This window comes from Cajanus cajan, chromosome 10 (assembly GCF_000230855.2).
Source record: "Cajanus cajan strain Asha chromosome 10, NIPB_CcT2T_4, whole genome shotgun sequence".
Lineage (NCBI taxonomy): Eukaryota > Viridiplantae > Streptophyta > Magnoliopsida > Fabales > Fabaceae > Cajanus > Cajanus cajan.
Window position 1 is genome coordinate 20,175,202 of NC_138526.1, and position 72,089 is coordinate 20,247,290.

The 72,089-nt window shown below is 35.1% G+C and overlaps 2 protein-coding genes and 1 non-coding gene across 3 annotated transcripts; 1 reads left to right on the forward strand and 2 right to left on the reverse strand.

Annotated features, from left to right (window-relative positions):
* Window positions 1-32,773: 32,773 nt before the first annotated feature.
* On the reverse strand, window positions 32,774-37,829 carry LOC109805772 (zinc finger CCCH domain-containing protein 53). The gene is made up of 10 exons (XM_020367967.3): window positions 37,276-37,829; window positions 35,709-36,915; window positions 35,425-35,604; window positions 35,138-35,323; window positions 34,961-35,052; window positions 34,601-34,852; window positions 34,296-34,473; window positions 33,873-34,091; window positions 33,678-33,766; window positions 32,774-33,532 (listed from the first exon to the last, which is right to left on the reverse strand). Exons 2-9 carry the CDS (start codon window positions 36,695-36,697, stop codon window positions 33,703-33,705), a joined length of 2,160 nt encoding a protein of 719 aa, XP_020223556.1. The 5' UTR covers window positions 36,698-36,915; window positions 37,276-37,829; the 3' UTR covers window positions 32,774-33,532; window positions 33,678-33,702.
* Window positions 37,830-52,142: 14,313 nt separating this feature from the next.
* Window positions 52,143-54,680, reverse strand: LOC109807150 (uncharacterized). The gene is made up of 3 exons (XM_083064717.1): window positions 53,972-54,680; window positions 53,453-53,725; window positions 52,143-53,365 (listed from the first exon to the last, which is right to left on the reverse strand). The coding sequence occupies exons 1-3, from the start codon at window positions 54,678-54,680 to the stop codon at window positions 52,143-52,145; spliced, it is 2,205 nt and encodes a 734-aa protein (XP_082920843.1).
* Window positions 54,403-54,508, forward strand: LOC145952936 (small nucleolar RNA R71). The gene has a single exon (XR_014430443.1). It is a non-coding gene; the product is annotated as a small nucleolar RNA R71 (small nucleolar RNA).
* Window positions 54,681-72,089: the final 17,409 nt, after the last annotated feature.

Below are 72,089 nucleotides of genomic sequence, written 5' to 3' on the forward strand. Positions count from 1 at the left end.
ACATGAGTTTTCAAATTTCACCTTCCATATCAAAATAGTGAATCAATCACATTTTCATTGAAATTTTAAGTGATACTTTGTGTTTTAGTGTATTGATTGTATTGGATCCGAATTTGATATGTTTGATTGCTGGAAAACAGAGAAATACAGAGTATATTGACACAAAATACATTGAAAAAGAAAGCAAAACAAAGAACTAAAAAGGATCCAAACATTTTTCAAATTAGAATACACTAGAACTTGAGTTTTATTTCACTTAAAATTACTACTCTAGTAGATCCGGTTCTTGCTTCTTTGATTTGTGAAATTTTTTGAGATAAAAGGCAAATATCTTCTCTGGAAAAGAAATTTGAATTCAGAAAAGCAAAATAATTAAAAAAATATATAAAGAAAATTATAGCAAGAAAAGCCGAGAAGAACAAAATTAGAAGAAAATACACTTATTTCACAAATAATTGATCTACTAGTTTGGTTTCTCATCTTTGTTTGCTTCCAAATTTTTTTGGTTTTCTTAATCTACTCTAGTGCCTATCTAGGAGAGTTCCTAATTGAGTGATAGCTTTTTTTGAGTCTTAATTTTTGCTTTAATTCTTTGGCTTTCTTTGAGTCTTGTCATAAACACTTATTCCTTCAATTTTTGGTATAAGCTTTCTAAATTGTGCTTTTGTTGCTTGTCTAAGTTTTCTTTGATTAAAATTCTGTGCTGGAAATGGCCTCAAATCCTTGCTAAAGAACCAAACATTGACTCAACAAGGATAGGAAAGGAGTTTTGAAACAAGGACCTTAAAATTTGACCTAAATTTGGTGACCTAAAACTCCTAAAATTACCTTCACAAGAGTGATCAATCCTTTCCACTTGTGATCAGCCTACTTTCACCTATTTGTTGTGTTCTCTGTGCAGGTTCAAGGAACATCAATGAACCAAGGTTGGTGGTGGATTAAAGCATTCAAACAAGTGATGGAAAAATGTGGTCACAAAAACCGTCACAAAAATTTGTTTTAGGATTAGTTTAATTCCTTGCATTTTTCTTGTAAATTCAATCAATTTGTCATAGCTTGGAGGGAGTATTAAGAAGCTGGTCAGGTATATCTAATCCCTTATAGTCACTCATGTGTAGTACTAGTGGAAGTGGCTTGGAAATTTCATATGTTTCAAGCTTCCACTTGGGGAAAAATCCGACTAGTTGATTAATATTGTTTCCTTTGATTTGTTTGTTCTTAGTTTGTTTACTTTTATTTATTAATTCGACTAGCATGTGTAGAATTTAAATTGTTCACGTCTAGTTGTAATAAAAAAATATTTTTGAAAATCATCAATCATTAAAAATTTTGTGAAAAAATTTGTGGAATTGAGAATACCACAAGGAAGTTTAGTGATTTCCACTTGAAAAGGCTTGGTTATTAAGTGGCTCTTAGTAGCTCACCTCCCTTGATAGTGCAATTTGTACACTTAGACTTCCAAGTGTTAGTCTTGTTCCTAGAAAAGACCAAAAATATTTTCTTTTTGCATAGCATATAAAATTTCTTTTGTTTAATCATGAGAAAATATTCCTCAAGTGGTAGTGATTCAAGCTCTCCAAAAAGTTTTTCACATCCTACTCAAAGGCTTAAATCACTCACACCTTGGACAAAGCAAGAAGTGTTAAAAAGAGAAAAAGAAAAACTTGAAGGAGAAACACAACTTGCAATTTTAGAGGAAAAAATTCACATTCTTAAACAAAAGGAAGAAAAACTTTTAGCAAAAGAAAAATTGAGAAAAACAAGAGAAAAAGAAAGAAAAAAGGCATTTCTCTTAGGGAAGAGTAAGGAGGAAAATATCTCCTCTACAGGACTTGTGAGTGAAGAGAGTTGTTCTATAAACCATTTGCAAAATACTCTCTTCATACATCAAGTCCTTAACTCTTACCCTTATGCTACCACTAGTCATGAAGTAGAGATTCTAGAACAAAATATTTTAAAGAAAAAAGAATCTCAACTTCAAGATGTAGTGAGGAAGGAGTGGACTACATTTAGTTCCACTTCTTTTGCTACTTCCTTGGAGGTGCCCAAGGAAGAAAGCCTCCCCCTCTTTAGGACTCCTTCTACCTTAGTTGTTCTAATAAAGCACCCAAATTTTGGAATATATTGTTTGATAGATACATCTTGTCCTATTTCATATTCTATTTTTGATCTTATGGGAAGATCATCTTTATTTGAACTTAATTTGCCTCCTTCCCTACAAGACAAAACTAGTTTATATGAGTTTTCAGGATTTAACAAGACATTATCTTTTTATCTACCAAACAATATGATTCAAATTTGTTTAGGAAGTTTTCTTTTTGTATTGTTTTCTAGAACATGCCTAGGACACCATTTAGAGTACTTTAGGCAAGATGTTGAAGTTTTTAAGAATCATTCTTTTCATTGTATTAGTTTTAGTGTTATTACATTTTTAGGATTTCCTTCTAGGTTATGCTTAGAAAAGGATCCTATTTCCACCTTTAGGGATTTTAATAGTTTAAGTTTCATTGTTAGGATAGATGAAAGGATTCCTCTTAGGATCCACAATCCATTTTCCTCACATGAAAATTTCACCTCTTATACATGGTATGTTGTGCATGTAGGTAATGATTCTTATCATATGGATCCTCGTGATTTGAGGAAAAATCCTTTTCAAGAGGGAGGGAATGATGGAATCATGCCTAGGAAGGCAAAGGGTGACATCTTAAAGGAACCAAGAGGAATGGGATAGACATGAAGGTTTGGGCCAGTCAAGGCTCAATGGGCCCGATGGGCTTGGAAGGCCCAAGTTGAGTGTCTCATGGGCCATATCTTGTTTTAGCTATTTTCTTTATGTCTTGTATATATCATATTAGTGTAGGTTTCATATATCTTGGGTCTTGTATTTTGGACCATTTAGGATAGCATTTTAGGCCATAGGCTTAATGGGCCTAGTTTTGGGCTTCATGGGCCTTTGGGCTTTTGGTACCCAATATTGGGCTCATTTCAATTCTTGTAATTTTTCCTTTCCATTGTATTTGCTTGGCCATTGTATTTAGGCCATTAGATTAGGAATTTGAGAGGAATAAGTATTAAGCATAGATCATAGAATATTAATTACATTTAGGAGTAATTATAATTTCATTTGAGTCACATGATTTGTGCCAAAGGTGGCTGCACATGTGTACACTTAAATGAACCCTAAATTATTTCTAAATGCAATTAGAATTCTAGAAGGGATGGAAGCACATGGCATGTGCAAGTGGACATCCAACTTTGAATTCAAATTTGAATTTGAATTCAAAATTGGCGCCACTTTGTGTGCACTTGAACATGGCACCAATTTCATTGATCCGTGACTTTAAATGCTAGCCTTTCATATTTTGTAAGAAACTTTTGAATAATAGAGAATTTTCTGAATATTACTTCAGCTCCATTCTCTCTCAAAGGTCACCGAAACTCACTTAGAACTAGGAGAACCTATACCTTTTCCTACTCTTGAAAGTGAGCTTTCTTTTGGTTCTTGAGCTTGGATGCTTCCATCCATAGCTTAGGGATCCTAATCAGTCAAATTACTCTTCTTCATTGATCATCCATTCGGTGGAAGCTTCAAGGAAAAGATCTTCCTATTCAGAGAAAGTTCAAAGAAGCAAGAATTCATCCATTGCTTCTACTTACTCCATCAAAGATTGCCTTATCAACTTGTGAAGCTGAGTATGTTGTCGCAAGACAATATCTTACGCAGCTTCTCTGGATCAAACATCAACTGGAAGACTACGACATTTACGAAAGTAGTATTCCTGTACTCTGCGATAACACTACAGCAATTAACATTTCTAAAAATCCTGTTTTGCATTCTAGGACCAAGCATATAGAAATTAAACATCATTTCATTAGAGATCATGTGTAAAAAGGAACATTTGAACTGGTTTATGTTAAGATTGAAGAACAACTAGCTGATATCTTCACCAAACCCCTTCAAGAAGATAGATATGTCTGGCTAAGAGATAGACTAGGAATGGAATTGATAGATGATCAATAGTACATCATACTCACCCTTTATTTCTTTTTGATGATCACAAAGGGCGAGAAAGAAAAACACAAAATCTATCAAACTAAACCGATCACTAAGTAAGGGGGAGAGCATAACCTAAGGGGGAGGAAACGAACATAATATCCCTTACATTGCTTGCTTTTTGTGCTCTGTACTCTGTGTCTAATACAAAATGCTTGATGTGTATAAACATGTATGAACTTGATAGATTATATTTGTCATCATCAAAAAGGCAGAGATTGTTAAGTTAGACGAAGCGCGTTCGCAATTCCCACCAAGGTTTTGAATATGACAAATATAATACATATTGTTATTACTAACATGTGCATTAGTGTTTCAGTCAGTTAACAATAAGTTCAAGAAATAAAGAATGATCAAGCATAACCTAGCTAGACAAAACATCAGACGATAGAAAAGCTAGTATCAAGACTAAGGTTGATTCAGGCACAAATCAAAATGCAAGATAAGTCAAGTCTATCAGTAGGAGCTTGAGGCATTAGACGCAACTTGGCCAGACATCAAAATGGAGTGACGTACAAACAGATCCAAATAAACTAGAAGATGAAGTTATCACTCTTTGCCTAGACGAAATGGGTAGTCAAGATCAAACGAAGTATCTTGTATCTAGACGATGGCGAAAATACTGAAGCACATCTAAAGTCCACTAATCACATTGAAAGAAATCATACAAGAAACACAAAAAGACATCAACGTGAATACAGAAAGGAGAAAAATAGGCAAGTGTGGATCCATAAGTCAAAGCTGAGTGGGTCAGACAAAGGACACCTACTTTTCAGAAAAAGACAGCACCGCAGCAGCTAAACTGATAAGGAAAGTACAAATATACCTAGATCATGATTGAAGTCAGATATTGAAGTAATCAACTACACAGAGGGACTCCACGAATACAAGCAAACATTTAATACAAGATCAAATGCATTAAATGAGAATATTTACATGACCATGAACGAAGCCTCCATCTGCAACGACTCGAAGCTACACTCCAACGGGAAAATTTGAATTCAAACAACGGGAAGATTTATCAAATGGCTATAAGTATCAAGACAAAGAGAAGGAGAAAGGGCAGAGAAGTAGAGAAAACGTGCAATACGAAAAAGAAAGAAAAAGAGCATAAGTCATTAATTCTCAAAGAATTTCCTGTATATCAGTGTAAAAACTAAGATAGATTATCTTAGTGAGTGTTGCTAATAGTATATCCTCTCTACGAGAGTAAACAAACACTTAGACACTTATCTCTATAAAACTAAGGTTACGCACGTTAGTGAGTGTAGAAACTACCCTATCCTCTCCGTGAGAGTTGCAAACACACTCAACATCCTCAATTATTATAGAGCCTGAAGAGGCTAGTAGAAAAAATACTTGTGAACCAGTAGTGGTTTGAGAATACTAGCGCTAGTGAGTGAAGCTAGCGGGCCAGAAATGGTCAAGAGTACTTGGAGAACCAGAAGTGGTTAAGAATACTAGCGTCGATAACTGAGGTTGACGAGCCAGAAGTGGTTTAGAATACTTGTAATCCTTTGTGATTAGTGGAACCCTTCGGTGGAAGGAGACTGGACGTAGCTCTGATTGAGTGAACCAGTTTAACCATCTATGCATTCTCTTCATTTTTCAACACTACTTACTTTGTCTTTCTTCTACCTTGTTTTTCAACAAATCATTAGACGGAAACACACTTGATCTTCTGAAATAATTTCTATTGGACGATAAAATCTTTCAGACGGAAAACTAATTTACTCAACATGTTCCTTTAAGTAGAAAATCAATTTTACTAAACAAGAAAAATCACTAGACAGAAAAGTCTGCTTAAGTTTTTCAACCAAGATTGAAATACCCAACTTAAAAAAATTTATCCTTACGAAGCAACTTTCAAAAATCTTCCTTCTAACATGAACACACACATTCAACCCCCCCTCTATGTGTATTTTCGCTAATTTCATACCTAAGGTGCATGTGTGTAGATACTCTCCATCAGTCGAGTAAATGGCTTCCTCTAGCTGAGTGGTGGTACAACACCACTTATCACACAGCCATTAAAGCTACTCCATATGAAATTGTGTATGGTCAACGACCTCCAATTTATCTTCCTTACTCACTAGGCGAATCCAAGGTTGAGTTGGTTTATAGGAGCTTGTCAAAAAGGGAAGAGATACTTAAACTTCTCAAATTTCATTTGAAAAGAGCTCAAGAGAGAATGAAGCAACTTGGTAATCAATAAAGAAAAGATAAGCAGTATCATATAGGAGATTCGGTCTATGTGAAATTGCATCCATATAGACAGGTGTCAGAGGCTTATAGGAGCAATGCTAAATTAAGTCCTAAGTTCTTTGGGTCTTACAAGGTATTGGATGGAATTAGAGAAGTGGCCTACAAATTAGAATTGCCTCTATAGTCAAAAGTACACAATGTATTTCATGTTTCTCAACTTATGAAACATGTTGGCAATATAACAACTTCATCAGATTTACCATTTCAAGTTGAAGATGCGTTTAATAAGAAAGAACCTGAGGCTATATTGGATAGGATGACAGTGAAAAAGAAAGGTGTAGTTGTAACCAAGGTACTGGTTAAATGGAAGCATAAGCTTCCAGAAGACTCTACATGGGAATTCTACTATGATCTCAGAAAGAAGTATCTGTCATTTCATCCTTGAGATCAAGGATGCTTTCAAGAGGGGGGAATTGTTATGAAGAATTATTTTAGAATAAGATTTGTGGCTTGTATCCTTACTCAATCAACAAGTCAATTAATTGTCAGTTTCTATTTTTGGAAAGGAAGTTAGAGTTAGTTGGGCAATTAGGCTATAAATAGCAACTGGATAGACTAATTTCATTCATTCTTGAATTGTAATCCTTCCTGTATTTTTCTTGTCAGTAATAATACTCTCTTCAAATTCCTTTCTCACATAGGTATCCCTATTAATTCTTGTTCTTTGAATTGTTACGATTCCTAGTTCTAAGAAATTTTTTAACACTAATAAGTTTCCAATGCATAGAAAAGAGAAAGAGAACAAACATTCCTAAAATCAAGGCAACAAACAATCTATGAGGCATAAATGGCATTAAAAGCAAGCAAGTAGGCAAGTCAAATTAAAGAAAGATTCAAAAATATAGAACCTCACAAAGTAGTGTTTAGCTCTCAACTCTCAAGTGTTTAGGCTAGTATTTACACTCAACACATCATGAAAACTAGCACACCCAAGCTTTGACAAGCCTCTAAATTCCACAACTTGAAACACATGTCATTAAAGATCAATAAGACTTTTATTTAGCTTGTAATGTGGCCCTAGAATAAAGTTATTTAAGCTTAAATAACCAAAGAGAAAAAAGGAGCAATGGGTAACATGTTCAATAAACATAAAGATTACCCCTAAAAGAAACTCCTAATTCCTATGATTTGCCACCTATTTTCAACCATTTTCAACCAAATTGCAGGTTTTTTTTATTATTTATTGCATATTTTTCTTTTCTTTTTTATTGCAATTTTTTTCTCTTCTTTTTTTCAAACTAATCACCAAACAACTCAATACCAACAATATAGAAGAATTCCCTAGATTATGGGACATCATGATTTTTCACTTTATGGCTTATAATGAGCTAAAAATCAAGGAAGGTTATAAAGGCTCAAAGGGGGAAACAAGAGAAAAATATGTAAGGTAGGCTATTTGGTTAGTAACTTAAGAAAGAAGGCCTAAATCATATCAATAATGCATGTGAACAAGAAGCTTCAAACAGAGTCATGATGAAATCATGTCAGGGCCGAGAAGACCAAGAGGTGACACATTGAAGGACCCAAGAGGAATGGGTTAGTTTTGAAGAACATATGAGGATTGGGCCTACTTTTAGGTTATTGGGCCTTAGCTCATCTTGGGCTATGGGCCTCTAACTAAAAGCCCAATACCTCTCATGATTTTATATATATAGTAGTCCATATTATAGGTATCATATTTTTTATCCTTGTATTTTGGGCACCTAGATTATAATTTTTGGCCTAGTAGCCGATTTGGGCCTATTAGTGGCTTCATGGGCTTTAGGCCTTTCATGGCCAATATTGGTCTTGTTTTGCTTGTCTTTTTTATTTTAAACATAATTGTATAGGAATTTTAGACCTTGTATTCATAGGTCTCTTAGTATAGGAGTTTTTAGGTTAAAAGGTTTTAATTTGAACATAAATGTAATTTATAGTGCATTTACATCTAATTTGAGTCATGAATCTATTTTTGTCTTGAAAAAAATTTGGTTCATAAAATCACTTTACTCTTGTTTCTTGAACCAATCCGAGTGTGCCTATAGGTTCTTGTGCTATTTGCTTTTTGATTTTGTTTGAGTCTTCTTCTTATTGCCTAATCTGAATATAAACATTGCTATTAGCATGTGTTTTGATTTTTGAATCCTAAATTTTTGTCTAGAGTCATGTGTAGTCCTTTTCATTTCATAATTTTCTAGACTAGCTTGTTTTGACTTATAACTTTAACATGCTTTATTTTCTATTTTGATTCCATTGCAATTCTATTTTTGTTGAACATTAATGTGCTTTGAGTGCTTTTTACTTTCATTAAGTAGTTCATATTTTCTATTAGACCTAGCAGATTCTTAGAGTTAGGTTTCTATTATGTCTCCTTGAATTGTTTGTCAAAAAAATGTCATACAAACACTTTGCTTCCTAGGTTCTTCTCTTGTCTGAATTTTTTTTTATCACTTTTCATATAAAGATAATAGATGTTCAAAGTTTGAAAAAAGTGTTAGAAAATCAAAGAACATTTGTATATGAAATGCTTGAAAATAATTGTTTGAAAATGATGAGTTCTAGTTTGCAAAAGTGAAGTTGAACCTCTTTGTTAGTTAAATCCTCTTCTAAACTCTTTTTACTTTGGATCCAAGAATTGCAATCATTTGAAAAAGGCAATTAACTCCTGAAAGTATAAAGAGAGAGAGAGAGAGAGAGAGAGAAGAATACAAAAAGAAAAGAAAAATAACAAACAAAGACAAAAGCCAAAAGGAGTGAAAATTGACATCTATTTTGTTCTCGGATTCAAATTGTCCATAAACATAATTCAATGTTTAATTTCTGTTTTATGCCTTCTATTCTTAGATTTTTGTTTTGTAATCCACTTTAGAACCATTGATAGGACTCCTAAAAGAGTGGAGTGAAACACTAGTGAGGAGCTGGAGTTTGAACTTCAAGAGCTGAACATTTTTTTGAAATTGAAAAAAGTTGTAAAAAGAAAACAAGAATTAGCAACGGATTTAGAGACGAAAATTTGTGTCACAAACCATTTTCATCACTAAATTCGCAGCTAATCTTAGTGGCTGATTTTAATTACTTTGGTGCAGCCACTTCATTTACTTGTCTTATACTTTGAATTTGAATTGTCTAAAAAGGCCTTTGGGAGTGTCTTGAAGGTGTCTTTGGCACATCTTCATCTCTCCCTAGTTTCCGTGTAGAACATAGTGGAAGTGGTCCTTGGAGGCTTCTAATGCTTCTCAAGCTCCCACATAGGTTTATTGTTTTGCACGAGTAGTTTAAGTTTCTTGTTTTTTAATATTGATTTTGATATTACACGTTGCATAGTGGTGTTACCAAGGTTCCAAAGGCCAAAGTAACACCTAGAAAACGTTTTAGCTAAAACACATAGTAACTTGTTTGTTATTTTTCTCTTTTGAAAATCTTTGTGAAAATTGTTTTGTGTAATGCAAGGTACAAGGGAGTTTAGTAATTTTTACTTGAAGAGACTTGGTTATTAAGTGGCTCTTTGTAGCTCACATCCCTCCAAAGTTTAATTTGTATACTTAGACCTCCAAGTGTTAAGTTTAAACACCAAAAATAGTTGTTTTTGAAAAGTTTTTTGTGTGTTAATTCTTTTTTCTAAGATATCTCAAAACTCCAATTATAGTGAAAGTGATAGCTCTCCAAAAAGTATTTCTCACCTCACTAAAGAGCTTAAATCACTTAAACTATGGAGGAAGTAAGAAGCCATTTTGAATGAAAAAGAAAAGATTGAAAGAGAGGCTCAACTTTCTATCCTCGAGGAGGAGATGAGATTACTTAGGCAAAAAGAAGAAAAATTGAGAAGCGAAATCAAGAGAAAACATAGGAGTAGGATCACCCACTCACAATACTCATCCCCAAATGAAAGTTTGAATCTAGGTGACCATTATCAACCTACCCCTAGGAGAATGGTTAAGCCAAGGGAATCCGAGGTGGATCTCCCTCAATTCCATGGAAAGAATGATGTGGAAGCCTACCTTGATTGGGAGATGAAGGTAAAGCAACTCTTTGCTTGCCATTGTGTGAGTGAAGAGTGAAAGGTGCCACTTGCAACTCTTAGCTTCCAAGGGAATGCAATGTATTGGTGGACCTCTTTGGAAAGAAAGAGGCGCCTCCACAATGACCCTCCTATCCAATATTGGAATGATTTAAGGAGTGCATTGAGGAGGAGACACATTCCCTCTTATTATGGAAGAGAGCTTATGAATAAGCTCCAAAGTCTCCAACAAAAAAGTTTGAGTGTAGAACAATATAGACAACAAATGGAGCTTTACATGATGAGGGCTTGTATAAGAATGGAAGAGGCAACCACCATAGCTAGATTCCTTAGTGGTCTTAATTTAGAGATTAGAGATAAAGTGGAGCTACTGACTTATAGGGACCTAAATGACTTGGTCCAACTTTGTGTTAAGGTAGAACAACAATTAATGAGAAAATCTTATTTTAAGAAAGATAGCTCCCACTCTACATCTTATAAAAAAGATTACAAGAGGGAGGGAAACTTTTTTGAAAAGAAAAATGTTATAGAACCCTCCAAGGAACTAGCTAAGGATAAGGGAAAACGGAAGCTCACTCGACACACTAGCACTAGGACTAGTGATATTAAATGTTTCAAGTGTTTAAGGAGGGGTCACATTACCTATCAATGTCCCACAAAGAAAGTCATGATCTTAAGGGGGCATGACACTTATAGTAGTCAAGAAGAGACTACTGCCTCCTCTTCAAGTGCGAGTGAGGAAAAAACAAGTGAATAAGAGTCTAATGTGGAGTTGGCTTATCCTTATGAAGGAGAACTTCTGATTAATAGGAGACTCCTTAACAATCAATCTAGTGGTACTCTATCTCAAAGAGAGAACATTTTTCATACTAGATGCAATGTTCTAAACAAAGCAGGTTCTCTCATTATAGATAGTGGATCATGGTGCAACTGTTGTAGCACTAGGTTGGTTGATAAGTTGTGCTTAACTACTATGCCACATCCCAAACCTTATCAATTGCATTGGATAAATGAGGATGGAGACATAGTAGTTGACCAACAAGTGAAGGTCAAGTTTTCCATTAGGAAGTATGAAAATCAAGTTTTATGTGATATGGTACCAATGGAAGCTTGTCACATTTTGTTAGGAAGACCTTAGCAATTTGACAAGAAAACCATGCACAATGGTCTTACTAATGAGATCACTTTCACGCATTAGGAAAATAAATTTGTGCTTCATTATCTCTCACCTCAACAAGTGGCTGATGATCAAGCACAAATGAAACTCAAAAAAGAAGAAGAAAAAGAAAGAAAAAAGTCATTTCGCTCAGGGAAGAGTAAAGAGGAAAATGTATCCTCTAAAGGACTTATGAGTAAATAGAATTGTTTTATAACTAAAAACCATTTGAAAAATATTCTCTTCATTCATAAAGACCTTAACTCTTACCCTTATGTTGCCACTAGTCATGAAGTGGAGATTCAAAAATAAGTTCTTTTTAAAGAAAAAGAATCTCAACTTCAAGATTTAGTGAAGAAGAAGTGGACTTCACTTAGTCCCACTTCTTATGCTACTTTATTGGTGGTGCCCAAGGTAGATAGCCCTCATTTCTTTAGGACTCCTTCTACCTTAGTTGTTTTAATAAGGCACCAAAGTTTTGGATTATATTCTAAGTTTGATTTTAAGGGAAGTTGACATTCACTTGAACTTAATTTGACTACTTCCCTACAAGAAAAACTTAGATTATATAATTCTTCAAGGCTCCTTTTGTCACTTTCTTCTCATAACTATCTAACAAATACTATACTCCAAAATTGTTTAGGAAGTTTTATAGTACTATTTTCCTTATTTTTTAGGAAACGCCTAGGTTACTACATTGGATACTTTAGGCAAGATGTTTTAGTTGTTTGGACTAATTCCTTAAGATGTTATAGTCTTAGTTTTAACACATTCTTAGGTTTTAGTCACACACCTAGCCTTTGACTTTGCATAGGAAAGGATCCTATCCATAACCTTAGAAGGTCTAGTTTCATTAATTTAAACTTCTTTGATAGGTTCTCTAAAAGGATTTCTCTTAGGGTGTGCCTTTCACACTTATCATTTGAATATATCATCTCTCATGCATGGTATTTTATAATTGTAGGAAATGATGTCTATCATGAAGATCCTCGAGATTTGAGGAAAAATCCTTTTCAAAAGGGAGGGTATGATGGAATCATGCCAAGGCCAAGAAGACCAAGAGGTGACACATTGAAGGACCCACGAGGAATGGGTTTATTTTGAAGAACATAGGAGGATTGGACCTAGTTTTGGGTTATTAGGCCTTAGCTCATCTTGGGCTATGGGCCTCTAATTAAAAGCCCAATATCTCTCATATGATTGTGTATATATATATATATATACTAGTCCATATTATAAGTATCATATTTTTTAGCCTTGTATTTTGGGCACCTAGATTACGGTTTTTGGCCTAGTAGCCGATTTGGGCCTATTAGTGAGCTTCATGGGCTTTGGGCCTTTCATGGCCAATATTGGTCTTGTTTTGCTTGTCTTTTTATTTTAGACATAATTTTATAGGAATTTTAGACCTTGTATTCATAGGTCTCTTAGTATAGGAGTTTTTAGGTTAAAGGGATTTAATTTGAAGATAAATGTAATTTAGAGTGCATTTACATCTAATTTGAGTCATGCCTTCCATGCATGACCAAATTAGATGCAAATGCAACCCAAATTACATTTATAACTTAAGATTTGGGTGAGTTGGACGTGAAATGAGGGAGCCAAAGCTCCAAATTTGAATTTCAAATTCAAATTTGGCAACTAGGGTTTAAAGTGACCATACCATGGTTCACTTGAAACTCTAGTTAACCTAGTTTCTCTCACAAGCTTCCCCACTCTTATAAATGTCCTACACACTTGTAGCTGACCACTTTTTGATTATATATGATTTTCATTTTAGAAATCTCTCTCAAAAGGTCACGATTTACTTAAGGAAATTCTCCCTCCTTAAGCACCTTCACAAAGGGATCCTTCCTTTGTGCTTTGGAGCTTCTTCTTCCTGCACTAGGAAGAAAAAACCAGCCACGGTTTCAAATACTTCTACATCATTTCCAGAGTCACAATCATCCATTGGAGCCTCAAAGAAGATTGCATGGAGATGGAGGAAGCAAGGAGAAGCACAATCTTCCACTTCTTCATGCTTGTTCAATCAAATCACACAAGAAAGAAAATGGTATGGAATAAGATGTTCCAACCAAAATAGGCTCAAAAATCTCACAAGGTTAATATTCTATCATCAAATAATCAAACCCTAATTTTTCAAGTAACTTACTATACTAAAAATGTAAAAATGACTCTTATCAAGTATTGCAACCTATCAACTAAAAATGATGAAACAACTTTCACAACTCATACATGTAGAAATTAAAAAGAAAGTAATGAAATTTATGTAACTACAAAATTTTTATTTGTCCAACAAAGCAAAACCAAAATACAACAACAAAATATAGCAAAGATACAAAATATCAGAAAAATACAGCAAAGAAAACAGTAATTAAAATGCAAAAATAACAAACATCATATCGAAACAGAAAAAATACAACAAAGAAAATAGCAAAATGCAAAAAATTAAAAACAGCAAAATCAAACAACAATTAAATTACCAAAAAAAATTATTGTAATTCAAAAAATAGCAGCAAAAAATTAAAACAAAACAACAACAATTAAAACAGAAAAATCAACAAAAATAAAAAAAAAAACAAAATATAGAAAATAGAATACAGAAAACAGTAGAATTTTTTTTTTTAACTTCATGTAAACAATTTGTCTACACTTAAAGATCACATTGTCCTCAATGAAGCAAATAATGCAAACAATAAAGACAATTGCAAAGAATACAAATAGGGGTAGAACTCCCTCAAGGTCCAAGAGTTAGTTCTTCTCATGACATGTCCTCCACATCTTTCTCCTCCAACTTTGGACTTTGATGAAATTCCTTGAGTTGATGCCCATTCACTTTGAAGGGGTTGTCGGTAGCTTCATTCTTAATTTCAATTGCACCATGGGAAAACACATTAGTAATAACAAAAGGACCATCCCATCTAGATCTAAGTTTACCGGCTATGAGCTTAAGGTGAGAATTGAACAAAAGCACTTGTTGGCCCACTTTGAACTCCTTCCTCAAAATATGACTATCATGAAAGCACTTGAGTTGCATCCAATGTGTTATAGACACCTAATTTCGTCCAGGACATATAAACAATGAAATGAACTTTTAGCTTGAGACAAAGGAGTTCCTAAAGACCCGAAAACAACATCAGAGCAGACTAGCATGACATTAGAAGACCCAAAGCCTTAAAGGGTTGAATTAGGAGCCTGAAATAGGTTGTTGCCAATCTGGAATGGGTCGTTCCAAACTTCTAAAAAGCCTAGAAACCGTAGGTCAAAACAAGCCATTCGTAATAAAAAACGTGCCATTTTGACCTAGGTTGTTATGAGGTAAATTCAAATTTAGAACGAGCCTTTCCAATTTCAGAACGGGCCATTCCAGATTCAAAATTTACTCTTAACAAACTGATCCAGAACAGGCTATTTCGGTGATCAAAACAGGTTGTTCCGGTCAGTCTAACGTCTATAAATACGAGCATCGTGCATAGTGATCAAGGTCTCGAAATTTAGTCTCTGAGAGTCTCTATAAAGTCTATATACTTCTCTTTTTCTCCCCCTGTATTTCTTGAGTTTTGTGAGGTAATTGTAATACGAAAGGCTGCCAAAAAGTTCTTAGATTCTGCCATTGAAAATCCAATAAAGCTCGATCAGGAGGTATTTCATAAAAATCCTTCCTTTGGTATATTATTCTTGTCATACAACGTTGTTAATCAATAAAAACAATCATGTAAACATCTTAGGTGAGATCGTGTAATTTTAAATTCAAATGTAAATAGTTTATTAATAAAAGGGTCTAAATATTTGAATTATTATTCTACATTATAGGGTGCTTAACATCTTCCCTACACATAACCAACCCTCGAACCCAATTTTGGCTATAAAGGCCATTATTGAATTTTCGAAAACCTTTTCTAATGTTTTGAGTAAAACATTGGTGGTGACTCCTTCGAAACATTTTCAAAATAATTAATTAGGGATTAGTCTGATTTCCAGGAATTTCTTAATTGATGAGATTTTCAAAAGGAAGTTCAAACCATCTATGGGTAAGATCAAAATTTTTCAAGTTCCGAAAATGGCGACTCCACTGGGGAAGCTTAATGAGGGTCAAGCCTATTTAATGATGAATATTAGCATAATAAAAACAATAATTCAAATATTTACCCCTTTTATCTTGTTTGTAAATATTTTCCTTTTATCTTGTTTGTAAATATTTACCTTTTATCTTGTTTGTAAATATTTATCTTTATCTTGTTGATATTTATCTTTTATCTTTTTACTTATCTTTTACCTTGATTATTTATCTTGTATCTTGTGTATAAACATTTATTTTTTGTCTTATTTATAAATATTTATTTGTTTTAGTGTGGCTTTAATATCTATTGCTTGTTTAAATTTCCCACTTCTTTGAAATATACAATTTTACATAAACCTTTGCACACAATAGTTTCCTTTATACCCGGGGCATGAGCGTGTAAACATAGGAAGTGGTTGATGTTCGACTGGCCCAGGAATGGCCTTAGTGCTTACGAGCTTTGTCGAAAATCACACTCAAGATGATAACCAATTATTCTAGCCCAAAATACTACGTCAAACCTAGCTATTTGTCAGGTGACGACGATAGAGATACTAGGTCTCTATAATGGGGGCACTTTAGGAGCCTGTAAAGACCAATGATATTAGAATCATCCTATACAACACACTTTTCTTGACAGGGACCACAGACCAAGGATTTGGACGTGACTATTCACGGGTGTACATTTGTTTGAGCATATGTGTGCTTCATTTATTGTGTTTTTTTGTTTATTTCAAACAAATAAGAATTATAGGCAAACAAACATATATTAATAAAAAAAAAACTAACACCCTTCTGTATACCCTAACCTTAAAGCATCATATAGGATATTTTATTTCAAAAACAAAAAAAAGGATGTGTATAGCAAAAAAAAAGTCATGCATCATAATCCTTAGTTAAAAACATAATAAAATTTAGGCAGAAAACAATTATGATGCATCTCTTAGGATAGTACATTAACATACACCCATTAGAAATGGAAGGCATAGATAATAGCATGCAAAGACTTTTGGGAAAAGAGAACATTCCAAACTACAAGGTTCATCACTCTATTTCTCTTAGTACTAGAGAAGGCTCCGTCGAATTTTAGGCTTCTCACGATCTTCCATCCTAGAATGAGATCTGAGTCATTACCCGATTTCACTTCCACTACTCACCAAAGATTCTACAAAGTCATGAGCATTTCCGACCTGGTTTTCAATTTGCAAATTGCTTATGAACACTTCAACCAAGTTAAAGAGAAATCATCAAAGAAGGACACCATACTTAAAACGAAGTTAGAGTCATTTAAAGAAAGGATTCAGGAGGATAAACACGAAAAAACTAAAGCCAAAAAAAAATAACTAGAAAAAAAGAAAAAAAGAAAAAAAAAAAGACTGCTTCACAAGAACATCGTTGAGAAAGCCAATACAAAAGAACCTTGCCTTGGCACGAGGAAATCATCACGCCCAACTGTCTTCTCCAAATCATCAACCTTGCCAACGAAGTCAAGAATTTTGGTAACCACCAAAGTAGTGATGAAACCGAAAATATTCATTTTATTTACGGTTGATTTTGATGGGGATAGTAAGGAGTGAAGAAAAAATTGAAAATCCAAGAAGAGTTGAAGACTAAAAATCACAAATTGATAAATGAGAAGACTTGTCTACATAATATCAATCAAGCATGAGTTTCTCTAGACTGCTACAACCTTGTCAAATCTTGTACAAAGAATGTTCTCTAAACAGACAAATCAATGAGAATGATGTTTGTTGAATTTCTCAACTGTCTTTGCATTCTACCTTGCACTTCATTTAGAATAATACGTCTTCCTTGTATTTGAATAAATAAGAATAAAAAGGAAAATCTAATATGTGCATATTATTAATAAAGTCGACGATAATCAAGTGCAAACCAACTGAATAGGGAAACGTTTAAATTAAAACCTGTCGTTGTGCAAGAAGACGAAGAGGCAAGGCAATGCCATGAATTTGTGATGTACAGAGTTTGTCAACAATGGACTCATTAAATATTACCAAGATAGGAGAAATGATTAGACAAATCATACTCCTAAGGAATTACAACAAACCCTCCAAAGAAAGGAAAAAGGAAGAAGAAAGGAACCCAAAAGCCCAAATAGCCTCTCATTACATAAGAACTTCCAAAGCTTCAGCATTCAAGCAAATGGAAGGATAGCTTTGATAGACGGACCAACCAGGCCTCTCTATAAGGGCAACCTCTTTCTACCTCTCTAGGTATGAATCGCGAGCTCGGGGCATGCCCAGGCCCTCGAGCTATGTTAAAGGGGCACGTGTAAATTGAAAGTATATTTTTTAATGCCATAACACTCTTTCTATTTTATTTCTCTTATCTTTTCAAATATTCACTTTAGGTCTCATTTATTAACCCATGATGAACAAGATGTATTTGTGATAGAGGCATTACTCGAACAATAGCCCAACATATAGGGTAATAAAGGAATAATCACATGGATCCAAACATGACTAGGGTTTAATAAGGCATCTCACACCTCAAACAAACGCTGCAAAAATGAAAGCCCGGTAGGAAACCCACTAAGGGGGCTACGCAAAAAATTAGGGCAAGGTCTGCTAGGAGACCCACAAGCAAAAAACAGTAACCTAGGCAAAAATAAGGATCAAAAGAAAATTGTCCACTAGGGAACACATTCCAAGTAACCTAGGCAAAATTCATGATGCTAAAGCAGCAACCTGAGTCGAAAATTGAAGGGCAGCTGAGGGGGATCATTTAACCAAAGTACAACCCCAAGTCATCACTCAACTTTCCAAAAAGGCTAAGACACAATGATAACTTCCCTATAACAAATATGTTTTGTTTAATAACCCTAAATACTAAAGCCTACCTCGACCAGCCATTCATCTAAAATCCTTTTTGAAAAACCCTTTCTGAATAAACCTTGGGCAAAATATACATCCCCTTTCTTTCTTTTCTCTCGACCCTTATGACATTAGAATGGTAGCAAAAAGATACACGAAAAATGCAAAGTGAATACTAATAGAGGGGAGACTAAGACATCCCTGAATAGAGTTTGGAGACGTTTGACTACACATTGATCAGATGAATAAGGAGCAATTAAAAAACCTTGGGTTCAAAGGAATGTATCCCGGTAGTAATCAAAAATGGCACGAACAAGAAATGAATCATCAATATTAACCATAACGCATACAGTTTAATTTCTCGACATTAAAATTTGAATTGCATTTTTTAGGAATAAAACATGAGCATAAACAGCATTGCATGCATATGTTGTAGGGGTATATGGAAGGCCGTTAAACAAAAATTTTGTAATAAAAAAAATCCATTCATGTCTTGTGTTTTCATTGCATCCATGCATTCTACTTGTTATGTGTGAGAAGGAATCATTAGGCTAAAACACTCGTAAGAAGCTTAAAAGCCAAGCAGGGCCTCAAGAGCCAAAGTCATGTCAAAAGCCTAGCCCAACAGGGGCACTCCTTACAAATGATGCTATGTATCCACCAAGGAATCAAAGACACGACAACAGCAAGATAGAGTAGAATTCTACCAACTTTACTCTTCAACTGAATGAAGGATGATCTAAGAGAATGCCGAGACCAAGAATGGTTATCACCAAAGTCAGGAGTGGCTTTCAAAATAATACTTATCACAAACACCATGGACATCATCCCCCAACAAAAGAAAGACAATTCGCTGCCCACCAACATAGGGGCACTACCCATCGTACATTCCCCCAACAAGCAAGGATAGGAACCCCCACAACACCAATCCCATCAGTATAGGCAAGTCAGACATCTCAAGTCATGCAGAGATCTGTGGAGCCTACGAATCTACCACAAAACCCTCAAACCACATCAGCCAACACCATATCAAGATCAACAAGAGCTCTCCTACTCCACAAACAAACACTCCCTAACACTCCAACAATGACAACAAAACATTCAAGCCATCCATATCAACATCCTCGTGCTAAAGAAATCACCACAATAAGCACTACTGGGGGCTGCACCCCAACACCCAGCAAAAACAACAAAAACATCCAAGTCAATCACATCACCACCACAATGAGCATTGTTGAGGGCAGTATCCCATGCCACCAACAATCAAAAATCAGACAACCCACAATCAAATAAAGCACCACAAACAAGTGGCCTCGAGAGGTTGACACAATAATACTCACAATCACAAGCAGGCAGTTTAGAGAGGTCGACACAATAATACTCACAATCACAAGCAAAAGACCTGGAGAGGTTGACACAATAATACTCACCATCACAAATATGCGACCTGGAGAGGCCAGCACAACAATACTCAACATCAAAACACCACGCCAATACCACAAGAATTTCCTTAGACAAACAATCCTCAATGTTCAAATAACTCCAAACAACATTCTGCCAACACACGACTTTACCTCAACAAGCAGAAAACATCTCCAAAAAGCTCAACATACCACTTCACACAACAATAACCAAACATCAACTAAAGAAAAACTCAAACAACACTTTGACACAACATCCATTCGGATTCACCACGACAGTCAACACCTATCTACAAAAAGCTCATCGTTAACAAAGATGCCTGGAGAGGCATTATAATACTTACCTGGAAGAAGCAACACAAGACTTTTGCCAATCCATCATTTGATCAAAGAAAGATGCTTAGAGAGGCATTATAATTAATACTCACCTGGTAAGAGCAACACAAGATTCCTACCAACCAACTCACCAGTCAAAAATCCCTAGAAGATGCTTGGAGAGACATCATAATACTCCCATAGCGGGAAGAACACAAAATTCCCGCCATACATCCCCAGCACAGATACCTGGAGAGGCATCATAATACTCACATGGTAGAGGCAACGCCAGAGTTTCTACCACTCATCCATTCCCCAGTACAAGACGCTTGGAGAGGCATCACAATATTCACACGGTAAGAACAACACTAGAATCATTGTCACACATGTCATCCCTTAAAGGAGACGTATAAAGAGGCATCACAATACTCACACAACAAGGTACAAGCTTGCAAAAGATTCATTGGATTCTCAAAACTAGTACTAGCTCGAAAAAGGTTTGCTAGATCCTCAAAACCAGTACAAGATCAAAAAAGGTTCGCTGGACCCTCAAAACTAGTACAAGATCATAAAAGTTTCCCAGGACCTTCAAAACTAGTACAAACTCGAAAAAGGTTTGCTAGATCCTTAAAACCAATACAAGCTTGAAAAGGGTTTGTTGGACCCTTAAAACTAATACAAGCTTGGAAAATGTTCATTGGACCCTCAAAACCAGTACAAGCTCAGAAAAGGTCGACTGGAGCCTCAATACCCGTCTAGCTTGGAGAGGCTGGATCAAGAAATACTTAAAAACTTGAAAAAGGTTAGTTGGAGCCTTAATACCAGTCCATCTTGGAGAGGTTAGAACAAGTAACACTCACCATAGGTCAGTTGAAGCCTTAATGTTAGTCCAGCCTGAAAAGGTTGAGCTCAAAATATACTCACTCCTCAATGAGCTATGAATAAGAAATCACACCATCACAAGACAAGCAGAAGCAGCATGGAGCATCTACAATAAATTGAAATCCTAGATGGTATAGTCTACCATCCTTGTCACCCAATAGAGCGCGCAACTTGACACTTGGGTGCTCCAAAAGGAAAGGATATAGGTAAACCCACCTACTCGAAGGAAACAATCTAGGGGCACCTACACTGTTAAAGCAAAAGAGAAGAGCCAGATCTTCATCTCACCATCATAGAGAAGAAATTAGAAGAAACTGCATGGAGAATCTACACAAAGATAGAAGATTAGGTGGTACATTTTGCCATCCTTGTCATTCAATTGAGTATGCAACCCAACACTCAGCTACTACAAAGAGTAGGGATACAGGCAAACCCATCTATCCAAAGAAAGCAACATGGAAGCACATGCACGAAGAGACCAAGGGAAGAACCGGACAAAATGTCTACGTCTTTACATGCCTTTGGAAAAGCAACACATAGTCATCCAAAAGGATAAGTAAAGAGGGGCATCTATAGACACCTAATTTCGTTCAAGATATATAAACAAGGAAATGGACTTTTAGCTCGAGACAAAGGAGTTCCCGAAGGCCCGAAAATAACATCAGGGTAGACTAGCATGACATCAAAAGACCCAAAGCCCAAAAGGGTTGAATTAGGAGCCTGAATGGGTCGTTTCTAATCTAGAACGGGTCATTCCAAACTTCTAAAAAGGCCTAGAAACCTAGGTCAAAACGGGTCATTCCCAATCTGGAAGGGGCCATTTCAACCCAGGTTGTTATGGGGTAAATTCAAATCCAAAACGGGCCATTCAAATTTCAAAACGGGTTATTCAAGATTCAAAATTTACACTTAACAAACTGATCCGGAATAGGCCATTCCAGTGATCAGAATGGGTCGCTTCGATCATTCTGACGTCTATAAATACGAGCATCGTGCATAGTGATTAGGGTCTCAAAATTTAGTCTCTAAAAGGTTATATAAAGTCTATATACTTCTCTTTTTCTCCCCTTATATTTCTTAAGTTTTGTGAGGTAAATGTAGTGTGAAAGGCTGCCAAAAAGCCCCTACATTCTGTCATTGAATATCCAATAAAGCTCAATCAAGAGGTATTTCATAAAAATCCTTCATTTAATCTATTATTCTTGTCATACAACATTGTTAATCGATAAAAACAACCATGTAGACATCTTGGGTGAGATCATGTGATTTTAAATTCAAATGTAAGTAGTTTATTAATAAAACGGGTGTAAATATTCAAATTATTGTTCTACTTTATGCTAATTTCGTCATAGGGTACCGAATTAGGGCGTTGTAGGGTGCTTAACATCTTTCCTACACATAATCGACCCCGAACCCAATTTTGACTATAAAGGCCATTATTGAATTTTCGAAAACCTTTTTCCAATTTTTTGAGTAAAACATTGGTAGCGACTTCTTCGAACTATTTTCAAAACCATTAATTAAGGATTAGTCTGATTTACGAGCATTCCTTGATTGATGAGATTTTCAAAAGGAAGTTCAAACCATCTGTGGGTAAGATTAGAATTTTCCGAGTTCCGACATGTGCAAGATGCATAAACAATAACATGAGAAAGCCTTCGAACCCACTAAGCTTAAACAACTCCAAGAGCAAAGTTTGATGCGTCAAACATGAGCTCAAAAGGAAGCTCCCAATCGGGTGGTTGTATAGTAGGTGTGGTGGTAAGTCGCCTCTTCAGCTCCTAAAAGACTAGCTGACAAGGCTAATCAAATACAAACTCCACCTCTTTCTGTAGAAGCTTGGACAACGGCAGTGTAATCTTGCTAAAGTCCTAGATGAACCTCCTATAAAAACTTACATGTCCAAGAAAAGAACATACTTACCACACAAAAGTGGGTAAGGTAAAGAAGTAATGATATCAATCTTAGCCTTATCAATCTCAATGCCTGACTAGAGACTAGGTGACCCAAAAGTATATCGTGTTTAACCATAAAATGGCATTTCTCAAAATTCAACACAAGGTTAGTTTGGATGCACCTATCTAACACTCTAGACAGACTCTCTAGGCATGCATCAAATGAAGAACCATAAATATACTCTCCAACACCTCTGAAAATATATTCACCATACACCTCTAAAAGGTGTTTGGAGTGTTGCATAAACCAAATGGCATCCTAGTGTAAGCAAATGTGCCAAATGGACAGGTGAATATGGTCTTGTGCTAGTCCTCTAGTGCAATATGAATTTGCATGTACCCAGAAAATCCATCTAAAAAGTAATAGTGTGATATACCTACCAGCCTCTCCAACACCTGATCAATGAATGGAAGAGGGAAGTGAACCTTGCGAGTTACATGATTGAGTCTTCTATAGTCTACACAAACTCTCTAACTATTTTGAACTTTGGTTGGAACCAACTCAACATCCTAGTTCTTCACCACAGTCATCCCAGTTTTATTCGAAACCACATGCACATGACTAACCCACTTGCTATCAGAAATTGGATAAATAATACCTGCTACCAATAGCTTTGTGACCTTTCTCTTCACCATTTCTACAATGTCATGATTGAGTCTTCTCTAATAAAATTTGGTGCATGCATATGGCAAGACTTAGAAAGGTCAACAAGAGTCCAACCAATGGCTTTCCTATGATATCTCAAAACCTGTAACAGTCTTTCTTCCTGATCAAATTTGAGTCTGCTAGTTATAATGACAAGAAGCCCTTGGTTGTCCTCTAAATAAGCATACTTCAGATGTACAGGTAAAGGCTTCAACTCCACTGATGGTGTTTGTACAGTAGATGCTAATGACAATGGAGGTGGAGATGGCTCAATTGTTGGTGGTGAAACATGTACTAATGTGGCTAAATCTGCTATAACTAAAATAACAACACTAATTTCTACACAAATAGCACACACAAATGAATCATCACATGTACATGATGGGTTAATGAAATTAGTAAAATCAACAAGCAAATCATCATCAAAATTTGTGCAATCATCAACAAATAAATCAATACCATCCAAACTAAAAATAGAGTGATCCTCTATTGGATGTCTCAAAGCCTCAAAAATGTTGAACTACACCAGATTATCTCCAAACTCCATAGAAAGAGTCCCTACATACACATCTATCTTCGTCCTCGTTGTCCTTAGGAATGGTCTCCCAAGGATCAATGTAGCATTTCTGGATGACTCATCCTTCATCTCTAAAATGTAGAAGTCCGTAGGGAAGATAAGGTCTTCCACTTTGACAAGCACATCTTTTACAACTCCAAGTGGCTGCACAGTGCTTTTGTTTTCCAACTGAATGACTACACTTGTAGGAATCAAATCTCCAATCTGCAATGATCTAAAAATAGATGCAAGCATAACATTTATTAAAGCACCTAGATCTAACATAGAATTTTTAAAGATTTCTTCTCCTATAGTACCAGGACTAGTAAAAGTTCCTGGATCTTTGCATTTCTATGGCAAATTAGGAAGCAAATCATGTGGAATAATGGCAAACACATTTTTCTTATAGAGTAATGTAGAACCATTTCTCCCCATGTTCACTCTCTCATCACCCTTTAGCTTCCTCGTATTGGTACATAATTCCTTAAGGTACTTTGCATATTTTGAAATCTGTCGGATTGCATCAAGGAGAGGAATGTTGACTTCCACCTTGCTAAACATATGTAGCAGCTCACTATCAAGCTCTAATCTCTTCTTTGCTACTATTGGTCTGTTTGGAAAGGGAAGTGGAATCTTTTTGTTGACAACTGATACATCATTATTATTTTTAGCTGCACCTAGAAAAAAAAAGAATCACAATCTGGCGTTGCAACTAATTTTTGCTACACTAGTGATAGCTTCTTTCCACTTTTCAAGGTAATGACACTCACATTCCTCTTTAGATTCATAATTGTTTAGGAAGGAAGATTGTTAGAACCTTGAGATTGAAACCAATTTATCTGAGTTGCTAACTGTCCAATTTCAATCTTTAAATCGTGGATAGTTGCATCCATGTTTTGTTGAAACTGCATCTTTTGTTGTTGAAGCTATATGTTTTGTGCAACCATCTATTGCATCATCTCCTCCAATGAAGGTCCACTCTTTTGTGCAAAAGGAGGTGTAGGTGTAGGTTTCTTTTGTTGCTAGAATGGAGGATGATATTTACCAGCATGTTGGAATTAAGGATGTTGTTGTTACTACTCCCATTTCAGTTTGGATGGTCTTTCCAACCTGGGCTGTATGTATGGGAGTATGGATTATAATTTTTTTGTTGTTATGGAGGTCTATATTGTTGTTACTGGTTGGTATAAATTTTAGAAACATTTATTTGTTTCTTGTAGAGTATAACATGTATCTGTAGGATGCTCTAATGAAGCACAAATGCCACAAACTCTTGCTGGACACACATTTGTTGCACTCACCTGTTGCTGTTGTTGGCCAATTACTAAATGCCTCACCATGGTGGACAACTCATTAATTTTGTTTTCCAACCTCTGATTATCCACACCACAAACAATATTAGTACTAGCATTAGTAAAAACACTAGTAGCAGCACCAACTGCCATCTCATTTACTCCCTTAATAGCTCTTTTGAATCTAAATTGTTGAGTATTAGTTGCCATGTTTGAAATGAGTTGTCTTGCAGCAATTGGTGTCTTATCCATCAATGTTCCTCCATTAGCTGCATTTATCATGCTCCAATCCATCAAGGTTAGTCCTTCATAAAAATATTGAATTAATAATTGCTCACTAATTTGATGGTGAGGACAAGTAGCACACAACTTGTTGAATCTCTCCCAGTACTCATATAAAGTCTCTCCATTTAATTGCCTTATGCCATAAATCTCTTTCCTTTTTGCTACAGTTCTGGAGGCAGGGAAGAATTTATCAAGAAACAACCTCTTCATTGGATTCCATGTAGTGATTGTTGCAGGTAAAAAGTAAAGCCAATCTTTTGCAACACCATCTAGAGAGAAAGGAAAACCCTTCATTTTTACATGATCTTTAGGCAATCCTTGTGGTCTCATGGTGGAACACACTACATGGAATTATTTTAAATTCTTATGAGGGTCTTCACCTGCAAGTCCATGAAACTTTGGCAACAAATGGATAAGTCCATATTTAAGCTCATAACTTGTTTCATTTTCAAGATATTGGACACACCATGGTTGATACACAACATTAGGTGTAGCCAATTCCTTCAAAGTGGGTTCACGGTTATCATCCATAATTTCAATTTTAGATTTTTCAGATTCAGTTTCAATTTTAGATGCACAGGAATGAAAATCAAAAACAAAAGGCTCAATAATAATAGGACTAGTAATTTTAGAATGAACAACTACACTACTACTATTATGACTAGCTTTTAACCTATGAAGTGTTCTTTCTATTTTAGAATCAAATTCATGTACTATACCAGGATTAGACCTAGTCATGCAATTGAGAACACATACAAGGTTATCAATATGTCAAAAGTCAATCAAAAGTCAAAAGTCAACAAAAAAGTCAATCTTTACTATATAAGCACCTACAACATGCAAAACAACAGCAAATGAATTTTTAAAAAAATATTTCACTACTAGAACCTCATTTCATATAAGATTTCCTATTTTTGAGAAATTTTTGGTGATTTTTAAAAATATTATAAATAAAAAAAAATTCAAAAAGTGGTCTAGATGAAGGAATTTGGCAAAAAAGAAACCCAACACCCGTAGTTACTTTGTAACATGGGTGCCTTGATGTGTGAGTGTTAGCTACCTTCTGACAAAAATTTAAGCCCAATCATACCTACTTTTGCTAGATTACCAAAATACCCCTTTGAAAAATTTATAGAACTTTATCATGATGAAGGAATTTTGCAATTCTGAGCCCAGATTACTCCCAAAGTTAATAGTTTTCTCATAATCACATTTTACCTTTTCCAACCAAGTTTCAGCCCAATCGATGAAGAAATGAAAATTTTTGGGTAGGTTCCATGAAAGACAACTTCTCCACCTTTGGATTTCTATTAGCACTCTATTTTTTATTGCAGCATTTCCTCTATTTTGCACACTATTTTGTAGCGAACAGAAACAACAACTAAATTGAGACGGAATACCTACCTGCAATGGTTAGTGACCAAAAACAGAAAAGAAAATGGAGACAAAAATTTACCTATACTATAAATCAAAAACAGAGACTAACATAGAGACCAAAAAATAAAATATACCTATTATTTGAAACAGAATTAGAGATGAACCTACAGGGGGTTAGTGACTAAAACAAACATAAACAAAAATAGAAACAGAAAGTATACCTATACTACAAACCTAAAGACTAAAATTATAAAAGCAACAAAATACACTATATTATTTAGAGACAGAAAAACAAAGACATTTATACAAACACTTGGTATACAAAACTAAAACATTTAATCAAATAGTTAGTATACATGATAAAAATCAAAACAAAATGACTTTTATCATTTAAGTAACGATGCCATTTTGATAACCACGTCGTAATGGCCATCAAATAAAACTAGGTTTCTCAAAATTTATGCAATATAAAAAACTAACCTAGGTCATCTCTCAAGGACACAAGTTCATTCTATTTTCGATTTTTATCATGTAATTGGGTTAGGTTTGGGGGATTTTGTTTCAAACAGATTGTAAATAACAATACAAAAAAGAGAAGATAGAATCTCAACACAGAATTTTAGTATTATCAAATACCGGTTCAAGGTTTCAATTCCTACGGTGTAATTTTCATTGTTCACAAAAAATACGAATTCTCAATCAACCTAATTCAATTTGAAATTAATCAATACATAAATCTAAATCTAGATTATGAATTCCATTAAAACAAGAACTACAATCGCAAACTCAAGGTTCTAACAAAATTCAAGAACGGTAATCGATTGAATTAGGAGATTTAGGTTATTTCAAATATGAAATTACATCTTATCATTTCTATTTAGAATTCAAAACAAAAATTCAATATCATGAAAAATGAAATTATCCTAAACAGAAAAGAAAAGATGAAGAGATAATTCATTCGGTAAAAATTAGGAACTCAAATGTACTGTAGTTCTTGAAACCCTAAACCGATTGATGGATTAGTCTTGCCTCATAATCATGTTGCTTCAGCCAATTCTAGTGTAGAAGAGAGAAATCTCGTGAGAGAGAGAGAGAGAAGAGAGTATTTGATAGAAACTTCCAACACAAGTAAACTCAAATCTGAAAGATGAAGGGAAAATGAAATGCAAATAGTCATTACATGTATTTAAAGACAAACTAATGGGCCTAAGCTAAGGGCCCAACCCATTAATTATACTCCTAAATCCTAATTAACTACAACTAAACAATTTCAAGACAAGCTAAAAAATTTAGTGTAGGGACATGAGCTTGAGGCGGGATTTTGGGCCTGAAAACGTCTGAACTGGGTTTTTCTCCCAATGTAGAAGTTGTAGAGCTCCCTCTTATATTTCTAGAGACACCAAGTTTTCCCAATTCTGAGTTGTATGGCTCCAGATATGGCATGCACAAGAAACTGTGTCAAAACAGGAAATTATTACGGGAATTTAGTAAAATTTACAACTAAATCCTAAATGAATCACTAACACAAATCTAAACTAATACATGAATGTATAACACTAAAAGAAGTCAAAATGAGGCAAAAACATATAAAGAAAGATGTATTAAAATATGACTATCAATCAACACTACTCTAAGAGAATAGATCAACATTATCAAGGGGGTTTGAGTGATAAATGACTGGACCTCCGAGGGTAGGTGTTTGCCAATGTTGGTTACTTAATCGAGCTTAGGGCTGATTTGGAGATTTTCCAATTCATCAATTAGTGTTGGAAGGTTGTCTTTGTATTCAAATCAAGGGTTAATGTCACGACTCGTGTACAATAGTGGGGTGTTTGATGTTGTCGTTTGTTCAATTGTGGTGGGGGTGGCCTTTTTTTTTGGGGGGGGGCGGGGGGGTAACCTTGAGCTCTTAGCTAGCATCATCTTGTTATGTGTTGGTTGACTTAGACTATAATTATGCTACCATCCTTGGCTAGGATTTTCATCGTCAACTAAGGTGTAGACACTATGGCGCCAAGGGCATTGAGAGCAAGTTGTCCAACTATGACATTGTTTGAGGTGGTTGCACCTACCAACAAGTATTTGATGTTCAGTGATTTGACGTGTTTGCCACTCCCAAACTTATTTGGGAGTTCCATGTAGCCTCTTGTGTCGACTAATCAACTTGTGAATTCTAGCAGGGGGTTCATTGTACGAATTGATATCGTCTTAGAGTAGTTTCATTTGAAGAAAAGTGTTTCAATATAGGATGTCGATCGAGCTACCTTGATCTACAAGGGTTTTCTATAATCCAATTGGTGACTAGGACCGAAATGACCATGAGATCGTCATCATTTAAATCCATGCCTAGAAAATTGTTGTGAGTGAAAGTAACAAGAGGTAGTGATCTAAGTGAGTTACCCTACACTATGGTGGCACTATTGATAGCTCTAAGATGTATCTTGCATGATGAGTTGGTAAGATCGTCGCCAGCAAAGCCACCAATAATGACGTGAACGATGGTTTTGTCAGTGTTTTCATTACATAATAGTAGATTGGCCACCTCCCAAAGGGAGTTTTGGGAGTGATGGTGTTGCTGACATTAGTTGTCATCCTTCTTTCGGATGTACGATGGTAGTTCAACGTTATATGGTGCAATGGGCAAAGTTATGGTAGTTTGAGGTCAACGTTTTAGGACCGAGCTGAGGTCATTGATTTTCATGGAGATCCTTGGTGCATCACTATCCATAACGTGATTCTAATGGGAAATTGTGTGTGGCCAAAGGATTGTTTCACTTTGACCCCACGGTGAATGTTAAATGTTCTTACCAAAATTTGCAAGTGCTCCAATAGCGAGGATGGCGTCCTAGTTGCTCCAATGTCCACAATGATGGGGGCACCTACAAAGATACTTTAACACTCAAGTTAGAGAAGTTTAGATTAATAATGAGAGTGGAAAAAAGATAAACACTAAAAGAGAGGGTTAAATAGTGTATATCAAAAAGTTACACTTTTTCGTAGTAAAGTAGTAACACTAATCAAATGGAATATAAAGAGAAGTCAGACGGAACACTGAGTATTTTTATACTGGTTCATCTAATCACCAAGACCACGTCCAGTTCTCAGTCCAACTAGATTGAGTTCCACTATCTTTAAACAAATATACAAGTATTCTTTCAACAAGTCACTTTTGGCTCAACCTAAGTATTTTTTGACTTGCCTCTTAAAGTAACTATCCAAGTATTCTTTTTACGACAAGTATCTCCAGTCTTAACAACCAAGTATTATTTTACAAACAAGCCTTTCAAAGCTCAACTAAGTATTCTTTTACAGACAAGCCTTTTCAGGTTCAACCTTATAACAATGGTTATAAAGGTTACAAAGATGTTGTTTTGTCTTACAAATAAGACGTGATACAATCAATTAAGCACAAAAAATCTTTATAGAAAGAATAGATATTTGTACAAGATATTCTCTTTTTCGTAGTTAGCTCATTATCCTTCTTTCTGTTGTTGAAGTTCTTTATTTAGTAGCCTAGATGAAGATGATCGTTACTACACCTTGAGGGTTTCTCACAAGCTTGCTTCATCTGTCTTCCATCTAAATCCCTTGTGATGAAAAGTTTATGTTGAAACATAATGCTTGCATTAATTACATTTCACCAAATTATCACTTCTTATCTAATGAGGCTACTTATCAGCTTTAGAAACCAAATGGACTTTCTAAGGCGTGTGACAGCAAAGTACATGTTTTGCATCCACTTTTACTAACTTTTTCCTTGATTTCAAGGATCCATCTATCCTTGTTTTTTGTGCATAGCATGACTTCATTAACTTTAACAGATTTGTGAGTTCAAATGAGTTTTATTTATTCAATCTATTAAGGAATCAATTAGTTGTGCACTAAATAGTCGTTACTCATAATAAATGATATGTATTTAAAACATTATGAAGTAAGACTATATACTTTATCTAATAACACATCGTTTGTCTAAAGAATTGTGTCTTATACTTCGTTTGATTTGTATTTTGCAAAAATATTTTCCTTTAAATAATGTATGATATCTTAGAGATATTGATACTCATCAACGAAAATACTATTTTCAATAAATAAAAACATTTTATTAGATAAATATAATGTGTTTATTACAATTTTTCAAAATACATTTATGTCAAAATATTTTGCCAAAGACTCAATGTAAGCAAGCGGCCAGTGGGCAAGTTGGGCATTAAAACATATAATATCTTGAAGAAGAAAAAAAATTTAAGGGGAGAACAAACTTGAAATTTAAACTTTTGCATAACACCTAGGAACCACTTAACTGAAAATAGCGTCGGCAGTTGTGAGGGCAAATACGGGACAATAACAATATTTCACATGGCTCTGTCAAAACAAAAAATAAAATATAAAAAAATCGCACATTCACAGAGCTACAACACAGACCCCTAAAGATTCCAGTGACCGTGCACTTTTGTCATACTTTTACATAGATTTTTTCATGTCCTTTCCTGTCAGGAAGAGAAATCCATGGATTAATTATGAATATATAATACAAGAGTAATATTCAATCACACTTCTCTTATAATATTCAATCTTACAACATTCATTCAATACGTTAAAATTTGTTAAAATCCACTAAATCAGAAAAACAAAAATCAATTCAATTTTATTAGTTAAAATTTAGAATTAAATAATTTTTTTCTTAAAAAATAATTGACTTTATTTAATTTTAATCTCTCAATTTTTTTAATTTTAATCTTCCAAATTTCTATAATATTTAATTTAATTTTTTAAATACTATTAACCTTTAATCTTCCAAAACAAAAACTCTTCTTTCACTCAAGGTGAAAACAAAATAAAACACTTTTAAAAATCTCATATAAGAATTCAAGAATAAATAACAAAAAGTTTAAAGTATAAAATTAATTGTTATTCTAAATTTAATTTAATCTTAAAATAATTAATGATTTAAATATTAAAATGACATTTTAATAACAAAAATTAATAATATTTAAATAAGAATAAAAAATGAACATATAAATTTGAAAGACCAAGATCAAGAGCAGGAAAAAATCTCCATGTGATAGAGAGAAAATGGATAAGAAAAAACGTGGAGAGTGAAAATGAGAGATATTTGATTAAGAAAAAATAGTGAGAAGAAAAATCAAAAGATGATAGATCTCATCTTTTTATTTATTTATTTATTTACTTCTTCTCTCTTATATATACCTAATTTTTTACACATTTCTCACTTATTTCTTTTCAAACAAATAACCATTTTTCTATTTTGTTTCTTATTTATTTTCCTTCACTTTTTATTTTTCCATTTTATTTCTCATCTATTTTTTTTTCTCTCTATCAAACTACCATTTATTTTACATATTTTTTTTAACCAAATAAGTCATGTGTTTAAAAGAATGTACTAATTGAAGTGATACTTCTGCATTTTTCTACATAAATATATCTTAGAGAGGGAAAGAGAATGTGGGCATCACTCACTCACATGGGATGGATTTTGGTGGTGGGATCCACTCACGACCTGGCATCATATAAATGAGAGGGAGGCCCACTTGCGGTGTCAGCAACCCCATGTGATGGTGTGTGCATTGGGGACCTCCCTTATTCACCCTCCAATAATGGCAAAAAAATAAACACTGACCCCACCCCCACCAATTTACAAATTGAAAGGGCAAAAATAATTGCTCCAACAACGACAAATTCTCCATTAAGAAACATAAGAAAATAAAATAAATTAATAAAAGAGAGGGAAGCCAATCAAAGAGACCAATTAGTCTAAAACTCACTTTTGCTTTCTGCTTTTTCTTTCTTTCTTTCTCTTTTCTGTCTGCTGCTAATCTAGGAGTTGATAAGTGTGTATAACACAATTAAACATGAGGAGTACAGACATCACTACAACACAAAATGAAGAGCTAGAAAATCTCCTTTCTTTTTCACCTTTCACCCAACTGAAAGACTATTAAATATTAAAATATATACTTTCCCTCTCCTCACTCCTGCTCAAGTTTCAATTACTTATCAGATTTGAATCTGCCTTGTAGTTGTGCATCTCTTCTTTCTTTTCCCACTTCCTCCTCTGCATGCTTTCTTCCCATGTGGTGATTCAGCTGTACAAAGACAAAAGGTTTCCTCTAACAACATGACAGAACTAACACTAATATATCCAACATGGGTGTTACTACTATACATTGACTCTGATTCTGTGCTACTTATAATTTTACCTGTGGTTCAACTTACTACAGAAATGAGAAGTGAAAATGGTACAATAATAATAACAAAAGAAAGGGCATAGGTGTCCCACTTTACTAAACTGCTTTTCAACTATGCATTTTGTATGGTAGTAAGTAGTATAGTATTGATGATTGATGGTGATGGCCTCAGTGGTGGTGATTCTCTACAAGACTTTTTATGTCCAGGATCATTAGGTCATGCTTCTCTTCCTGTAAAGTATTCAACAAAATACAGAAAAATCATGATCAAACGGGCAAAACTCAGTTTATAATTAACTAAAGCAACAAGTTGCTATGCAAGTTGAAGACATGAAGCATATATAGCTCATTAACTAAAATATCTCAAGTAACTTACCTGCACCTAAAGAAACTACTAAATCTTAAATACCAATTGGTCCACAGGTGCCAGCAAACATTCCAATGGTTCCCTGGCCAGAAGAGAACCTGAATTGAAAATGAAATTCTTATAATCATACAGGTTCAAAATATTTATGTATACTGCAATTCATGAGGATTGATTGGAAGAGTTGAATGTGATTCATAATAGTACCTAGGTGTTAGGCAGTTAAAGGATTTGAAAGAAGAGCCAATGTCAAGAGCAGATGCAGTTGGAAGCAATGTATTATTAGTACTAAATTTGGAGTTGGCAGATGCAGCTGAGGCATCTGAATCCATGGCCTCATTTGGCCCATTGGAGAAGGCAGCAATGTAGTTTCCAATAGCTTTTGTGGGGGAAGCAAAAGGGCTATCAGGGAGATTATGCTCCGAGCTGCATTCATTCATTCATAACCCATTTAGATACATAGCCTAGAAGAGACAATCAACATCATGTTTCAAAGCAAGGATTGGAAATAAGGGAATAAATGCAGAGAAGACTTTTGGCATGGACTAAAAGAGGATTTAGATGCAATAAAGGTGTTTTTGCCATTATGGTACCCTTTGGTTATGCTCAATGAGAAAAAAAGTTTTATACCATTCTTGTAAATCACGATCTTTATGGCTGGAACTCTGCTTGCCATCTCTATCACTATTTCCATTCTCCCCATTCACTGCCACTTCTTTGCCAACAGAAATGTTCACTGCTTGCTGCAATGGTTGCTGATCAACAGGAATTGATGCAGTGCTAGCGGGAGCAGAAGCTGAACCACTCTCTGGAACCAAACAACATAAGTAAATAATACATCAACCAATTCAATCCAATTGCAAGAAAGCATCAAGATCAAACCAACATAAACTGCATTTAAGTAGACATATATGTGTGCGTTTGAGTATTTATACCCTCTTGGCTCTCTGAGCTGCTTCTGTGAAAGGAAGAAAGGAGGATATTTTGATTGAACATGTTAGGAGAGTGAGGGGGGGAGGGAATTGGGCTTCCTGAGGAAAGTGCAAGATGGTGTTGCTTTTTAATGTCAAGAAGTTGCAAACTCATGAGCCTTCTACTTTGAAGCTCAAGGGCTTGTTGTAAATCAGCTTGCTCCTCTAACTTCCTCCTCCACAGCATGTCTTGAGTATTGTAGAACATTCTACCCCCTAAAAGATTAGAGCACAGCGCACACATGTTAAAGAAAGTTGCTGACAAGAACACAGTCATTTCAACTGAAAACACGAGGAGCGGTTAATGTTAATGCACCAACTTACCAACTTGGGGATCAAATGGGTCTCTAGCATCTAGTCCAGTAGGTGTACCACAAGGTGAAAAATCACCCCTATCTACTTGCAGCTGCTGCTTTCTGCAGAACATCAATAACACAGTTCAAATGTGAAATTATGGATAAATATGAACAGAGAGAGCAAAAGGCTATGAAGAGGAGGTACCTGTATTTGTCAGGTACTTTTCCCTTCTCCTTGTAAGGCTTAACAAGCACTCGAGCATCACAAACAAAATGAGGGTTTCCTTTGGATAAAATGAGCTTAACTGTCTCCGGATAAACAAAAGTGACAAATCCAAACATCCTCTTTTGCTGATATGGAATTCTCACATCTTGAACAGGCCCATAAATGCTGCACCAACAGTGTAGAAAACAAGTCAACTCCTTCCAAAACACTGAAACCAGCATACAAAGCATAATGCCAATTCAGCACCAAAGCTAAAGAAAATGAACCTGAAGTAGTTCGAAACATCTTCCTCTCTGAAAGTGCTATCTGCTGGAAAAGTCAAGTAAATCTGCCTCGAAGCCGGGTTAACCAATCCAGGACTGTTCAAAGAAAACTCATTTCTTTCGAGCCTGGATCTTCCAAATTTGTGCAAATCCTCATTCATCATCAAAGCTGCAGCTGCAGCTCTGCAACGTAACATACCATCCTGATTAGCACTCAGTAAAATCTGTAGGAAGTTGAAGCCTATTACCTAATTACCTAGAAATTCACAAAAGCAACACATCCATACCTCTGGGAATCACTTTGTTGCTGCAGCAGGAAATTCATGCACTTTGGTGAGAAGGGAAAAGAAGAAGAGGCCATGAGTTGAGAAGCCACAGCCTGTCTCTGTCGTTGCTGAACACTTTTGGATCTGAGCAGTTCATGGCACTGCTCCATCATTTCAATCTTACTGGGAGACCCCACCATTGCAGCACCCTCAGCATCCCCGAGTCCTCCATGAAGGAACCTGCAATTAGTCCCATTTTTGCAGTACCCTCTAGCAAAGTAAAGGCAAGGCTTCCATCCCAATCCTGAAATAGGGTCCTCAGACCCTAAACAAGCATCATTCACTGAGCAACTCCTGCGGTGAAGTGACCCTCCCCAACCATAAGAAGGAAAAAGAGAAGGATCACCACCAACGCCGTTAGAAGGACTAGAAGATAACTCAGACTGAGAATAGAACAAATCTGAGGAGCTCTTTGGCACGAGGGAAGGTGACCCTTCATTGAGAAAAGAGAGTTGGTCTTGAAGTTGGAACTCATCCACCGGATCAGACACTCCATTTCCATAGAAGGGTAAGGAAGGAGATGAAATGTTCATATTGGGGCTCATCAAAATATCATCAGGGTTTTGAAGTTCAGCTAGGGTACTGGTCCACGAAGCTGAACTAGTTGTAGGGTTTGGAATACTCAGAGAGGAAGGAAGGCTCATAGCACTGTTTATGAGCCTGGAAGTACAGGAACTTTGCCTTGAAATAGGGACAGGGTTGCCAGAAAGGAAAGGGGATGGAGATGAAGGTGTGAAGGGTGCAGAAGGAGAGTTCAAAGACAACCCCAACTCCTTGCGTGCTTTGAAAATCACTGAGTGAACTAAAGCTTCTGGACCAAAGGCCAATCTAATCATTTCTTTCTCACCATGGTCTTGGATCAGAAGCAGACCCATTATTTTAGAAGCATTTTCAGGGTCCAAGCTTTGGATCCTTGAAAACACAATCCTTGTTGCCTCATAACCATCCATGCTTGGAAACAAATACTCTCTTACTCCACTTTCTTAAAGAAAATTCAACTTTTGTTTCTCCAGTTGGGGAGTTTAGTGTGTGTAGCTTTCCCTGTCTCTATCTCACTCACTATCTTTCTGGCTCCTACTACAAGTAAAGTTTCCTTTCAACCTCACACAAACCCTACCTACCAAGCAGAGATGAGAAGAGCAAAGTGTTATGTTTCTTTCTCATATTCCTGCAAAGGTGAAGAAAAGCATGTTAAAGAAGAAAAAGGAGAAGGAAAAACAAGAAAGTGAAGTGTCGAAAGGAGTATTCTCGTGTGGTAGACTAAAAAGGAGAGAACCTGGAGCACCTTTTGGAGAAAAAAACATAAAAATTAAAAATATAAAACAGTGGTTAAATTTCTCTTTAAAGAAGTATTGAGTGCAAAAAAACTCGAAGAAACCAAAAGATTAGGAGAAGAAACAAACAACACAGATTATTTTTATAACAATTTTCTTCTCTAATAGTAGTACCATTTCTTTCTTAAAAAACCACCCATCTTTTTCCAACATAAACTTGAAAGTCAGTAGTGAGCAGAAGAGTTGAGGCTTACCAATCAAAGGATAACTTCCTTTCTCTTGGTGTTTCTTTTCACTTTTCACCCTAAACACAACACTGGTCAAACTTTACTACAAAAAAGCCAAACCACCGCCTTCTTTATAACCTGGTTGTTGCATATGCAAGCAGTTGCAGGAGCAGAAGAAACATCAATTACTTCACTGCTAGCACCTGCTATGTTTTTATGGGGCTCTGAGCACATCAAGTTTGAGACCTTTCCCCTTTTTTTTCTCTCTCTATCTATATCTGTCCCTGTCCACTATCTATATCACTCTCAACCCAAGATTTTCTTCTCTCACTAGTCCCTACACAAAGACACACAATTTCTCTTTCTCTATCTACCAACACACTATTCTACTACTATACAAATACCCCTTTACTTCCTGTGTCTTTCGGAGCATTAAAAACGAAGAGGGTAGCATCAGCAACAACAACAAGTGCGAGTGTTTGTGTGTTGGGGAATTGGTTTGGGCGGTTTGAGCGGATCCAGATCTGTGCTTCAAATACTGCACGTTCACATGCTCTAACCTCTGACACTGTCACTATTAATCATCAATTTTTTTTTTAGCATTTTCCCAAGCACATTTGCAAATACCACTGGTACTTATTTTCACAGTGCCTCGATCACAAATTGTTAGACACGCTCCAATTGAATCTTAGGAGATTTGGGTGTGTGGGACCACTTCACCGTATTGTGAACATCATTGATTGGAGAGTGAACAGCACGCACTTATGTTTTTGTCTTGATTAGATCATTATTTGTTTGTAGGAGAGTCAATGACACTCCAATCAAACACCACCGCTCTTTCCGTCCATTGCTCTTTTATTTATTATTTTTTAATTTTATTTAACGGGTTTAATTTATTCTTTTATTAATTATTAAAAAGTTAAATTATGTTTTTAATCTTTTATTTACTTTAAAATTTAATTTAATTTTATAATTTTAAAGGATTTAATTTAATTTTTAAATGTTTAAAATTTTGAATATTATTCTTCCGTTAAATTCACATAAATGATGTTAATAAAATTAAATTAAAAGATAACATTAAATATTTTTAAAAAATTAAATTATTAAATTAAATATTTTAAAAAGTATGATAAATTGAATAAAATTTATTTAACGTTTTTTGTTTACAAGAATTTGAATTTTCTTATATTTTTAACAAGAACATGAATGACAACAAATTAAGTACTTAAAATTAAAAAATACTCATGAAATAAAAAAGTTATTTAATAAAAAAATTATTAAATAGATAAAAATTTTAAATTTATGTAGACAAAAAAAATTTTAAATAATGTTTTGTTCAATTTAGTTATTTTATTTTTGAAATATTCAATTTGGTTTCATTATTTTTTAATGATTTAATTTTTTCTATAATTTTTAAAAGATGTTTGATGACTTCACTAATAATTTAGGTGAAAGGGCATCATTGAATTTTAAAAAAAAAAGTAAAAAAGTCAAATTAAATTATTTAAAAATAATAAAATTAATTGAATCTTAAAAATAAATAGAGATGTCAAAATTATAATTAAACTTAAAAACTTAATTTACTTTTAATTTTTATAAATTTTTTCATCCAATTAAAATTAGTAATATTAATTTTTTATATATATAACATAATTCAAAAAACATGTATTTAATAAATATATAAAAAATTATTAACATCGTTTGTGTTGTGGTAATTAGATGAAATATTATATTATTTCTAAAAATTAAACTAAAATCAAACATTTTATTAATAAAGGAACTAATCTAGAGCTGTCAAAACGGGCTACCCGGCCAGGCCCGGTCCGGTCCACCACGGGTTGGCCATTTGGTGGGCCAACCCAACCCGGCTCACTTATCAGTGAGCTAAAAAAAATTGAGCCCGACCCGGCCCACCACGGGTTGGTGGGTTAAACGGGTTGGCTCACCTTAAAAAAAAAATAATTTTTTTCATTTTTTTTCTTAATATACAACTAAAGCCCAAAAATTTAAACTTATTTTAAAAAACTTAGATTCTTAATTAAGACATCCTTAAATGAATTATTCATCCCAAACATTAAATGATAATTTTAAATACAATCAAATCAAATCTAAATAATCTCAAATAGATAAATATAATCCAAAATTATCTTAAACTTCAAATACAATCCAAAATCACAAAAATTGCATATTACAATCTAACATTAAATTATTATTGTCTCGTGTTGGACTGCACCATGACCCAATAATTATTGTATTTTTTCAACAAAAAAAAATTAATCACGGGTTGGTGGGCCAGCCCGGCTCACCACGGGTTTAACCCGGGTGAGCCGGGTTGGTGGTGAGTCGGGTTCAAATTTGACCCGTATTAAAATTTTCAAAATTTTTTTAACCCAACCCGGCTCGAACCCGTGGTGAGCCGGGTTGGCTCGCCGGGCCAAGCCCATTTTGACAGCTCTAAACTAATCAAATAAAAACATAACAAAATAGCAATTTAACTTAAATGTAATTCTTCTGACATGGAAAACTCACTAAAAAATATAAGTTGTTATCAAATATCGAAGTATTTAAAAGTATATAATCTCTTATTTTTGTCATAATCTCACATATTTCAATGTATTTTAGGCATGAATCTCTTATTTTTGTCATAATCATGTGCATTTCATTGTATCCTTGTTACTATTAATAGTCTTACAATTCTTGACATTTTATGGTCATAATCATATGAGTGTCGACATTTATGTTTAGGTCATTTTGTTTTAATGACATTTGGCTTTAATTTATGGTGCCTAGGTTGATCGACTAGAGATCCAAATGATACACAGTCCTTTAGGTTTAAGTGTCAAAGCCGCAAAGAGTCTAAGTACTCACTTTGCTCAATCAACAAAGTCACAGTGTCTAAGTCAGCCATGTCGATTGATTAAAGGCTTGAATAGTACAATAACAAATGTTTATTTTTGGTATTAATCATGGGAGCATTATAAAGCTACACTTATTCTTTATTCTCTTAATGCATAGCAAGAGATAATTGGTGTTAATTTAGAAAGAAACTCTTATTCTTTGACCTCTTGACGCTAAGTGTGAGACTATTTACACCAAGTGTCAAACCCTTAAATTAATGTTATGATTTTAAATGCATGTATGTTTATTACATATATTTATCCATAGGAATTAAGCAAAGTATTAATGTGACTCTTAAATTAATGTTATGATTTTAAATGCATCTATGTTTACTACATATATTTACCTGTAGGAATTAAGCAAAGTACTAATGTGGTTTACAAGACTCATGTTCCATACAAATTGAGCTAGACCACTAAATCTTTGAACTTTTTTAATCTCAAGGCTCACCAAGAACACATGGGGAAGGTGGAGGGAGTTGAATTGGTGTTTAAAAATCTTTAAGAGAATTAAACATGCACAACAGAATTTACTTGACCCCAGAGTAGTTCTTGTAAAGCCTTTTTCTGCTTTTTTTTGTGATTTTTGAAATTTTGCATTTTGTTTATGACGGACACTTTGACTTTTCCTTCTTTAACAGATTTTGAGAGTTTAAGATTTCTTTCTTGTTCGATCTATTATGGAATAAATTATTTAATGAAATTTATTGTTAGTCTCACCTAAAAGTATATGTTTAATGCATAATGAGACAAACTATATGTTTCGTCTAATTCTCTTCATCTTATAGACGATATATATTTTACACTTCGTCTAACATAGAATATTTTGCAAATAATTCATTTAGTTTAAGAGAAAATCTTTTGTTTGTTATCATTAAAACTTAAGGGATCCAAGAACGTCTTTTGACTTAACAATCTCCCCCTTTTTGATGGTGAAAAACATACTTTAAAAAATTCAATCTTGTTTTATTTTTGAAAGAGATTTTCTTTTGATAAGGCGAAATAAATTTTCATTTTTTTCAAAAAGGTTTCGATTACAAAGCTGAAAGTATTTTTAATAGCGAAATCATACTTTGATTTAAAAAAAAAAAAAAAGTTCTGTAAGACCGATGTAAATTATATACCTAAGATTTTGAAGAAAAATCGTATGAGAAAGTTTGATTGAAAATCAAGATTGTTCTTGTAACACATAATCAAGTGGATGACTGGACCGGTATAAATTTATGTGTTTTTTTCTTCTTTCCCTTATCTCTTTAATGATATTGTTATGAATTTGATTAAAGAATTCAAGGATTTATGAGATATGAGATATGTTGGTAATATAAAATCAATCTTGATTACAAGTGACTGATTTGCTGCATTAAACATTGAAATTCTGATATATTGGTATTGTATCTTGTAATCTGCTATAATTTGTTAAATCAAATTGATTAAAGGTTGAGTTTGAATATCTTGATATGCTATAATCAAGAAATTTCAAAAATAGAGTCATCTTAGGATAGAATCTATTCAACCCCCTTCTAGATTTTAGTAAACAGGGACCAACAGACTCCTCCTGAAAACATAGGTGATGAATCATAGTATGAAAATATCAAATCATTCAAGATAGAGTATAAAAGCTTGAAAAATTCTTGTCAAACATTCAAAACCATGTATCGAAGCAAAACACAATATTAGAGCTCCAAAAAATTCTAATTAAATAATCAGAATATCAAAGCTTAAACAATTCTCAGTAAACATTTAAAATAAAGTATCAAATAAATACTAACAAAAAAACTAATACCCTTATATATACTTTAATCAAAAAAGCATCATATAGGTTAGTTATTTAAAAAAATTAGCAAAAAAAAATCATGCATCATAACCCCTAGCTAAAATATGACAATGCTTAGGCAGAAAATCACATGTCATGCATTTCTCCTAGGTTAGTAAGTAATCAATTATTCATTTTCTTTAGATATGGAAGGCATAGATAGTAGCATGCATGAACTATTGAGGAAAGTGAATATTCTAAATTATGCAATGCCAAGAGTTAATAGCTTGAGTGTCCTAATGTCAAGAGAGGTCAAGGCGGATTTTGAGAAATATTATGGAAGAATTCTTGACCTATTGAAGGAATTTTAACCATTTTCGCAAGAATAATGTTCTTCGTCCAATGCACTTTTAGATACATGACGATTATGCAGAATTTGCTTAACACAAGGTCATTGCATATGAAGGATTTATCGTCTACTGAAGGAAAATGTTTCATATAACAATAATGATTAAAGTTCTTGCATTTTCCTTTACAAGATAGTTTCATTTAAAGAAAGATAGTAGATAAAATTTTTCAGTGTAATATGTTTGTTAAGCAAGATTCGCGTCTCCGTCTGATAAATGGTTTTAATGAAGAATAGACAGTAGACGAAGTTTTTCAACATGACTTGTCAATTAAGAGGAGTTTGCGTCTGAAATATAAATGGAACATTGCAATCATTTTTATATTGGTTTGCTCAACTAAGCTACGTCCAGTCTCCTTCAACTGAAGGGTTCCATTAGATATGAAATGAAGTACAATGAGTATTATAGACCACCCAACTCACGACCACTCCTGGTCACGAGTATTCTAGACCACCTAGGTCACGACCACTTCTGCTCACGAGAATTCTAGACCACCCAGGTCATGGCCACTCCTAGTCACAAGTATTCTCAACCACTCCTGGTTGAATAGCTTCACTCACCAGCTCTAGTATTCTTAAACCACTTTTGGTTCCCCAATTATTCTCAACCACTTCTGGCCTGCTAGCTTCACTTACTAGTGCTAGTATTTTCTTATCAGCCACATCTAACTAGTAGTGAGTATTATCGACCACCTCCTGGCCCGTCGGCTTCACTCGTCAATGCTAGTACGTTCTTATTAGCCACTTCTGGCTAGTAGTGAGTATTCTTTGACTAGCCTCTCCAGGCTTTACAAGTATTCTTTCCCTAGCCTCTTTAGGCTTTACAATATTAGCTAGACAGGTTTGGTTTGAGTGTATGGGTTACTCTTATAGAGAGGATACATATGTTTCTACACTCACTAAGGTTTCACTACCTTAGTCCTATAGAGATTCTGAGTGTGTGGGTTACTCTTTATAAAGAGGATACATAAGATTACAACACTCACTAAGGTCTCTTTCCTAAGATACACTAGGAGCACCTTAGACTACAGAGATGAATACAATGATACATTGTAGATTTGACTATGAAGAATCAATCTCTGATTTCTCTGTTTCTTGGGCTTGATCTCTCTTTAACCATTCTTACGATTAAGTCATAGCCCAGGGCAACGCCAGCTTTTCCCGATTTGAGGTTATGGCATATATATAGTCTTGTAGAATCTGTCCGTTGCATATGTCCATTGAAGCTAATATTGTTGTTCGAGACTAGTTCGATTCTTTATTTAATGCATTTGATCTTGCATTAAATGTTGCTTCCTGTTCATAGACATTGCGTGTTTTCTGAATATGCAATTTTCTGATTTTTACTCTGACCTAGAAGCTTCTTGTCTTTTTCCGGTCATGTAACTGCAAGGAATTTGTGTTTTTCTGAAAAACGGGTGTCTTTTTTTTTACACACTCATCATTTGACGTTTAAGTTTTCTTTTCTTCTCTCTTCTTCTTTTCTCACAATTTTGATAACTTCATGTGCTTTTTTGTGAGCATAGACGGTAATAGCTTGATTCTTCTCTTTCTTGCATGTCAGACTACGTCTTTGTCTGATAGTCCATGTGTGACTCAAGACTTGAACTTCGTTTGAGTATTTGATATTGTTGTGTGACTTTTCTTCTCATCTGGTCAATCTTCATATGGACAGACTTTCATTTTCGTCTAGAATGCTTATTAGTCTGTATTATCCTTCATTTGATACGAGGTTGACTTTCTTCTAATTCATTGACCAGTTTTCTCTGGGTATTTGTGATGTGCTTTCCCTTGACTCAATTTTGAAGCTTTTGTTTGTTGTCTTGTATCATCTGATGCTGGTTAATCTTAATCTGATATCTTGTATAGACTTCATCTGTTGCTTAACCAGTTTTAGTCTTGTTCTTCATTTTACCTGTATTTATGCTTTTCTGAAATACTAACGCACTTGTTAGTGATAACAACATGTATTATATTTGTCTCACTCAAAACCTTGTTGGGAGTTTCTTCGTCTGACTTAACATATAAATCCTATGTCGGAATAGGCCATTCCTAGTCTAGAACGGGTCATTTTGACACAGGTTGTCATGAGTAAAATTCAAATCCAGAATGGCCCGTTTTGATTCTAGAATGGGCCATTCCAGATTCAAATTTTACTCTTAATAGACTGATCCAAAATGGGTCGTTCCCAATTCTCAAGAAAAGCCCATAGTTCTATTTAGTTGGGCTATACATTGAAAGCCCATTTAGATTAGGTTTAGGCTATGTAGTGTAGGGTTTTGGCTTGTCCATGTATTTTTGGATTTGAGATGCTTAGGTTAAGCTAATTACATGTGCATCTACATTTAAATGTAATTTAGTCTTACATTTAGGGTGAGTTTGGACCCATGTGCGTCATGCACATGGTGTGACCTGAAGTTAGCGAAAAACACACAAAAAGGGGGTTGAATGTGTGTGAACGAAGGATTTTGAAAACATTTTCGCAAGGGGACTTTTTTCTGTCTGAAAATGAGATTTCAAGCACTTAGAGACTGTGCAGGATTGGTTAAAAGAAACTCTGTGTCTGAAGATCTATCGTCTACTCGAAAATAGTTTCTTAAGTCAAACAAATGTAATTTTGTCTGAATATCGTTTAGAAAATAAGTAGTAGACGAAATTTTTCAGTGTGATATGTCAATATAAATAAAATTGCATTTGTGAAACAAATAAACAATGCACAGAGTTTTATACTGGTTCACTCATCCTGAGCTACGTCCAGTCTCCTTCAACTAAAGGCTTCCACTAATCACAATGGATTACAAGTATTTTTAACCACTTCTGGTTCGTCAACTTCACTTGTTGACGCTAGTATTCTAAACCACTTATGGTTCTCCAAGTATTCTCAACCACTCCTGGTTCGTCAACTTCACTTGTCGACGCTAGTATTGTTAAACCACTTCTGTTTCTTCAAGTATTCTTTCACTAGCCTCTTCAGGCTTTACAAACAATGGATGCTTTTGAGTGTGTATGTGACTCTCACAAAGAGGATAGTATGGTTTCTACACTCGCTAAGTGATGAGGATTTTCGCAAACCCACCACTTGGCAAGTGAACCAAGTTTCGAAGTAGTATTCAAATATCGTCCTCAGGGATTTGAGTGTTTAGTAATTCTTGCTCTGATGATTTAAATGAGAATGATGTTAAAATTGCAAATGGGTAAAGATGGAGTAAAACAACACAATAAAATAAAAGTAGTAAAGACAATGGTTAAGAGACAAGGATTGGTTCAGAAGCACTTGCTAACTCATAGATCTTCTTAAAATACATGCGATTCTAATTCCATTATTTCCACGTTCATTAAATAATCCAACAAGATTCCTCAAGGTTGAATCCTAAAGTCATTAAGCTCAAAACATGATTCCTCTATGTTTGAGTTTAACACTTCGCATTAAGAACAATAACTTGAACAATGTGACTAACCAAATCAAGTCTATTCCTAGAACAAGAAATAATTAGGTGCAAGGTTCAGTTCGGGTTTTCAAAAACGTTTTCCAACTGGATTCAAAAACCAAAAATCATACAACGGGTGATCAAGCCGATATAAGCATTAAGAGAAGAATCAATGCACAAATAATGAGATCAAAATGCATATATTTAAGAAGAAGAAGAGTTAGTAGTTACATCCAACCAATCCTCAATGAGTTTAGCCACACATGGCCATTACAAGATCTAAGAGTGAAAAGAAGAAATTACAAAGTAAAGGATGAAGAAATGGAGTTGATCTTCGTTCCCAAAGGATTCAACTTCCAAATCTTTGTTCTCCCTTCGTTCTTCCCTCTTCACGTGCTTCTCCCTTGTTTTTCTCTGTAATTTTCGTGATCCCCTCTTTTTCTCTGTTTTCTCCTTTTATATTAGCTTCAAAACAGGGCAGAAGTTGCACACTTTAAGCCCACAGTTGTAGCTGTGGAACCAACGCTATAGCTGTGGAGACTCCTTTATGGTTAAGTAATTTCTGACGCTCCAGCTATGGAACCACAGCTATGGTTGTGAGTTTCTGTGACTTTTCTTGATCTCCAATGCCTCACCGCTCTAGTTGTGGATCTACAGTTATGGCTGTAACTCGCTGGAGTCCCAATTTGCACTGCAGGTTTCCACAGCTATGGCTGCAGAACCACAGCCATGGCTGCAACTCTCTGACCTCTAGAATTTCCTTCCAGATTTCCACAACTATAGCTGCAGAACCAGAGCTATGGCTGCAGAATTCTTTTCCTCAATTTTTTTGCTGCAGTTAAGAGAGAAAATCAACATTAACTCTTCTACTACTCTTCTATCTTCTAAAATAACTTTTAAAGAGTAAATTAGCATAACTATATTTACAATTCATCCAAAAAGAGTGCCAAAAGTTGAGTGAATATATGAATAAAAGACACTCAACAAGTACCCCAACTTAATCTCTTGTTGATCCCCAACAAGATACCAATCAAAAACCAAAAAAAAAAGTCACTTCCTACCATGAGATTTCTTCTGTATCAACAATAGGTAAACACTCAATCAATTCACCATCACAAACCAATTTCCTACTCACTGAGGTGCCCACAACAACAATCCTGCTCAACCATAAAAATTATAAGGCAAATCATAGCATGAACATTACAAACCAATATTTGAACATACTCTCTCAATAATGGCTCTCCAAGGTGAGTGTTTCTCTCAATTCCAATCATCATTTCTATGAACATAAGCATTGATATCATCTCTTCAGTACTACTCTTTGAGAAAAAATTAAGGATCACAAGGACTTTTTTTTTTTGAAGGTTGAGGGTTGACTGAGGCTTGGTTAACAAAGGAATGTGGTTTTTCAGATTAACAGGGTTTAAACTCAAGAGAGTAAAATGAACATGAACCAAACACTCCATCTTGCTCACTCTAAATATTCAACTCCAACCAAATCTCTCAACCCAACTTCTTCCTCTAATTACACACCCTCTTTCCTTAAGATTCTTTGCCTAGATTTCAAGAGACCCCTCTCTCTTTTAAGACTATTTATACAGGTGCTTGTTTATTTTGCTCTTGATTTGATTTGATTTGAATTTTTTTTTTAGATCAAATTAATGACAGAATGAAAATAACAAGCACACTTGAATGTGAACAGAGAAAAATGATGGAGGGGTGACTCTTCCATTCAACTTGCATTGGCTTACTTTCTCCATTTTCTTTCCACTTGGCAATTCTTACCAACTACCCCAACTTAATCCCCAATTCATTTTCATTTACTCTCAAGAGTTTGGTCAGGGTGATGAGTTGGTATTTGGGCAAGGTTTAAGGTGATTTGAAGGTTAAGGCTCAAACAGGTTTTAAAGGATGGATTCAATTATGGCTGGCTGTTTGGCTCTAGGCTTAAAAAGATTTTAGTTATTTACAAGGGAATGCCTTGATCCTATCCAAAACTTTCTCACAAGAACAATCATTCAAGATTCAACCAATGCAAACACATATATTATGATGATGGCTCTCAAAGTAAAAGTATATATGATATGATCTATGCCCTGTTTAGTTTCTCTCACTCACCAGCTTGGCTAAATGTTCAATTACTGATCTTTCATGCCATGCTAATCAGATATCTCACAACTTCATGATCAAGCAAAATGGATGAGTACAACCTCAAAGCAAGTCTCAAAACAAACCATTTCAAGGTGAATCAAAAGATGTGTTTTCACTTTTTGTTGATCTAAAAGCCATCTCATTTACTACCTCCCAAGAATGATTTTCAATTTTTCCCAAAAAATATCTATATATATATAATTATAAATATCTATTTACACATTTTTTTTATATTCACACTACTGCTCTCAGAGTAACTAAGGTGAAAACTCTAAACAAAACAATTAGTATCCCAAATTCAAACATTAGCAATTGCACCACCAAATATGACATTCAACCAAAACACCAAGTATAACATTCAACCAAAACACCAGAAGTTTAAGCATCTAACCCAAAACAAGCAAATCACCAAACAGTTTACACAATTAACAGAAATGTAAATAACTGAAATTTAAATTGACAGAAATTTAAAATTGCATGAATTTAAAGTAAAACTCTGCTTCCTCAGAAAATGGCTCAAAAAGTGGGTGACAGTGACCCTTCATCCTCAACTCCTTCTTCATTGTCCTCTCCTCCATCAGTTCCTTCTTCTTCAACTTCAGCATCAGACCTCTGTCCTTGTTCACCTACATGAGGCTGCTCAGGCTCACCATCTCCTCCTGAAAAGACAAGATTGTCCCCAAGTCAAAGAATAGCATCTTGAAATTGCTCTGGTGTAGGCCAAGGATATAAGCTTCCACCGGTACTGGCCTGATTTAAAGTGTAATGGTAAAAATAAGAGTGCAAAGCCACTTGCCCTCGATGATTAGCGGCTTGTTGAAGTTGGACATGGCGAAGATGAGCCATTTCCAATTGGTGCTCATCCTCCATGTGCTGAAAGTGTTGCATCATACAAGCCTGCATGGTAGACAAATCGAAGGGACCAGTTGGCAGAACTGGAGGTGAGGTAACTGGTGGTGGAGATTGGGTAGGTGGTGGGCGTGATCTGCGAGATGCCCGAGGAAACTCACGTGGGTTATAGCAGCGAGCGTTGACAAACACATGATCTATCGTCCTCCTAATTGGGACCAACGGCTGAGGAATCACCACTCCTTTGGCTTTGCATAAGCCTGTAATCAATCCAGGGAAAGCTAGGGGTCTGACAGCACCAGACTTAGAAGGTTTAGAAAGGACAATAGCATGAATTTCATTTGATATTAAAGTCGCTATGTCCACATCCTTCTGTAGCAATATACAAAAAATCAACTTTGCCTTGGAGATGGTAATGTCAGAAGTGTGTGTGAATAGGACGACATTGCTGTAGAGGACGGCCTGCCATAAATGCACAAGTGATTTCAAATCAGCTCGAAGAATGTGGGTGGGTTGGCTCTTCGTGCCTGTTTGATATTGGCTACCTGGAAGGCTTAGAGTCTCAAGCATCAAAGTAGACATCTCCTCATCCATTGCGGTTTTCATGAGTTTCCTATAATCATCTTGTTCTGGGATGGTATACTCAGTTTGCAAGAAGGTGTTAATGGCCACTGGATCATAAGGAATGGTTTTACCTCTCACCCACGAGATTCTATCCTTGCAATCAGGTCGGATAGGAAAGGCATTAGCATAGAACTCTCGAATGATGCTTTCATTGTATTTGTCTTCTGGCTCGCCAATCCTGGTCCAATTCCTCCTTCTGTATTCATGCGTGAAATCTATTAAAGGAAGCACTTCAATCACTGGACGCTCAACTATAATTTGGCGGCTTTCCAAATCCAAAAATCTCTGTTGCTTGTGTCTGGTGCGAAATCGGCTTGGAAGGAAAGCGAAATTTCTGGGTGGCTGAGGTGAGGGTGGTGCTTCTTCGTCCTCAGAAGGTGCTACTGATGGGGTTGGGGAGGAAGTGGCCACTTTCTTTCTTTTTTTATCTGCTGGGATCTCATGAGTGGCTCTAGAGCTTTTGCCTGAACCTCCCCCTCTTGAACGAACCATCTGAAAAATTAAAACCATTCTTGCAACCAAGTTAGTACACAAATGAATCAGAAAATTCTACATTCCAGTACATGAGGCTCAACACATTTCATTTAGCTCTAAAATTGTATACAATGCATGCATGAAATTTACCAACATGTTCATTCACGCACAACACATGCAACACACTGAAAGCCCCAAAATTGTTGTTTGGAAGAGTTTCTCTAGAACCCAATGTGCCAATTGCTCAAATGAGAAACCTTACTAGTACAACATTGTTTCTATGATCAACCCACCACAAAGGTTATTTTGATTGAAAAATGAGATCAATTTTTTTTTACTTAGGCATTTTGTCAAGCACAACAGGCAAAGATGGAAGTTGGTCATGCATGTGCAAGATGGAGCATTTAACATCCCAAAATTCAAACTTTTCAATCCCAGAAGAAAATCAATTCCACCTTGTATTTTCATGATGATCAAAGAACCCAGAAATGACGAATATGTATGAGGGATGTGCACGTTGTTCATGTGAGAAGAACAGTTCATGAAACCTTTAATCAAGCACAATATAAAAGTTGATAAGAAAAACAACATGCACATGCATTCTTGTTCATTCAAGGGTTAAAGTTCATGACAGTAAAAGAATAGTGTGCATTTGGCATTCAAATTGAAAACCCTTCTCATTCAAGCATTTCGTCAAACACAAAGCAAGCACAAAATATGAAAGCTCATGCATGTGTTACATTGAAGACTCAAACATCCAAATTTATGCTTTTCACACTTGTGTACTTCCAAGCCAATCAAAAAAAAAATTCAAAAATGATGAGAGATTATGAAAAAGGTTCAAGGAAATGAAAAACTCACAAACACGAAGAGCATTGGAAGAAGGAAGAAAGATGAAGACTTTACCTTGAAATCCTAGCAAAAAGATGGGTGCTTTGGTGTTTTAGTGTGGAATGACTAAGGAAAAAGGGAATCTTGATGCCTCAAATTAGAAGCTTTCTAGAGAGAATGTGAGGAGGAAGATGAACAGTGGGGAGATTAATGGGTTTCGTGTGTGGGAGAAAAGAGAAATGAAGAGGTGGAGAGAGAGAGGTTCAATTTTAAAACTGACCCAATATGCTTAGAACCTTTCATTTATCATGGATTTTGAGTACCAAGGTTTCAGAATTGGCGCCAGAAACTTGGCGCTATGGCCGTGAAGCCTGGCGCCCCAGCGCTGGGATTTATGTTAGAGGGCAGAAACTTGGCGCTAAGGCCATGGGATTGACGCTTCAGCGCCAAGACTTCAACATATCAACATGCAATAGAGAGTTAGCACCAAAGCCGTGAGCCTAGCGCTTGAGCTGTGAGGTTTTTAACATATAGAAAAGACTTGGCAGAGACCTAGCGCCAAGGCTGTGGAAGTTAGCGCTTGAGCGCTGGAGTTTTCTTGCATTACAGTGCGTTGGCGCCATGGCTGTGGAACCTGGCGCTTGAGCGCTGGGTTTGGAACATATCACAAGATGGACCAGAGAGTTGGCGCTATGGTCGTGGTCCTGGGGCTTCAGCTGTGGACTTTCAAAATGCAATTGGGCTCAAACAGAGACTTAGCGCCATGGCTGTGGAGCCTGGCGCCCCAGCTATGGACTTTTTGAGCTTAATTGAGAGCTCCAGAGACTTGGCGCTAAAGCGTTGGCCTCAGAGCTGCAGCGCTGGGACTTAGAATTGCAATTCTAAGCCGAAAATCACTCCTTCTTAAATCCCATTGAGAACATATAGATATCATTCATTGCTAAAGCACAAAACTTGAATTCTTAAACACGAAAACCAGATTCATTGTACCTCACATTCTCAAACTGTCCATTGTTACATAGCATTTCTACCAACTACCAATGCCTTCACAACCAAGGATAAAGCTGAGTTAGTCTTAAGATTCCAATAGTACCAATATACTGCAATATTATTACCTACTAAACATCAACATCAACATGAAATTAGCCATCAAAAACAAACACATCACAATCTCTACTATTACACACTAAGTATTATGATACTCAAAACTTAAAACCCAAAAGTTGCACCACCTACAAGAGGGCATCAAAATAACTTCTTATATCCTAACACACAAAACACAACATAACCTAAACTAAATCAGCAATGTTACCACATTCCACAACATGCAAATCATCAAGCAACATCTACACTGAAATCAAGCAATCTATGAACAAAAACTCTTAGCTACTCACTATTCAAACTAAAACTTAAGAATCTAAAACAGAAATTAAAACAAGAACATGCTAATTTAGTGTCTTTAGCTTGACAATTCAGATTGTTCATGGCTCCTTCAAATGTGTGCTGGCAGTGAATCTCTCAACTTCACCACCCAAATAATGCTTGAGCCTCTGACCATTAACCAACCAAGTCCTTCCAGAAGCAGGATCCTCAAGTTCAATTGCTCCATATGATTTGATAGATTTAATTGAAAAAGGACCTGACCACTTGGATTTGAGCTTCCCAGGGAAAAGCTTCAACCTGGAATTGAACAGTAATACTTGCTGGCCAGGTTGGAAGTTCCTGTTCAGAATCTTCTTGTCATGGTATATCTTGGCTTTGTGCTTGTAAGACTTAGAGGACTCATAAGCTTTCAATCTCCTTTCTTCCCATTCATGCAATTGAAGCTTTCTTTTCTCCCCTGCTTCCTTCAAATCATAATTTAAGGCCTTCAAAGCCCAAAATGATTTATGTTCCAATCCCACTGGCAGATGACAAGCTTTACCAATGACCTTTTCCAATTCTTTGTTAGAGATAGGCAAAGCCTTCTCTAGTGGCGATGAGCTCTTGAAATCATTTTGAGTTTCCAAGTACACATCATCTAATACATCAATTCTAAAGCAATCTTTGTTGCCTTTTGGAAACTTCGTTGTTTCAAATACATTGAAACTCACTTCCTCATCTTGGACCCTCACCTTCAGCTTTCCTTCATCCATGTCAATGATAACTCGAGCTTTCTTCATAAAGGGTCTGCCCAATATCAAAGGAACTTCTACATCCTCTTCCATATCCATGACTACGAAATCAACTGAAAACATGAACTTATAAACCTTCACTATCATATCTTCCACTATGCCATGTGGAATCTTGGTGGATCTGTCTGCCAACTGCAAGGTCATTCTTGTAGGTCTCACTTCCACTTCTCCTATCTTCTTCAGCATGGATAAAGGAATCAAGTTAATACTGGCTCCAAGGTCTAAAAGTGCCTTACCCACTGATAGATTACCAATTGATACAGGGAGAGTGAAACTGCCTGGATCTCTGGACTTTTGAGGTAGAGACTTCTGTATAATAGCACTGCATCCTGCCTCAAGCTCCACAGTCTCTTCTTCAAGAATTCTTCTCTTCTTAGTTAATAATTCTTTCATGAACCGAGCATAAGTGGGCATTTGTTCCATGGCTTCAGTGAAGGGAATATTTATCTGAAGCTTCTTAATGATGTCCAGAAACCTTGCAAATTGTCTTTCCTTCTCTTTCTTAGATGGGGAATGAGGGTAAGGTAAGTCTTTAATAGGAACAATGGAAATGACTTCCTTGCCCTTCTTTTTATTTTTCTCCTTCTTTACTCCATTCTTCTCTTTTATTTTCTCACTATCTACACCCTCATTTTTATTGCTTTCTCCCTCATTCTTCTCAATCTCCTTCTCAACCGCCTTTAGTTTACTATTTTCTTCCTTATTATCAGCACCCTCATTGTCACCACTCACCCCAATATCACTACCAACTACCTTCCCACTTCTTGTTGTTATGGCTTGGCAATACTCCTTGGGGTTGGTCTTGGTGTTGGCTGAAAATGGGCCTTTAGACATGTCAGCTAATTGTTTAGCTAGCTGACCCACCTGCACCTCCAAATTCTTGATGGAAGCTTCAGTGTTTTTCTGGTTGTTCATAGATACCTGCATGAACTGGTTCAGAGTCTCCTCCAATTTACTGGTTCTTTCATGCATAGAGGGATAAGCAAGCTGATGTTGCTGTTGTTATTGTGGTGGTGGCCTATTGGAAGGCCCAGCTTCATTCCTCCATCAATAACCTTGGTTGTTATTGTTGTTTCTCCAACCTTGATTTCCCTGCATATAATTGTTAGTATTATAATTATGGGAATTAAAATTACCTTCTTTCTGTTGGTTGCCCACATAGTTGACTTCTTCTTCATTTGAAGTTTCAGAACAATGACCATTGGGATGATCTCCCCCACAAAAATCACACTTTAAAGAAGAATGTGATTGAGTTGAAGAAGAAGCAATAACATGAAGCTGTTGTGGAATTTTGGCCATCTGCTTAGTCAATGCTTCAATCTGTTGAGACAGCAGCTTGTTCTGTGCAAGGATTGCATCATTAGTACTGAGATCAAGAACCCCTCTTTTATGAGATTGGTGTCTCCCATGCTCTGCTTGGTGATCAGAAGATGCCAAAGATTCTATAATTTGAGTAGCTTCTTCTGGGCTTACAGTCATCATGGTGCCACCAGCTGCTGCATCTAATAACATCTTCACCTCAGGCTTGATTCCATTAACAAAGAAATTGAGTTGAGCTATATCTTCAAACCCATGGTTAGGACATTTTCTAAGCAATGACTTAAATCTCTCCCAGGCTTCACAAAATGGTTCATCTGCACCTTTCCTGAAAGTAGTGATTTCGGATTTGGCCTTAATATACTTGGATGACGGATAGAATCTATTCACAAACTTGTTTTCCACATCACCCCAGCTTGTCAAACTTTGATTTGGGTGAGATTGTAACCATACTTTAGCTTTTCCTATTAGAGAAAATGGAAACAACCTCAAGTATACAACTTCCTCATCACCTTCAGGAATTCCCATTGTTCAACATAGCTCATAGAAATTTGAAAGGTGTGAGTATGGGTCCTCATGATCAAGGCCAACAAATTGTTGTGAGCTAACCAAAGTGAGGAAAACAGGCTTCATCTCCATTGCTCTAGAAGTATTTGGAGCTGCAATGCTAGAGAAATGCCTAGGACCACGTTGTTGTGCATAATCACCTAGGGTCCTTCTAGGAGGCCTGGCTGGTCCATGTCCACCATTATGAGTGCCTGTTCCTTCTTCATCCATTTCTATTTTGAGGTGTGGTTGATTTGATGAAGAAGAAGAACTTAGAAGATCTTGTTGTTGTTTTTGGATTCTCTCTAACTGTCTAAGCCTTCTTGTTCTACTATTGTTCCTCCTTTCCGTTCTTTCAATTTCAGGGTCAAAATGCAATTCTTCGGCTGGAGTTTTCCCTCGCATACATTTTTAAGAAGTCTGCACAGCAAGGTGAGTCCACAAAACACAACAAGACAAATATCTCTATATATTATAAATATTCACAAAATGAATTATTTACACAATTACAAAATCACAAGATTAAGAATTACTAAATAGCACCAAATCCCCGGCAACGGCGCCAGAAACTTAATGAGGATTTTCGCAAACCCACCACTTGGCAAGTGAACCAAGTTTCGAAGTAGTATTCAAATATCGTCCTCAGGGATTTGAGTGTTTAGTAATTCTTGCTCTGATGATTTAAATGAGAATGATGTTAAAATTGCAAATGGGTAAAGATGGAGTAAAACAACACAATAAAATAAAAGTAGTAAAGACAATGGTTAAGAGACAAGGATTGGTTCAAAAGCACTTGCTAACTCATAGATCTTCTTAAAATACATGCGATTCTAATTCCATTATTTCCACGTTCATTAAATAATCCAACAAGATTCCTCAAGGTTGAATCCTAAAGTCATTAAGCTCAAAACATGATTCCTCTATGTTTGAGTTTAACACTTCGCATTAAGAACAATAACTTGAACAATGTGACTAACCAAATCAAGTCTATTCCTAGAACAAGAAATAATTAGGTGCAAGATTCAGTTCGGGTTTTCAAAAACGTTTTCCAACTGGATTCAAAAACTAAAAATCATACAACGGGTGATCAAGCTGATATAAGCATTAAGAGAAGAATCAATGCACAAATAATGAGATCAAAATGCATATATTTAAGAAGAAGAAGAGTTAGTAGTTACATCCAACCAATCCTCAATGAGTTTAGCCATACATGGCCATTACAAGATCTAAGAGTGAAAAGAAGAAATTACAAAGTAAAGGATGAAGAAATGGAGTTGATCTTCGTTCCCAAAGGATTCAGCTTCCAAATCTTTGTTCTCCATTCGTTCTTCCCTCTTCACGTGTTTCTCCCCTGTTTTTCTATGTAATTTTCGTGATCCCCTCTTTTTCTCTGTTTTCCCCTTTTATATTGGCTTCAAAACAGGGGAGAAGTTGCACACTTTAAGCCCACAACTGTAGCTGTGGAACCAGCGCTATAGCTGTGGAGACTCCTTCATGGTTAAGTAATTTCTGACGCTCCAGCTATGGAACCACAGCTATGGCTGTGAGTTTCTGTGACTTTTCTTGATCTCCAATGCCTCACCGCTCTAGCTGTGGATCTACAGCTATGGCTGTAACTCTCTGGAGTCCCAATTTGCACTGCAGGTTTCCACAGCTATGGCTGCAGAACCACAGCTATGGCTGCAACTTTCTGACCTCTAGAATTTCCTTCCAGATTTCCACAGCTATAGCTGCAGAACCAGAGCTATGACTACAAAATTCTTTTCCTCAATTTTTTTGCTGCAATTAAGAGAGAAAATCAACATTAACTCTTCTACTACTCTTCTATCTTCTAAAATTAATTTTAAAGAGTAAATTAGCATAACTATATTTACAATTCATCCAAAAAGAGTGCCAAAAGTTGAGTGAATATATGAATAAAAGACACTCAACACTAAGGTATTCAACCTTAGTTTTATAAGGATATGTGTTTAGAGTGTGTATATAACTGTCGTAGAGAGGATGGGGTAGTTTCTACATTCACTGAGATAAACTATCTTAGTTTTACACAGATATTCAAATCTAAACAAGAAGAGATGTAAGTTCGTTTTGATGCTTTCTTTTGCTTATTATTTGTTGCTTCTCTTCTCTGGTCTTGATATTTATAGCCTTGTGATAAATCTGCCTGTTGTTTGAATTTGAATGTGTTTGTTGAGGTAGAGCTACCCGTTGGTGCAGATAGTCGTTCGTTCATGGCTACACAAATCTTTTTCATTTAATGTGTTTGATCTTGCATTAAATGTTTGCTTGCCAAATCTATGTTACGTGAAGTCTTCTTCAATATTTTATTCGCTTTTGTGTCTGACTTCAATCATGACCTAGGTGTTTCTTTTCTCTTTTGGTCAGTATAACTACAGAGGCGTTGTCTTTTTTTGAAAAGTAGGTGTACTTGCTCTGACACACGCAACTTTGACTGTGGATTCGCGCTCTTCTAGTTTTCTCTTTCATATCACATTCTTGATGTCTTCTTGTACTCTTCTTGTGAATATGGACGATATGTGATATTCCTCATTGTGAATAGTAGACTTTAGACGCTTTTCAACTTCCTTCGTTTGCATTTGAAATTTTAAGTCTCCGTCTAAGGGTTAGACTTTGACTTTCATTTCGTCTGATCAGTCATGAAGATGAATGACTTTAATTCCATTTGGAATATTTCTTTGTCTTGTGTTATCCATCGACTGATATTTATTTTGTTGACCTTTGTGTAGTTGACCATTGAGCTTCATCTTATGTATATTTGGTGCTAAGCCAACTTTTGTCTTGGTCTAATTTTTCTCCTCTTTGTTATTTGTTTCGACCTTGCATCTGATTTCTTATGTTGCGCTCTGGGTTGCTCTTGACATATCTTCATCTGATGTTCGTTATCGTCTAGCACACATTTCATGATCCATCTATCATTTGGCTTGGTTTATTTGGTCCTTTGTTTTGTTCGTCCATGCTTCATGCTTTAGCTTTACCTGTTCTTATATTTATCTGAAACACTAACACATGGTTTAGTAATAACAATATGTATTATATTTTACATGTTCAAAACCTCGCTGGAAATTGCTTCGTTTGACTTAACATGATCGAAATTCACTCCTAAATGAGAACTAAATCACATTCAAATGAGAGTAGGACATAGGATTTCAAGGTTTCTAGGAGGCTTAGCACCAAATTTGAATTTGAAAATTCAAATTTGGAGCTTAAGGTTTAAATCAACCATACCATGGTTTAATTTAAACCTTAGGTTAGCTTAGCTTCTCTAGTACTCTTCCTTAGCCTATAAATCTCCTTTGGCCGTGTAATTTGGATCACTTTGGAATTGAATAAGAATTTTATCTTCATTGAAATCTAAACCAGAGTCACCAAGGAGAGTTACTTCTCCACCTCACCTTAAGCTTTCCTCTTTATAGTTCTAGGCACAAGCTTCTTCTACTTGAGAAGCTTGGTTCACCTTGTTCATCATTTCACTCCTTCTTGACCGAATCTAATCCTTGAAGATCCTCAAGGAACTACAATCAGATTCTTCATGGAGTCTAAGCACACCAAGGCTCCATCAGTTGAGTTTTGAATATCTTGGTACGCTATAATCAAGAAATTACGAAATTAGAGTCATCTTGGGATAAAATCTATTCAACCATCCTCCTAGATTCTAGTAAACAGGGACCAACAATCATAGCCCAAGTAATCTATTACCTAATATGGTAATTGATTACCAGTTCATCTGAAAATTGAATTTTTAACATAAAGAGTTAGGGTAATCGATTATGGGACTTGGTAATCGATTATCCCGAGCTTCTCAAAACTCAAAATTGTATTTCATTTTGTGGTAATCAATTATCTCCTCTAGTAATCAATTATCTCAATGAAAATATTGATTATTCAGCCTTGTTTCAAGCAAGAGGTTATGTTTTAATCTATTACCAGCTCTAGTAATCTATTAACGCAGATGACATTTGAATATCCTTTTCCAGTAATAGACTTGGTAATCTATTACCCTGAATGGTAATTGATTAACAATGTCACCTTGAAAACTGTTGTTTGAATCAAGTCATATTTCTATGTTTAAACACTTGATAGTAAATTACTTTTTCATCATAATCTATTATTTATGCTTATACATGGAAATACTAAGTAATCAAGTTCTTGGTTTCTTAAAAGCTTCATTAGTTCTTGGATTAAGTATTCATCATCATCGTCAATTATAAACAAACACACACATGCCTATATCTATTACATTCAATACATTATCCTTTTTCATAGGCTTACGCAACTCAATACAATACATCATCAAAACTAAAATATTCTTCAGGAGTCTTCAAGATGTCCCATCATCTCTACAACTCTCTATAACACATTTCTCTTTACAATAAGAGGTTCTTTGACCTTTGTGGTAAGCTCAACAAAGCTTTTTCAAGAATTGGGTTGATCATCATCTTCATAGGGTGAAAGGCTAAACTACATGGTTAATTCACCTTCTCTGATCTATTCCATAAATTAGGTGAATCCGTTCTTTAATCCTATATACTAGTTATTATCTTAAGTAGGTTTCTTAAGATGGGAGAATCTTATAGTGGGTGCTACAAGTAGGTGCCTCTTGGGGTTCAAGAAATGTTTTTTTTAATAATGTAAATGTGTATTTCATGTGGTATGGTGATTGTAAAACTTCTGACATTAAAGATTAATGGAAAATCTTAATTAGGTTGATTGAGGATTGGATGTAGGTTATAAGTGGATGTGGTTGAAGCAGTATAAAATTGGTTGTGCATTACTCTCTCTCCCTACACTTGAATTTATATTCTTCCATTTTTGTATTCATGTTTATTGATATGTGCTATGAGGCATGTTCATTGCATTAAGAATTGAATGAATTTAGAATTGTATTAAATTTGAACTAAGTATCCTATCTAAAGGCTATAAGACAACACACTTCTTTGGAAAAAATTTAGAAAAGGTTTTAGAAACGAAGATAGCTATGCAAGAAAATTTGAAAAACCAATTCACCCCCCACTTGGTTGGGTCATCTTTTCTAATAGGAGGCACCCTTTCCAGGTAACATCATGGCAACGTCAAAAGAATCACTCTCTATCAACGACACCAGAGATAGATAGTTGTGAGGATCTCCTCCAACCAAAGCCACCTCCCTAGGCATCAATGATCGCTTTGTTCCTATTGATACGCACATAAATCAAATCAATAAAAAAAGAGGTATTTGTAAGAAATAATCCCAAGAACGTAATAGGGAATCACAATGAACATGAATGACAACAACACTAGGAAGCAAGAACACTCAAGAAGCGCAAAAGACGTGAACACAAAGTAGATAAATTGTGAGGAAAAACAATGACAAATGAATAGTCATGAAAAAAAAAACCCTTTAAAATGAAAGAAGGGTACTCGTTACCTGATGGAACCAACTTCTCCATGAGAGTTAGTGGTTGATTCCTTCTCTTCTCGAAGGTTGATATGATGTGAAGGATGATCTCTTCAAGGGTATGGAAGTGGAGGATTTGGTTTTTGGGAAGGTGAAGGGTGACGCACAAAATGAAGGAGAGAAATGGATGGTGTTTTGTGGTGTAGCTCCTTTAGGCTAGCTCACTTCACTTAGGATGATGAAGGCCAACCAAGGAAGACCCAAGCTCACTCTAGGTAGAGAGGAGAGGATAGGGGGCCATGGAGTTCCTAGGGGACTAAGGAAGGAATGAAGAGGCACAAAGGCTCACTCAAATTCATTAATTTCCAAAGTGGCTACAAGGTGGGTTACCTAGAGTACTTATAGGGAAAGAAAGGCATCTAGGGTTTCTTGGGAGCATTTGGCCAAAATTTTGGTGTCCAAATGCACCCTAAATGAACCCTAAATGCATCCCAAATGAAATGGGTCTCATCCCTCCTAAAAGACTAAAGTACCCTTAGGTCAAAAAAAGAAAGAAATGGACTTTTGACCTTAAAAATAAGGCTTAAGTCCTAAAATAAATCCTAAGACTAATTTTGCCATATAATACAAAGGCTAAATAAGAATACAAAATAAAATCCTAATATCTAATGTACCCCAAAATACAAGGGCAAAATGGGAAAAGGAAGCAACAAATTAAGGAAATGGCTAAAATTCCACACACATGATGATCATGGCCTTTGGTGCGGTGTGTTCTTCATCTTCCTCTACTCTCCTAGCCATGGACCTTGTGATAGACCCTATATGATGCTTCAAGGATGGTCCTCCATCATTACCTCTATCTCTAGATCAACAAATAACATTCAAAACTAACATCTCAACAAATGATCCAGATCTCACCATTAAAAGAGAAATCGTGACTTTTAAAAGCACGTAGAAAATCGTCAAAATGTACGCAACACGCTCCAACAACTCCCTCATCCAACCAACCATCTCGCCCTCCCCAACGAAGACGAGACGACCTCACTACTAGCTCTTTCGCTCTCAAAGAGTGCAAAACTAGGGGGTTTATGTATTGCCCAACTTGGTTATATTGAACTGAGTTAGTGTTTAGCTTGGGTAGGCCAAACATATCACCAATTTGCCCATATAGGGCCTAAAAGATAAAACCCTATGTAGTTTTATCTCCAATGATCAAAGAATAATTCCCTCTAGGATGGATATAGTTATCAAGGACAATATCTTGACATAACTACCAAGGGATATCCTCAAAGATCATGCACAAATTATCTCTAAGTTTAGAGATAAAACCCATCGCCTATATATGGGCACTATGTATCACTTTAACCCTAATTTTGCACTTACCTAAACTCCTCTCTAACTTGACTATCAAAGTGTTTCTACAAGTACTCCTTCCCGGTTTCAATAACTAGAGAGCGAAGAATGAAATTTTCCCTATTGGAACACTTGTAGATCCCGGTAAGATCACACGCATGTATATCATAAAAAATTACAAAAGTGATCGACATTTGGTAATTAAAAAGTATCATTATAATTGAAAAGAAAATTCCCAAATACTCATCCACCCGAGAATGAAGCCTTACCTTTCACAACTAACCTATTAAATGGAGTTAAGTTGGCTACTAAATCCATTGCTTCAGTGATGGTTGCTTCATCCAATCAAATATAGGTGGTAGGGTCAAATTTTGAGAAAGTGTCCACTATTGTCCAGTCATAGTCAGTAGGAGCAGCTCTGACTTAGCTCAATCCAATTTCAAAATGGAACTCTAGCTTTATAGTACCTCGCTATCCTCTACTAGTAAGTCACCATTTTGAATCGAGCTTGCTTTTCTAACTCTTAAGTTAGGTCAAAGTTGGTTCTCAACTCTTCTTTGTTGGAACCTACATTTTTAAAAGTTTTGTTAGGTTCTTAGTAGTAGTCAATGACCTTTTCTTCTTTTACTTCACCTTTCTTTTCATCTCCTTGATTTTTGGAAGTTCTCCAAAAGTATGAAAAATTGGAGGACTTTGTACCAGCCATTCCAATGTGGTTGAATTTTGTTCCAAAACCCAAGGAATGTTCACCTTTATCATGTTATTTCCAATGATTGAAGTGATTGATGCAACCATGAAGAAATGATGAATCTAAAATACAAATATATAAGAACCAAAACTACTAAGGACATTCCATCCAACATAAGCATATGAATATTTTGGAATGCGACGTGGCATACTCGAAAGCTCTAAGAAATGCATGGTAAAATGGGTCGGATTAACCCCAAAAAAAGTCAACCAAAAACTTTACATAAAAAAAATCAACTAACAAATTACTAAATTATTTAATTACATAGTCACCAAAAAAATACTTAAAAAAGGAAAATAGAAAATTTATTTATTATGATTGTATTTTTAATTTTAAAAAAATTGGAAAAAATAAAAGATAATTGTGTCTATAATCATGTCTAATGATTTAAGGTGTGTCCAATTTGTGTAAATTCTAAAAATAAAAAAATAAAATAAAACAAAAGACACCACAGAAATGTGTCTAACACATGTCCACGACGTATTAGTGGTGTGTTAGTGTCGGAGGAGTGTGTTGAGATTCATGAAGTAGTGAATCAACTCAACCCTGGAGTATGAGAGTTTTGATGATAACAAAGGATGGATTCTGAGAATTGAAGCTGACCAAGGACACAAACTAGTCAAGAAAGGAAGATATGAATATCATGATATCATGATGTGTAATAGGAGTAGCTTATGAGTTCTTATGTGTTGTATTGTTTTGATTAGTTTATTTTGCATGTGTATGCTTTGTGCATGAGTTAATCTTAATCTAAATTGACTGAATCAAAGGAAGATATGAATATCATGATATCATGATGTGTAATAGGAGTAGCTTATGAGTTCTTATGTGTTGTATTGTTTTGATTAGTTTATTTTGCATGTGTATGCTTTGTGCATGAGTTAATCTTAATCTAAATTGACTGAGAGTAAGTTTTATGATGATTTAAAATACTTGGAAAGATTTTTGAAGTATAAAATTGAGTTTTTGAAAGCTAACTCAAAATAATTGATTATCATTAAGTGTAATTGATTATTCCAGCAACAAGTGAAAAGAGCCTTACTATAATAATCGATTATCTGTGAAATAATCGATTATTCTGTTCTTAAGTGATTTCCAGAAATCATGAAGAGCAAAATAATCGATTATCCTAATAAATAATCGATTATCTGGATGTGAAAATTTTATAAATAGCTTTCACACTTTGAAACTTAAGAAGTGAGATGAACTGAAAACAAAAGAGAGAAAAACTGTTATTGTGAAGTCTTTGTGACCTTCTTGGAGTGTTTTCTTTGTGAAACCAAGAAGAGAAACATTTTGTGAAATGTTTTGAAAGAGATCATCATCATCACTACATTTTTGGGAGAAAAAGATTAAGATTTGTTTGGAATTCATAGTCTGATTTGTTCAACTTCCAGGTGAATTCGTTCCTTTAATTCTTTGTGTAATGTGTAAGGGAAATCTTGAGTAGGTGTCTCAAGTGGTAAATAATTCTTGTAGTGGGTTTCTACAAGAAGTGCTTTCTTGGGGACAAGAAAGTGGTTATCTTGAATGTAGGAGTATATGCATGCGTTGTATGCTTGTAAAAGTTCTTCATTAAGATAGTGGAACAAATCTTGATCAGGTTATGATTGAAGACTGGATGTAGGTCACATGTGGAGTGACTAAACCAGGATAAAATACTTGTGCATTATTCTCTCACCCTTATCTCTTACATTGAGCAAAATCTTAATTGAGTGATAACATGGCTGATCTTGATTAATATGTTTGTATGTTTAACATTGCTTTAAACTGAATCAAAGTATTGCATATTAGTTGTTCTTAAAACTGAACTTAATCAAGATTAATCAAGAAAGCATATAGGACTCATTCCCATTGGCAAGTCTTTCAAGAAACTTCTTTGAGAATTCATTTAGAAAAGTTGAAGTTGAAATAAAGATCCTTAAAACTCTGAAAAAATTTTAAGTGTCATAGAATCCAATTCACCCCCCTCTTGGATTGAACCATTCGTTTCTAACAATTGGTATCTAGAGCAAGGTTCTTGAGTGTTAATCAAGATTTCAAAAATGGCCAATAGCAACCTACCTTATAGTGAGGGTGTTTCTATTCATTGACCTCCTATTTTCAATGGTGAAAACTATGTCTATTGGAAAATTAGGATGAGAATTTTCATTGAAGCAATTGACATTGTTGTGTGGGATGCAATTGAAAATGGACCCTATATCCCTATGACCAAAGATGGTGATGGAAAAAGAGAAAAACATTGGAGTGAGTGGAGTGATGATGAGAAATAGAGAGCTCAATATTACTATAGAGCAAAGAGCATAATAACATCTGCATTGTCTATTGATGAGTTTTTTTAGAATTTCTCAATGCAAGTCATCTAAAGAAATGTGGGACACATTACAAGCTACTTATGAAGGAACAAGTGATGTAAAATAGATCTAGAAAGCATACTCTTATAAGAGAATATGAATTGTTGAGAATGAATCATGGTGAATCAATTTCTAATTTTCAAAAACGGTTTACACACTTGATAAATCACCTTGTTGATCTTGGCAGGAAATTTGAAGAAGAAAAAGTAAATTTGAAGGTTCTACATTGCTTGGATAGATCTTGGAAAGCAAAGGTTACTGCAATAGAAGAATCAAAGGACTTAACTTCACTGACCCTTACAACTCTTTTTGGAAAACTAAGAGAGCATAAGCAAAAGCTGCACATCTTTGAAGAAAATGAACAGCAAGATAAAAAGGAAAAAAAAGTATCTCTAAAAGCCTTAAAATCAGTCAAAGGCAAAGAAATATGTGAGGACTCAAGCTCTGAAGATTCTGATTCAGAGAACTTTAATTTGCTGGTGAAGAAGTTCAGAAAGTTCTTAAGAAAGAAAAGGAGATCCCCCTACAAGTTCAACAAGAAGGCTAATAAGAAAGATGAAGGGAGCACATCGTCTTACAATTGTTTTGAATGTGGAAAACCAGGCCACATAAAAGCTGAATGGCCCAACCTTCTAAAGAAGCAACAAAATGAAAAGAAAAGGAAGAAAAACTACAAAGGAAAAAGAGCCTACATAGCTTGGGAAGACAATGACTTAAGCACAACAAGTGATGAATCTGAATTTGAGGAAAACAACTTATGTTTGATGGCTGGAGTTGATCAAGATACAATAGTAAGTGATTATGATCTTGAATCTAATCCTGATTATGATCAACTCCAAGAAGCTTTCATTCAAATTCACAAAAAGGCTATGAAGTTAGATGCTTTAAATTCTAAGCTTAAAGGAAAATTTTCATGGTATGAAAATGTTTTAATTAGAGCTGAACAAGAGCTTAAAAATTTGAAAAATGAACATGAAAATCCTCAAACAATTTTAAACTTCAATGAAGCTCATTATGCAACCTCCTTCTCTTCAAAAGTTGATTGTGAAAGTTGCAAGCTTTTAGAAAAAGAAAATGTTGATTTGAAAAATTCTCTTGCAAAATTCACAAATGGAAATGCAAATTTGAATATCATTTTGGAAAAGCAAAGACATGTTTTTGATAGAAGTGGACTTGGTTTTAATCAAAGCATGAACATGCCATCAAAATCAAAGGAATTTTTTTTTAAAAGGAACAAATCTTTTAGAAAATTTAAAGGCATTTTCATAAAACAAACTACTTGCTTTTATTGTTGTAAAAAAGGTCATACAATAAGAAATTGCTATTCCAAGAAATATGGTGTTCCAAATGGAGAAATGATTTGGATTAAAAAGAGTCAAAGGCTGAGAACTAACCATCAAGGACCCTTCACATGAGTACCTAAATCAATTTTCTGATTTTGTTATAGGAATGCTTGAAAGCCAAAAGCTTACTATGGTATCTTGATAGTGGCTGCTCAAGACATATGACTGGAGATCCCTCAAAATTTTTAAGTCTGAAATTAAAGAATGAAGGATTTGTTACTTATGGTGACAACAATAAAGGGAAGATCCTTGGTTGTGGAAATATTGGTAACTCTTCTTCCTCAACATTGATTGAAAATGTATTGCTAGTTGAAAGGCTGAAACACAACTTTCTTAGTATAAGCCAATTTAGTGACAAAGGATTTAAAATTGAATTTGATAATACTTGTTGTTTAATCTATGATAAATTGACAAAAGAAATTAGATTCATTGGAAAAAGAATTGACAACATTTACATGCTAGACTTAGAACATTCAATCACAATTTCTAACACCAAGTGTTTGATAACTAAAGAAGATAATATTTGGCTTTAGCATAAAAGAGCTGCACATATACACATGGATCATTTAAAAAAATTAAGTAGAAAGGAGTTAGTAATTGGATTACCTAAACTCAAGTTCAGCAAGGACAAACTATGTGATGCTTGTCAAAAAGGCAAGTAAGTGAAGGCTAGCTTTAAAAACAAAAATCAGATCTCAACTTCTAGACCTTTACAATTAATTCACATGAATTTGTTTGGTCCTTCAAGAACCATGAGTCTAGGAGGGAATTTCTATGGGCTGGTTATGGTAGATGATTATTCAAGATTCACATGGAATATATTTCTTGCAAATAAGAGTGAAGCTTTTAATGCTTTTAAGAAATTTGCTAAACTTGTTCAAAATGAGAAAAACACAAATATCACCTCAATTAGAAGTGATCATGGAGGTGAATTCCAAAATGCTTTGTTCCAAAAATTTTGTGAGGAACATGGCATTAATCATAATTTTTCAGCACCTAGGACACCTCAACAAAATGGGGTTGTGGAAAGGAAAAATAGATCTCTTGAGGAATTAGCAAGAACTATGTTGAATGAGACTAAACTACCTAAATACTTTTGGGCTGATGCAATTAACACAACATGTCATGTGTTAAATAAGGTACTAATTAGGCCTATTCTAAAAAGAACACCTTATGAGATTTATAAAGGAAGGAAGCCTAATATCTCATACTTTAGAGTATTTGATTGTAAATGTTTTATGCTGAATAATGGTAAGGAACAACTTGGTAAATTTGATTCTAAAGCTGATGAAGCAATTTTCTTGGGTTATTCTACAAGTAGCAAAGCCTATAGAGTATATAACAAGAGAACTCTAGTAGTTGAAGAATCAGTACATGTTGTATTTGATGAGACCAACAAGCAAGAAACAAAGCAAACTGAAATAGAGGACTTAACTGATTTGCTTGATCAACCTCCCTTAGAAAATGAAGTAAAATGCCTAAAGAGAGTGAATCAAATGAAACCATTGAAAAGACAAGTGAACAATTGCCTAGGGAATAGAAAACTTCTAAGGATTTATCAATTGAAAATATAATTGGAAATATTGGTAAAGGAGTGTCAACTAGAAGATCCATCAAGAATATTTGTAACACTATGGCTTTTGTTTTACAAGTTGAACCCAAAACAATAGATGAAGCACTACATGATGAACATTGGTTAATGGCTATGCAAGAAGAACTAAACCAATTTGAAAGGAATGAAGTTTGGGATTTAGTGCTATTACCAAGTGATTATCCAATTATTGGAACTAAATGGATATTTAGGAATAAGCTTGATGAATCTGGAATCATTATAAGAAATAAGGCAAGTTAGTGGCTAAGGGGTATAATCAAGAAGAGGGAATTGATTATGATGAGACTTTTTCCCCTGTAGCAAGGATAAAAGCCATTAGATTGCTACTTGCTTATGCTTCAATAATGAACTTCAAGCTATACCAAATGGATGTAAAGAGTGTTTTTCTAAATGGTTTCATACAAGAAGAAGTTTATGTGGAGTAACCACCTGGTTTTGTTGATTTGAAGTATCCAAATCATGTGTATAAACTTAAAAAGGCACTCTATGGCTTGAAACAAGCTCCAAGATCATTGTATGATAGGCTGAGCAAATTTTTTATTGAGAATGACTATGTTAGAGGTAAAATAGATAATACATTGTTTGTGAAGAAATTTAAGAATGATATATGTATGTTTGTTCAAATCTATGTGGATGACATTGTCTTTGGATCTACTAATCTATCTCTATGTAAAGAATTTGCTAAGACCATGCAAGGTGAATTTGAGATGTCCATGATGGGAGAGCTTACATTCTTCTTGGGATTACAAATTAAGCAAATGAGTGATGGAATCTTTATAAGTCAAAGCAAGTATTGCAATGAACTATTGAAAAAATTTGGTATGGAAAGGTGTTAGGAGGCTGCAACACCAATATCAAACTCATGCAATCTTGACTTGGATGAGAAAGGGATAGTTGTTGATAACTCAAAATACAGAGGTATCATTGGATCACTTTTATATTTGACAGCTAGTAGACCTGATATAATGTTTTCGGTGTGCTTGTGTGCAAGATTTCAGGCAAATCCAAAAGAGTCTCATTAAATATGTTAAAAGAATTCTTAAATATCTAAGAGGAACAACAAATGTAGGACTATGGTATCCAAAAGGAGTCTCACTAAGTCTGATAGGATATTCAAATTCAGACTATGCTGGGTGTATAATTGATAGGAAGAGTACAAGTGGTACTTGTCACCTACTTGGAAGTGCACTTGTCTCATGGCATAGCAAAAAGCAAGCATGTGTTGCTTTAAGTATAGCTGAGGCTGAATACATAGCTGCTGGCAGCTGTTGTGCACAAATCCTCTGGATGAAACAACAACTAAAAGATTATGGAACTGAATTGAACAAAATTCCTTTAAGATGTGATAACACAAGTGAAATCAATCTCACAAAAAATCCAATCTTACACTCTAGGACAAAGCATATAGAAATAAGACATCATTTTTAAGAGATTATGTCCAAAAGAATGATTGTGCAGTAGAGTTTGTTGAAACAAATAAACAATTAGCTGATATATTTACAAAACCTCTACCAAAAGAAAGATTTAATCAATTGAGAATTGAACTTGAAATTATCAATGAGTCTTGTTTGAATTGATTGTGAATGTGCACTTGAGTGTGGTTGTTTGAATAAAACTTGATTGATGTGTGTATAAAACATTGAAGTGTGGTTTATAAAAGAGTGTTTTTAAGAGCTGAAATGAATGAGGAAAGTTTTATAAGGTATAAAGTAGTGAAACAAAACTTTTCTAAAATAATCGATTATTGTAAAATTTAATCGATTATTTTAAGTAAGACTAGACAAATAATCAATTATTCTGCAAATAATCGATTATCTAGGAAGAATTTGAATTCTAGAAGTCTTTGGAATAATCAATTATTTAGCAAATAATCGATTATCTGGGAAGGTTAGAAAGAGTCAGTCTCTGGAATAATCGATTATTCTGGACATAATCGATTATCTAGGAGCAAAAATGAGACACGAGTCTCTAGAATAATCGATTATTATAAAAATAATCGATTATTTAGTGCAGACAGGGTTTTCAAACTGATTTTACTGATACAAATAATCGATTATTTGTATAGATAATCGATTATTTACGCGACCCTTAGTTTTTCAGACGGTTTTATTTGCACTAACTGCCAACCTCCCACCTTCCTTCATAAGTGGTACCTCTCTTCTACCCAATCCGTGTCTAGGGTTTTAAAATCACTTAACCCTCTTATTTTCTATAAAACCCATTCATTCTCTCAAGATTAACACACAAACCCTAACCCTAAGCATTCATCTTCATCTTCTCTTCTCCAAATCAAGAACCCGTCTTTAATCACAAAATGACCTCATCTTCCAAGAGAATCAAGAAGCTTGAAGTCAGGGGGAGAAAAAGACCTCTGCCCATAGGAGCTGAGCAACTGATCTCCAAATGGTTTGCTGAACAAGAAACCCAAGGCTACTACTTTGAGTGGTGTGCGGGTAGGAGAATCATTCCTCCAAGACTTTGAAGTTGGAGTGATTCAATAGTGAGGGTTTCAGTTTTCCTCCTCTCTTGGAGCATCAAGAGCTTAGGAAGTTCTTGGAGCTGGAAGGGCCATATTACCCAGAACTTATTAGGCTTTTTTTTTGCTTCGCCTCGAGCAACGAAGGAATAATGCAATCAGTGGTGAAAGGAAAGCTCATAAAGCTTGATGGACCAACTTTGAAAGAAGTGGCTGGGCTGAGTGGAATCGGAAGTATGAAGCCCCAACTTTTCAATTTTGGTGACTTTGAAGAGATGACAACATTCAGGGATTGTCAAAGAAATCCGGAGACCACAAATTACAACAAATTTCTGGCTGGAGGTATGAAGAAAAACTCTAGGTTGATTTCTTTTTTAATTGCCTGGATGCTTAAACCCAGGCTTCATAATCATGCTCAGATGTCTAGAGATGATATTTTGATAATGCATGTAATTAAGAAAAAGGAAAAGATAGATTGGGTTTTAGTTGTGAATGATTGTATTTGGAAGGCTAGGAGAAAGGAGGATGGTCCTATACCCTATGCTTTATTGCTGTCAAGAATATTTGAGAAGGCTAGAGTAGATCTTCAAGGGGAGAAAAAGATAATTCTCCATGATAGTTTTGATGATAACAAAGGATGGATTCTGAGAGTTGAAGCTGACCAAGGACACAAACCAGTCAAGAAAGGAAGATATGAATATCATGATATCATGATGTGTAATAGAAGTAGCTTATGAGTTCTTATGTGTTGTATTGTTTTGATTAGTTTATTTTGCATGAGTATGCTTTGTGCATGAGTTAATCTTAATTTAAATTAACTGAGAGTAAGTGTGATGATGATTTAAAATACTTGAAAAGATTTTTGAAGTATAAAATTGAGTTTTTGAAAGCTAACTCAAAATAATCGATTATCATTAAGTGTAATCGATTATTCCAGTAACAGGTGAAAAGAGCCTTGTTGTAATAATCGATTATCTGTGAAATAATCGATTATTTTGTTCTTGAGTGGTTTCCAGAAATCATGAAGAGCAAAATAATCGATTATCCTAATAAATAATCGATTATCTGGATGTGAAAATTTTATAAATAGCTTTTACACTTTGAAACTTAAGAAGTGAGATGAACTGAAAACAAAAGAGAGAAAAACTGTTATTGTGAAGTCTTTGTGACCTTCTTGGAGTGTTTTCTTTGTGAAACCAAGAAGAGAAACATTTTGTGAAACCAAGAAGAGAAACATTTTGTGAAATGCTTTGAAAGAGATCATCATCATCACTACATTCTTGGGAGAGAAAGATTAAGATTTGTTTGGAGTTCACAGTCTGATTTGTTCAGCTTCCAGGTGAATTCGTTCCTTTAATTCTTTGTGTAATGTGTAAGGGAAATCTTGAGTAGGTGTCTCAAGTGGTAAAGAATTCTTGTAGTGGGTTTCTACAAGAAGTTTCTTGGGGGCAAGAAAATGGTTATCTTGAATGTAGGAGTATATGCATGTGTGGTATGCTTGTAAAACTTCTTCATTAAGATAGTGGAACAAATCTTGATCAGGTTATGATTGAAGACTGGATGTAGGTCACATGTGGAGTGGCTGAACCAGGATAAAATACTTGTGCATTCTTCTCTCACCCTTATCTCTTATATTGAGCAAAATCTTAATTGAGTGATAACATGGCTGATCTTGATTAATATGTTTGTATGCTTAACATTGCTTTAAACTAAATCAAAGTATTGCATATTAGCTGTTCTTAAAACTGAACTTAATCAAGATTAATCAAGAAAGCATATAAGACTCATTCCCATTGACAAATCTTTCAAGAAACTTCTTTGAGAATTCATATTAGAAAAGTTTAAGTTGAAATAAAGATCCTTAAAACTCTAAAAAAAATTTTAAGTGTCATAGAATCCAATTCACCCCCCTCTTGGATTGAGCCATTCTTTTCTAACAGAGTGTCCAACACCCTGACACCTCCTTTGTAAGCCATGTTGGTGCTTTCCACTCTCACAGGGGAATGTGAAGTGCCCCATTAGAACATTCAACTCTTAAATCATAGAAGCCTAGTGTAGTGTTTTGCACATGAGTTTTGTACTTTTACAATGAAAATCTGGCGGACCCGAA

Bases quoted from the DNA above. Each gene is read 5' to 3' on its own strand.
- LOC109805772 (XM_020367967.3), bottom strand. From the start codon at position 36,697: ATGGATGGTTATGAGGCAACAAGGATTGTGTTTTCAAGGATCCAAAGC. The intron at 34,853-34,960 runs GTAAGTTGGTGC...CTAATCTTTTAG, and splicing joins CCCATTTGATCCCCAAGTTG to GGGGTAGAATGTTCTACAAT. The intron at 33,767-33,872 runs GTACTATTATGA...TTTTCAATTCAG, and splicing joins TTTAACTGCCTAACACCTAG to GTTCTCTTCTGGCCAGGGAA.
- LOC109807150 (XM_083064717.1), bottom strand. From the start codon at position 54,680: ATGGGAATTCCTGAAGGTGATGAGGAAGTTGTATACTTGAGGTTGTTT. The intron at 53,726-53,971 runs GTAATTTTAATT...AAAACACTGAAG, and splicing joins GGGCAACCAACAGAAAGAAG to CTTCCATCAAGAATTTGGAG. The intron at 53,366-53,452 runs GTGAGAAAATAA...TTCCTATTAAAG, and splicing joins TAAAAATGAGGGTGTAGATA to ACTTACCTTACCCTCATTCC.